Below are 72,089 nucleotides of genomic sequence, written 5' to 3'. Positions count from 1 at the left end.
TTTAGTCTCATGATATAAAAGTATGAAAATGCTTTTTATCAACACACATGTTTTCTTACATATTGTGGGCATAATCCATGTAATATAAAATGATACTCAAATTTCTATGCTTTTTTACATGTTAGCATACATGAAAAATTTAGTTCCTATGACTTTAGAATTTATGTCAATATTTCCTTTTATTTTTAATTGGGATTTATAATTTCTTTCAGTTTCATTTATCACAAACAGTTTCAGAATAAATTTGATTATATTATGACATTTCTTACTGTTAGAGGCGTTTGAACCAGAGCAACTCCATTTTGAATAGGAGCTGGATAAAATGAGGCTGAAACTTACTGGACTGTATTCCCAGACGGTTAGGCAGTCTGTCACAGAATGAGACAGGAGGTCAGCACAAGATACAGGTCATTAAGGCCTTGGCAATGAAACAGTTTGCTGATAAAAAAGAAGCCAGCTAAAACCCACCAATACCAAGATGGCAACGAGAGTGCTCTCTCATCGTCCTCACTGCTACACTCCTACCAGCACCGTGACAATTTACAGATGCCATGGCAATGTTAGGAAGTTACCTTGTATGGTCTAAAAGGGGGAGGCATGAATAACCCACCCCTTGTTTAGCATATCATCAAGAAATACCCATAAAAATGGGCAACCAGCAGCCCTTGGGGCTGCTCTTCCTATGGAGTAGCCATTCTTTATTCCTTTATTGTCAGGCCCCTGAGCCCAAGCTAAGCCATCATATCCCCAGTGACCTGCACGCATACATCCAGATGGCCTGAAGCAACTGAAGATCCACAAAAGAAGTGAAAATAGCCTTAACTGATGACATTTCACCATTGTGATTTGTTTCTGGCCCACCATAACTGATCAATGTGCTTTGTAATATCCCCCACACTTAAGAAGCTTCTTTATAATCTCCCCAACCCTTAAGAAGGTTCTTTGTAATTCTCCCCACCCTTGAGAATGTACTTTGTGAGATCCTGCCCCCAAAACACTGCTCCTAACTCCACTGCCTATCGCAAAACCTGTAAGAACTAATGATAATCCCACCACCCTTTGCTGACTCTTTTCGGACTCAGCCCGCCTGCACCCAGGTAAAATAAACAGCCTTGTTGCTCACACAAAGCCTGTTTGGTGGTCTTTTCACATGGAGACACGTGAGACATTTACTTTCTCAATAAACTTGTTTTCACTTTACTCTGTTTACTTGCCTCAATTTGTTTCTTGCCCAATATCCAAGAACCCTCTCTTGGTGTCCGGATCGGAACCCCTTTCTGATTACACTAATCAGATTAATCATGTAGCATGATTAATATTGTACCACTTAATGATTTTTGCCTTGAATTGTATTTACATTGCCTATAATGTTACCTATATTATTTGTAGTAAGTTTGTATAGGGCATGACTGTTAGAGGTTACATGATGATTGCCTGACCCCATCAGTCAACAGTCTCTGGTTTCTTGTTTGTTGTTTGATTAGGAGTTATAAAATTTTATTTGCAATTGTTGTTATAACCTCAACATTTGTCTCTGTTTTGTCCCCTATGATTTGTTTATGTTTCCTTTGTTTTTGTCCTTTGATGTAAATACTTTGTTTCCTGCCTCTCCCCATCCCTGACAACCCCCCCCCACCCCCCGCAGTGTTTTGGAGGATATTTTGTTTAAATTCTGCTCGTGGTTATGTTTTACTTTTTTCAAAATTATTCTTTTAAATTGTTTATTAATGATTAGGTTCAAGAATGAAATTTTAAGTCCTTGCAATTTGGAATAAGAAGCATAGCAAATACTTCCCTTGTGAAACGTTCTTCAAAAGTGATCTTTCTCTTATTTCTCCATCTTACTATAATTTCTGATGTAAAATCCTGATTATTGTCTTGAAACATTTGAACATTAGTATGATTTTTCAGAATACTTTTGACATTTCACTCAGTTTAGGAATTATATTTTCAAAAAGTTATTTTTAATTACATCTATTTGAACTAATTTCAAAGCAACTATACCTGAGTTTGATAAGATTATGCAAAATATTTTTTTAAAGGGATAAACACAATGATGATACATTTTTGTATGCCCTCTATATCTAAATCCTTAAAATCATAAGACATTTCATGCACCTTCACATAGAAACAGTTTATTGGCTCTGTACAATGTTTCTTAGGTCATATTTTCATCTAAATTTGAGAATTTGTTTCATTTTTATATTAACCAAGAGGATTTTTATTTGTTAACTTCCTGTACAACATCTCTTCATTTATTTTACCCCAGTTTTATTCAGAGGCAGTTTTGTAATCAAAATTATTTAATTTTTTCACATATTCATCTAGTTTAGCAGGAAACTAGTAGCACACATAAAAGGGGTAATTGAAGCGATGAGGGACTGTTCCCAAAAGTGTGGGCTGGGTTAAGAAAAACCAAAAAGGGCAAGAAGGGAGAATGGTTACCATTTAGCCCTGTGAGAGCTGAAACTGTAGGAGAGGGTCCATCTGACAGAAGTTTTCTACCTTTGCAAGCAGTTGTCACTTCCAGACTGTGGCCAAACTGGGAGAGTCAGAGAAATAATAAGCATTCTGATATCTCAGTCTCCTGATGGTACTCACTGGCCCCACCCAACAGGCCTGCCAGGAGAAGGGGGCGCCTGCTGATACCTCCCACTGTGATCTGCAATCAGTGGCCCCGGGAAGTAGTTACAATGATAAGATGAAAGGGAAAGTTTAAAACAATTTAGTGTAATTATTTTCCTTTCTTGATAAATGGGACCAATGCTATTTGTTCTAACTCTTTCCCCTTTCCCCCATTCCTGTCTGGAAAGCAGATTGAACCCAAGTCCCTGAGAGTAACTTTAAGCAACTGCATCGGCTCTGGGTTGCCTAGATTTGAATTTATATTCATATGAGCAAAAGCAAACCTGAATGTTTTGTTTACTATTCCTTGCTATTTTCATCTCTATTGTATAGTAATTGTCTTGATCCTGTATTTTCAATGTTTGAATATAGCTCTTCTCATTTCCATTGTCTGCTCCCTCTATGACATTTTATTTTAATCCCAGATAATGATAACAGGTTATTAACTGACCTTTTACTTTATAATGTACACACTCTAAACTATCCTGGTATGGATTAAATTAATCTTTCCAAAACACCACTTCCACTATAGTGCTCCCCTGACAAAATCCCAGTAATTACTTTTATCCTATAGAATTAATTATAGTGTACTCCACAGACAGATGCTATTTGGCTCTGATCTACCTGTTGGATATTATCTCTTAATACTTCCTATGGGTAGATGGTATTGCGACACAGCCATTCTAATGCCAGGCACATTTTGACAGTTCACTTTGATGTTGCTATTATAAGGAGGAGCAAATTTGGTTTTGCCAGAAAACAAACTGCTCTATGTACATTCCTTTCTTTCTTTTTAGGTTACCACTTTAATGAGTAAAAGAGGCATTGTAACCCTATCCTAAGCCCATTGTCAAGCCATCTCTGAGCTTTATACCCTTCTCTCCTGTTTGGAAATAATTTATGAACAGACTTAGTACCCACTGACATGGTGTTTTCAACTGTTAAAATGCCAAAATAAATCCATGCCAATGCTTAAATATGATAGTATTAACCTATAGTAAACAAAAAAAAATGACAACATAAGTTCTCATATGAACACTTTAGTTTAATGTAACAGATGTAGGATGTCACAGCAAGCATGATAAAGGTTCCTCTGCCACACCCATACCACAGGAATGTTTGTCTGTATCATTTTGGGCAGTGTTGCTTTGGTTCTCATTCTGTAGAAAAACTGTGCTGAAGGAGATTCCTCAGGGTTTGCTATTCACAAAAGAGGTCATTGCTGCCACTTTTAAATTATTGGAATTTTACATTTTTTCTTTCTTTCTTTCTTTTTTTTTTTTGAGACAGGGTCTAGCTCTATTGCTCAGGCTGGAGTGCAGTGGTGTGATCGGAGCTCACTTCAGTCCTCAACTTCTGGGGTCAAGTGATCTTCCCGCCTCAGCCTCCCAAGTAGCTGGTACTATAGGTATGCTCCACTACACCACTAATTTTTAAAACATTTTGTAGAGACAAAGTCTCACTGTGTTGCTCAGTCTGGTCTCAAACTCTTGGCCTCAAGCCTGCCAAAGCACTGGATTACAGGAATGAGCCACTATACTCAGCCAGAATGTTTTATTCTGATAAACTGTTGTAATTTTTATAATACTCATAAATTCAATTCTAGTAGAATATCAAAAACTAAAATGAAGAACAAACAAGACAACAAAGTTTGGATAATATTATTAACATTTCTTTGATGTGTCACAGAAATAAATCTTTTGAATTTATAAAAGGACAGAAATTGTGCACATTTTTATTAACTTTTGTGATCAAAATAGAAAATTACCAAAATAAGATGAAACTCTATTGTTGGTGCTTGAAGGAAATGTTGCAATAGGAAATATTCATGTGAAAACCATATTAGATTTTGTATAGATGGTGCTGATAGCATGACAAAAGCTAATTTTAAAATTATTTATTTATTTATTTATTATTAGAGACAAAGTCTCACTCTGTCTCTGAAAACAAAACAAAACAAAACACTCTGCGGAGTGCAGTGGCCTTCACAGCTCCTGGACCCAAATGATCCTCTCATTGTAGTCGACTGGCACAACAGGCACAAACCACCGTACCCAGTTAATTTTTCTTATTTTAGAGACATGGTCGGGGGTGTCTCCCCAGGCTGCTCTCAAATTCATTCCTGGCCTCAAGCAATCCTCCTGGCTCAGCCTCTCAAGTAGCTGGGATTGCAGGCACGAGCCACTTTGCCCAGCTAAAAGCAAGTTTTTAGTTTTAGCCAACATTAAAAAATTGTGTTTTTTTTTCCATGCTGTTCTCAATTAACTATAGATCATTCAATAAAAGAAGTAAATCAAGTAAATTACATACACGCCTGTCTTCATAAATTATGTATTTTTCTAAAATACATCAAGTAATACAAGAGAGGATTAAATAATAAATCTGAAGAGTTAAGAACTGAAATAGAAAGTTAAAAATTATAACTCAAAGGGAATTATGTAATGAAGAGATAAAAAAACAGTTTGAAAACACATTTTGACCTTGTATTTCATTAGAAAATGTGAAATCAAAATGATAAACTTTAGGGAAAAACACACACACACATATGTGTGTGTATTATACATATATAATACATATACAAATACCTATATAAAAACACACACGTGTGTGTGTATTATACATATATAATACATATACAAATACGTATATAAAAACACACACACGTGTGTGTGTATTATACATATATAAGACATATACAAATACCTATATAATTACATATATACATACATATGTATATATATGTATTTTTTAAATATATATGTAATATATATGAGTATATGTACGTACATAAATCTATATATTAGAAATTAAGTTTTAACAAGTTTTATTCTAAAACAGTCAATTATCTATTTTGCTTTACAAAAAGGTAATGTTTCAATCATTCAAAATAAACTTGACCTAATAAGTGGTTTGACTATGTGTACAACTACTTACAGAAAACCAGAAAGAAAACTGGAACATATGAAAATGGAGAAATATGTTTTACTTGAAAAATAGCAAAAGAAAAATTTTGAAGTAAAAAGCTGTTAGATTGTCTATTATTAAGTAAAAATGGGCAGAGCGCGGTGGCTCATGCCTGTAATTCCAGCACTTTGGGAGGCTGAGGCCAGTGGATTACCTGAGGTCGGGCGTTTAAGACCAGACATAGTGAAACCCCATCTCTACGAAAAATACAAAAATTAGCCAGGGCGTGATGGTGCAAATCTCTAACACCAGCTACTCGGCGGGCTGAGGCGTGAGAATTCGTTGAACCTGGGAAGCGGAGGTTGCAGTGAGCCAAGTTGTGCCACTCACTCCAGCCTGGGAGACAGAGCTAGACTCTTTCTTAAAATAATTATAAGAAGAAGAAATAAATAAAAATATATTACATAAAAATGCCTTCACTGCCTGATGACAAACATGTAAATCATAATAAATATTTAGGATCTTTCATTTTATTTATTTTAATATGCATTTAGTCCTAAAAATAACAAAATAATGTCTGTGAAATTCTGTGGATAAATATAAACAAAAAATATTGAAATTAAAGCAACTAATTAAACACGATACTCCCAAATGTGACTTTTTTGACTTGATAAATAAGATATATTAAGTACTTGTAAATATGTTTACACATATTATACACACTATTTTGAATTTTATTGCTGGTATTTTTGAAGAATATGAGATAGTTTGGCATAATAAAAATATATTTTTTCATAGATGATAAGATAATTATTCTCCAAATTGAAATTTTATTTTCTAATCATTATTAATGTAATGGCAAAGTCTTTAGAAAATTTTAATGAATTCATTTATACCATCTCCTACGTGAGAAAGGATAATCTTTCACTTGTGACAGTCATGCCATACAAAAGATTACATGAACAATTTTTTTAAAAAAATCAATCAATGATTTAGAAGTTAATGATAATTTATGTTATAATTTATTGCTTGGTAAGAAGTTTAAAAATAGGTGCAATATCTTTACTTTTATACTATATATATATATACATATATACTAATTTATAAGCCTATCCCAATTGCACGTTGACTATTACTGCTGGGTATGAGCTACTAAAGGATCAGGCATATGTTGGGAAGCCTGGGGTAACATGTTATGGGATTCGGCAACATCCATTAGGTAAACCATGCGTAATCATAACCTATCTGCTTATTTAAAAATAAAAGCACATTACACTGCTCATTCCTCAAGAATATGAATATTCAAAATATTTTGAATACTCTGAATTTTGAATAATCTCTAATTTGTGGGTTTGTGTTGTGATTCATTATACAAAGGCTTTATTAACTAATAATGCATGTGGTTCACTAGTAATAAACTTTAAGGGAAAGAGGAATGATAAACTTAGCAACTGGGTGTTTGGTTATATATATATAATATATATTAAAAGTATACATAGAAAGTATATGTATAAAATATATATACTTAAAATATATATTTATTATAAATATATTATAAATATACTAAATATATATTTATTAAGTTTTATAAATATATAAATTTTATAAATTTATATACATATAATATAAAATATATATTATATATAACATATATATAATATATATATGCCTTTTGTTTGTTCCTTCACTAAAACTAAAAAGAGCACTATGATGAATTTATCTGGTTAAGCCTTTCAGTATTAAGACAATAAGATCTATTTAATGACCATTCTAAGTTAAGTATTATGTTGCCAAGTAACTTAGTTTTATATCAGATTGTTTTCTGAGTGATGGGTAATACAAAATTGTAAAAATTTACTATTTAAAGCAAAGTTGAGAACAATGTTTCTTGCCTGAAGTAGTGTAAGGAAATTATTTTATTACAATATTAGATTTTGTTAAAGTGGAAATATATGTGATAGCTCAATGCAATTCATTCATTCATTTTACAAATATGTAGGCAGTACCTGATATGGGTGACACAAAATGAAAAGCGTTTGGGGTATATTAGCAATCAGATAAGAATTTCTGTCTTAATTTTAGGGGAAGGAAATACACAGTGGACCAAATAAGTACGTTCTTTGGTTTATTACAAGACTAAGAGCAAGCCAAGAGTGTTCCAAAATAAGAGTATAACATTCACCCCAAGCTTAAGTAAAGAATGCCAATCAACTCTGTGACAGCACCAAGGAATAGATTTTCAACATGTATTAGTAATTGTCGATAAGGAATAATTGAGGAAAAGAGGCACACATTTCTCTCCACTTTATTCAATATTGATGAATACAGATAAATTTATTTTAAGTTTAAATTATCTCTCATCCTAGCTGAGTACTACAAAATGTTACTTCACAAGTAAGTTTTGTCCCAAAGAAAGTTCAAGTTAAGAATTCCCTTAAAAGGCATCATCAGTTTCTGTCAAACCTAGTAAATATCAAACTGGCCTTTAGGGAAAGTTTGCTTTAAACTCTTCTCTTTCATTACTTATTTTCACATTAGCTAATCGTGCAGTCAAAATAATCCCTCCCATGAGGTCTAAAAATTTGGAAGTGATAAGAGCAGTACTTTTTCAGCTGGAAGAGATCTTACAAATGACCAATCCACAGGCCCAGAGGGATGAGTGGCTTGGCAGATATCATTCCTTCTTAGCTTCATTCTAATAAATTATTGCTGCAAGAGAAATATGAATATGAAGAAGCACTTCTTTATCTGCCTTCTTATATTTCCCCGTCCATCCCTTTCTATCTGTTTTGATTCTATCTCATTTCTTCTCTTCATCTACCCCATCTTGCTCTCATTTTTCACCTCCTAAATGTACTCTTCTGATATTATTTTTTCAAATTTAGTGTTTTATATTTACCTTTCTTCTCTTTACTCTTCAAAAGTTGAAGGTGTAAGGAGAATGGGAAAAGGGAAGATATCAAGAGATAAGCTTATGTTAATATGCTAGTGCTGGATGAGGTAGTGGGCTACAGATGTTCATCACATTAATTTTAAAAAAGAAAGAAAGAAGGAACAAAAGAAAGAAAAAGAAAAGAGAGAGAATGAGACAGAGAGAGAGGGAAGAAGGAAGAAAGGAAAGGAGGTCGTGCATAGATTTGCAATGACAGTGTATCACAGTATAAGGATTTTAATTACTTATTCTGTACATCTAGGGATACTTTAGAAGAAAGAGAAGGTTGAAGAGGAGGAGGAAGAAGACACTAGTAGTCTGCTAAAATACAATAGTACTTTTATTTTAAGAAAAAAGGCAAAGGCAAGGTCCAGTGGCTCACACCTGTTATCCCAAAACTTTGGGAGATCAAGATGGGAAGATTGCTTGAGCCCAGGAGCTTGAGACCAGCCTGGACCAAATGGCGAGACCCCCATCTCTACAAATTTTTTTTTTTTTTTGGACAGAGTCTCACTCTGTCACCCAGGCTGGAGTGCAGGGGCACAATCTTGGCTCACTGCAAGCTTTGCCTCCCGGGCTTACACCATTCTCCTGCCTCAGCCTCCTGAGTAGCTGGGACTACAGGTACGTGCAACCACACCTGGCTAATTTTTTGTATTTTTAGTAGAGACGGGTTTCACCATGTTAGCCACCATGGTCTTTATCTCCTGACCTCGTGATCCACCCGCCTTGGCCTCCCAAAGTGCTGGAATTACAGGTGAGAGCCACCATGCCCGGCCTACAAAATTTTTTTGTTTTGTTTTGTTTTGTTTTAATTAGCTGGGCATGGTATCATTCCCAGCTACTTGGGATGCTAAGATGGGAGAATCGCTTGGGATTCTCAGGAAGTCAAGGCTGCAGTGATCCATGTTCATGCCACTGCACTCCAGCCCCGGGCAACAGAGTGAGACCCTGTCTTAAAAAAGAAAAGAAAAGAAAAAAAAAAAGACAGAAAATGGAAAAAAGCAGCAAAGACGTTGTAACTGATTTTGAGTGAACAATAAAAATTTTGAAGTTCAACAGGAAATTTAGCAGAATTAGAACTAAGAAAGCTTGAATTATTCAACTGGAAAGTTATTACTGTTTTCTCATGTTGGTATGCAAATACAGTGGACAATTATAGGAAGTAGCTATGGGACTTCCGAAAGCAGTTGAATAAATTTGAAAAGCTTTCAAAATCTCTTTGTCAAATGAATCAAACGGCTTTAATCATTTTCCTTAACTGCAATATGGAACAAATTATTCTGTCACATGAAATGATTCTCATATCTTTCCCAGTGTTAGATAACAACTCTGATTTCAGAATTCCATTTCTGCTTAATTGTAGCATAAACTCAGTAGACTGGATTTGCGAAATTCTTGACTCCATTCTTTTTCTTTTTTTTTTTTACTAGAAATTTTAGTATTTACATTAACCACCAATAAATTTCACACATGATTATGTTTATACCAGATTATCCGAATATTTCGTCTTGTTCATCAATCAAGTTGATGAACTTGTTGTATTGTATCATTCAATACAATTGATGAACAATTGTACATCAATACAATACAATACAATTGTATTGTTGTACAATATTGTACAACAATACAATACAATCAAGTTGATGAACAAGTTGTATTGTATCATTCAATACAATTTGAAACAGTATTTCCAACTTTATTTTCCACCATTTATCATCAGCAATGTAATGCAGCCTCTTGTTGATTGCAGATTATATCTCATTGTTTAATTTCAAAATGCAAATATTTAATATCCCTCAAAGCTGATCAACTTCAAAGTTCTCTTTGCTTTCCTGTTATCATGTCAATGAGAAGAACCAATACACATTAAGTTTATTAGTTATACACTGAGTTTAAGAAACTGAAAGTGATTATGGTTACTCAAGAATTTGACTAAAGGTAGAAATGTGTACTTATAATTTTATAAAGAAACTCCTATAGGTTAGTTTAACTTTATATATTTTTGTTTAAATATATATTTACTATTTTAGTATGTTAATTTCAGAAGGCAATTAGTCGAGAAGTCCATAAAAGCATTAAGAATCCAAGATATCTCTTAATAACATAAATACATGGTGAAACATAGATAATCTGACTGTTTTGACCAAGGAGAGTAAAGGATAAATTATTGCATCTTCAACTTCCCACAATGAAAGATGAAAGTACACTACTTGATAGACTTCCTTGAGTTTTGGAGTAAGCATGTTTCACCTTTAAGTGTGTCCCAACCTGTACAGTAGGTGACATTAAATGCTTTCAGCTTTCAGTGGAGCCCAGACCCAGATGTACTCTGTGGCAGGTCTGGACAGCTGCTGGGGCTGTATAGATGACTCTATGCTATTAAAGCTATCAGTGATGAGAAGAGATAACATATGTAGTGTATAGAAAAACCTAATCGAATAATCACAGTATCAACCAGGAGGGTTTTTTGACCTAGAACATGATATCTGCAGTCAAAAATTATACACCTTTTGCAAAATAGTTCCTGGGAAAGACAGAGAGATTTGACTACAGGACATCAAGTGACCATATAATCAGAGCTGCCAATCATATACTGGATTTTCTCAGACCCACTCAGTCATACAGTTGCAGGGCCTTGCAACAATTCTTTTTAAGATGAAAATGGGCATAAGCAGGACTTGCAAGCATAAACAAAGTTCAAAACCAGGTAGTCCAGACCCTATATCATCTACTACTGAGGAACTAGTGCCCCTCCCTGGGAACAAGCCTATAATTGCAATGGGGATCCCTTATGGCAGCAGCCAAAGGAGGGAAACATGGAGCTTTGTTCACAGATGGATCATCATAGAATGCAGGTGTAGTTTACAAATGGATGACAGGTGCACCCCAGTCCGCCTCAGGGGTGACCTTGAAAGAGTGATTAGAAAAAAAGTCCTGCCTGTGGACAGAGCTTCAAGTAGTATTCCACTTGGCGTACGATGAAAAATGCCCTGAGGTTAGAATGTATATCAAATTGCCACCTGCTAAAAGCCTGGCCAGCTGATTAGGAGCCTGGAGGGCTAAGGAGGTCTAGAGTAGAGCCATATTAGCTTAGAAGGTCTAGAGTAGAGGCACATGTTTAGACATATGAGAATAAGCACAAGCAAAAAGATATTAATATTTCATGAAAACCACCAAAAAACAGCTGGTACAGAGGAGGCATAACACAACCACATAGACCAAAATGACTCAGCCAGAGCATGTCAGCCAGCCTCTGTCATTGGCCATTCCATTGCTTTCTCAATGAGCACAGGAATAAAGTAGCACATATGGGATCTGATATGGTTTGGCTGTGACCCCACCCAAATCTCATCTTGAATTCCCACATGTGTGGGAGGGACCTGATGGGAGGTGATTGAATTATGGGGGTGGGCATTGACTGCACTGTTCTCGTGATAGTGAATAAGTCTCATGAGATCTGATGGCTTTATAAGATGGTATTTCCCTGCACAAACTTTGTTTGTTTGTTTGTTTTTGCCTGCCACCATCCACGTAAGATGTTATTTATTCCTCCTTGCCTTCTGCCATGATTGTGAGGCCTCTCCAGCCATGCGGAACTGTAAATCCAATTAAGCCTCTTTCTTTTGTAAATTGCCCGGTCTCGGGTATGTCTTTATCAGTAGCGTGAAAACGGACTAATACAGGGTCCTAGGTGGGGATTATGCATAGGCCCAACAGCATGAGCTCTCACCTCTCAAGGTTTGTCCAGCTGGTGTCGCTACCAAATGTCAAGCCTGCCAGCAACAAAGAGCAGCTTTGCACTTCCAGTATGGCATACTATGTTAAGGAAAGTAACATCACATGTTAAAGAAAGATGGCAGATTGGTCTCACTGGACTCCTTCTCCCCAGGCCTCCAGTGGTTCATGCTGATAGAATGGGTACATATTCTGGGAAGAGGCTTGACTTACCTTCCTGCAGGGTCTGAGTCTGTCTCACTCTCTGAGGGCCTATAGTGTAACTGATTCACATGCATGATATTCTACATCATACCACACAGACCAACAGGTGTCACATGGCAAAGGAGAGGCACAGTGAGCCCATGGCTAAGGAATCCACTGGTCATAGTGTGTCCTGCGTCAATCAGAAGTGCACTGGAACAGCCTTGTAAAGTGACAGCTGAAGTGTCAGCTCAGAGGCAATACCTCATAAGAATGCCGCAGCATCTTCACACATAGAAACCTTAAATTCAAATTAAAATTGTTTTAGGGTGTGCTTCTGAAAAGTAGAATACATAGGTCCAAGACCAAAGTGTGGAGGCAAAAATGGCTCTGCTTCTCCTTACCCCTAATGAGCCAATTCAGGAATTTACATATCAAATCTGGACTCTGTGTATTTCAAAGTTCTGTTTCCTGAAAGGCAAATACTTCATGCAGAGCATGCCCCTTTTTTAAATCTCCCCAAAGAGTCTGAAAAGATTTGTTATAGGATCATCTCCCCTAATTAACTGCAGGTTCATAGATGCAAACTCAATCGCTCATTTATAATTCTATAATTCTGTATGTATATATATATATATGTGTGTGTGTGTGTGTGTGTGTGTGTGTCTGTATACATATAAAATGTCTTATGCATGCTTGAATGAATGATTATGAATAGCTACCATTTATTGGGCACTTATGTGCCGAGTATTTTCTATATAATTCTTTAATATACCCAGAAGCTGTATACATCATTATCTCTATTTTACATATATCGAGGTGCATGAAGCCACTGACTAAAAACACATTGTTAATAAATAGTAGGGCCAAGATTAAAACCCATTTGTCTGCTTCCAAATATTTTGCAGTATTTATTTGTATAGTATCTAAATGAATGCATATGGATGCAAAGAAATAACAGATAACCTAAACTATGACCACAGGAACATGAAAGATACCAAGAAGTTTGGGGTAAGTGTATGGATTAGGAAAAGTGAGTGGCTAATAACCAGGATTGTGGCAGTGATTGCTTATTACATTCTTTCTTTCATATCTCCCCAACCAATAGGTCTCCAACTTCATTTCTATAAATAGATAGTAGGTGTATTAGTCCGTGATCATGCTGCTAATAAAGACATACCCGAGACTATGTGATTTATAAAGGAAACACGTTTAATTGACTCACAGTTCCACATAACTGGGGAGGCCTCATAATCATGACAGAAGGCAAAGGAGGAGCAAAGTCACATCTCACATGGCAGCAGGCAAGAGAGCATGTGCGGAGAAACTCCTCTTTATAAAACCATCAGGTCTTGTAAGATTTATTCACTATCATAAGAACAGCACAGAAAAAATTCACCCCCATGATTCAATTACCTCCTACCCGTTCCCTCCCATGTCGTGTGGGGATTATTACAATTCAAGGTGAGATTTGGGTGGGGCACAGAGCCAAACCATATAAATTGGTTAAATAAATCCACACAGTAAAGATAAAAGAGAGATGGCAAGAGCAAGGGAGAAGAGAGAGGGAGGAAGAAAAAAGTAATTGCTGGGGGTTGACTCAGGTTGTATTTTGCACATGCGGGTGCTGCAATATCTCTCATCTTATATGCTTCTTAGGAACTGGTTACATCATGTCTTGGTGCTGTAAGCCTAGGTGGCCCTTTGTAATTTCCTTGATGTATGGCATATGCTAGAATTGATGTTCTGTGACTTCTGAAGCTAGATCATACACTCCCATGCACTTCTGCTTTGCTTTATTGTGAGGCTTGCTTTTGGAACCCACCCACCATGCTCCTGCTCTGAGGATGCCCAGTCAGCCATGGGTGCCAATCCCACTAGCACAGCTGAAGTCCCATGTACTCTTCAGTCATGTGAGTGAACTATCTTGAAAGTGGGTCTTCTAGCCCCTGTTAGGGCAGCCTTTGATAATGCTATGAGGAGCAGGGAAGAATCATTCCAACAAAGCTCCACTCAAATTGCAGATTTATTAGTAAAATGAGTGGCTGTTGTTTTAAGCCATTATGATTTGTGGTAATATGTTATGCAGCAATAATTAACCAAAACAGGAATCTTCAGAAAAATCGCCAAATTGATTCAATTCAATTCATTCAATTTCAAGCGAATCCAATTTTCAAAATGTCAGACAATTTTATAATGCATACATACTGTTGAAAACAGTTTAAAATATATAATAATTTATTTAGAATAAGATGTAATACTAGAATTGTAATGCTTAACCAGGAGGCAAACCAGAAGAAATTTTTTGTAAAGAATCCATGATATAAATAGATGAATCAAAATTGTTTCAACCTCTTGGTTGTTATTTAATGAACATTTTTTATTATCTATTCTTATATGCTATACTCCAAACATATCTGGTTATGAGGAAATATCTCAGTTAATATTCTGGGATATGTTTTACTATTTCTAAGTTATGTGATAAAATTCTGTTCCTTTTATTGTAGTCCTTCAGCTTTGATGACCATCCTCAAAATAACAAACTCTTTCCTTGGTGAGTAATTGCTATTAATAATTTTCTAACTCACTATGTCAATATAATTACAATTATTTTTAAATCTTAGCTATTCTATGAATATCATTAATATTGTAATATATCACTCATACTGTCTTATTAAAACTATATATCTCTTAAACTCATTTTGAAACAATTTTTTGTGAGAAGAAAACTCAGAATCTAAAATATTTTCACTTTTCATAACAATGATACCTATTTTTTGGTAGGTTTTTGTTTGACTTCTGTTAAGGACGCTGATCAGAAACTGACTCCATTACTAGTTCCAAGGATGAGGCATCATTGATCCAGAGTTAATTCCACCATTTTGATCACTTTGATACAAAGATTGATTCAGAGGTTGGCTTATGACTCTTTTCACACACATATGACTTGAGGGGAGTTTTGCTGGAAGCTTCTGGGAAGAAATATCTTAGCGTATGAGCCACAGAAAAAGAAACTCTGCTCATCTCTGGGAAACTTAGTGTGCGGAAAGCCTGAAAACGCTGTATGCATTTTACTGCTGTGAAAGAGGCTAACTTCTGGATGAAGCTAGCACACAGAGGAGGGGCCAGATAACAAAGTCAGAGAACAATGAAACTGGATTAAGCCTGAAGCAAAGCCTTCCCTGTCTGACATGGACTTCCAGCCATGTGAGCCAATTAATATATGGGGTACAGGAGATTGAATTGTGAATCCTATTACTTGCTCCTCAAAGACAGGATGTAATTCAATAATAAATCCACATTTTATAGTGGAATTGTTCTCGGACCAAACCAAGGGTCAGGCTGCATACTTTTGTGGCCCAATAACGAGATGCAGATGAACTGGGAAAGAAGAGACTTTATTTCTGTAACTGGGTACAGGAAGAAGGCTGGGGAAATACCACCAGACCAACTCAAAATTACAAAGTTTTGCAGAGCTTATGTAACTTCTAAGCTATCTGTCTACATGTAAGTGTGCATTCATCTAAAGACATAAGTGATTAACTTCTCATCTATAACTAAGATCTGAGTCTTGAAGACCTTCCTCTGGAGCCTGAGTAAATTTACTTAATCCAAATGGGTCCAGGTACCAGAGAGATTACCCTTACCTTGTCTCCTACTAAATCGTGGAGGTTTGGGGAGTTCCTTTAGTCCCCAGTAAAGCTTGCTTGTGGCAGTCTGGGGAGGTCCTTCAGGCCCCCAGTAAAACATGTTTAATTGTAAAGGGGTCCTGTTAAGAATTTCTTCGTTATCTTGTCATGCTTCAAGGCCCAAGACAGGACTAGGCAAAACTATTGGTGGGATTTTGTTGCATTCCAGCCTATGTATGAGAACACTGGCTCTATTAAACTACATAGTGCTGAAACAGTTGTCATGGAGGCCTGCCTGTTCAGCTGTTAGTGAGACCTGGCCTGTCACAGTATCACCTAAAGTAAGAAGAAAAAAGGGGACCTGATACATTTATAGTATCATGGACGAAAGGACTTATGAACGAGTATCAATTTTTTTGTTTGTTTTTTTGAGATGGAGTCTTGCTTTGTTGCCCAGGCTGAAGTGCAGTGGCATGATCTCGGCTCACTGGAACCTCTGCCTTCCAGGTGCAAGCGATTCTCCTGCCTCAGTCTCCTAGGTAGCTAGGATTACAAGCGTGCACCACCACACCCAGCTAATTTTTGTTTTTTTTTTAAGTAGAGATGGGGTTTCACCATGTTGACCAGGCTGGTTTCAAACTCCTGACCTCAGGTGATCGACCGGCCTTGGCCTCCCAAGGTGCTGGGGTTACAGGAGTGAGCCACCATGCCCGGCCTAATTTTTAAAATACATAATTATCTTTAAAATAAGTGACTGATCATTCCACATTAATAACCTACCATGTGTCCCAGGCCTTAGTCACCTATACCCCTATCTCAAGCATTGAAAAAGAAAAACCAAGATCTTTCTTTATTGCCTAGAACAATGTTAGAGACTAAGAGGTAGAAATGTGTTTTTCTAAAAATTGTTAGTATATTAGAGCTCACAGCAAGAGAGCTCCATGGTTCTGATCTGATTCTGAGGGATTAGGCTGTGGAAACTCGGCATCACATATCAGAGGTTGTATTTACAGCAGGTAGAGGCCTGCTTAGCCTTCAGAGCAAATGGCTGTGTACTGTAGCCTGTTTGATTGACAAAGATTCTTCACAGAAGCCAATTATTTTCCTAAAATGGATTTTTGTTAAATAATATTATCCATGTGGGTTTCTTACTTACCGCATAAAATCTTGCCTGTGGCCTTGCACGATAGACTTTTAAGGATTGGTTTTGTAAAAAACAATAAATGAAGTAGGTCACAAGGAAGAGTCTACCAGTGTTACTTTTATGTAGAGTCAAAATGTCAGTGGACAAAGAAAACGGTGTCATTACTTTCTGTTAAATTGGCTAGTTTAAATACTTAAATAGTAGATGCTGTTTAAAAGCATGTTAAAGTTTTCTCTGGTATATGGTTTGCTGATCATTATTTTTACGTATAGAAAAGAGAATTATCATGAAAGAAAATTTAGTTATCCTTGTGGAAGAATTTCACAGGTGCTAGTTTAATGTGAGTTTTTTTCTAGGCAGTGTTAAATTTTTAAAGTGGAAAATGATTGCTAATAAACTATGATAATTTCCTTTTATATATTTTATTACAGGAAAGAGCTTTGGAGGAACACAGTGGTCACCATTTCAATGTTATCAATTATGCCTTTATGGCCATAAATGAATGTTAAAAGTTGAATTGTGACATCGACTATAGGGCTTCATGGATATGTGAGCAGCTTAGATACAGGGGCTTAGAAACCATTATCTCCATTGTGATTACCTATCAATTAGAGGTTAAAGAAATATTACAGAAATTGTGTCTCTTTTTATTCTATGGAAAATACCTTTAAATATGTTTGCTATAGTTTGCAAATTATTTTCTCCTTTACTAAAACTCAGTAATAAAAATTTGGAGAATATCTTTTATATTATAATGAGACTCAGCTGATCTGCAATCTCATTTTGATCAGTCCCTTTGATAAAGGTGCACCTGGCTTAAACAATCCTAGAGTTTATAAAGTCAAAAATAGTTTAATAAATTTACTAAAGTATAAACTAATATTTTGATGTAAATAATTGGTTTTTCTATCTATACTTTTGTTAAATTAGAATTTCAAAAGACTTAAATGGAAAGAGAAATATGTTACTTCTTCCTTTAAGTATTTTGCTTGGATACAGACTCCAGGATACTTTATGCCACATATGGTGGTTTTAAAGTCATGGGACAGTTTTCTTGGTAGTGTGACTATCACCACTAGCTGTTAGAGTGAAGGACCTCTTTTGGTTTAGAATGGTTTCTGCTATTGGGAATTGGAGAGTTACTCAACCAGAGGTGCCCATCAAATTATCAAAATCATCATTTAAAGAAGATGTTTTCTTAAAATATTCAATGTCTTACCTGCCACCTATGGGTATTGATATCTTCTATATTACATGAAGACAGGTAGAATATAGAAGTCAGTAGAGTAGAGGATGGAAAATTCAAATATACATTTCAGATATTTACAATATTCTGATACTTTGTTTCTTCAATTGCTAACCACCGACCCAGATTTTAAAAATTCATGCCTGGTGCCTGTGACATAGCCTGGAAAGAAGAGACAAAAATGCTTGTTCTTGGAATAGTTAATGCATATAAAATCAGTCAGGCGTATTTTTTATCCATCTGTATATCTCAACTATAGTATATTAATCCAAATCTAAACAAATTTGGTCCATTCAATATAAAATTACTTATCAATCAAAATTTGCTAGAACTTGTTAAAAAAGCAATGGTATTGATAGTTTTAAATGTTCTTGTATTATTGTGCTTGTAGCAATTTAATATATTTTTACCAATATTGGCTTACAATTTTGAACAGCAGAGTGATAGGATTTTGTTTTCCTAAATTTAGATTCTTGCAAATAGCTTTCCTGAAATCCAGACATAAATTGGCTGTAGTTGATTTTCTTAAAGTGGCAGAAGCTTTGGCAGCTCAACAAAAGTAAACAGAAAGGTATTAATCTAATTCTGACTCAAAAAAATATTCTACACTCATTAGAATTTTCAATGGTGGGACTTAAAAACACAAATATATGTGAGATACCAGAATCTATATTCAAATATCATCATATATGAAATATGTCACATTATCTGAACACAATGTTTTAAGCTTATAAAACTTCCGTTCAGTTATCTAAATACTTTTTTTAATCACACGAGAACCTCAAATTTCTTGATATCTATTTTTCTTCAACTACTGAACAACTAAAACTTCAACTGCTCTCTTGGCAGAACTTTCATTTCCTTTTCTATCACTGCTGCACATTCATGAAAGTAATTTCATTCATAGATCGATATAAAGTTTTCCTTTTCTTTGTGTTGGTATAAAAATAATTATGTAACTAGGTGGTTTGGTAGCATTATAAATTCAAGGGTTGCAACTTCAGTTGGGCCCTCAAATGCCTTTTTAAAAAACATCATTTTCTAGCATTTATAATGAGCTTTCTCATGCTTTAAAACAGCAGCCACGTAGTGTATTTGTTCTCACAAAAGTGCTGGGCAGTAAATGCTCTTTTATCTCACTTTTTAAAAGTTTTAATTGACAAATAAAAATTGTGTATATTTATCATGTTTATCATAATGTTTTGAAATACCCCATGGAATAGCTAAATCAAGCTAATTAACATACACAATGCCTGAAAGATATCTTTGCTTATTACCACAAATAAATCATCAGAAAAGAATTAATTTCTCCTCAACAAATCTACAAAAGTAACTACAACTGTACATATCTGATTTTGCTACTGCCCTGGTCTCCATGTGAAGTACTTCCCAAGGGTCAATCTTGTGACCTGTTTTATATTTCCACCAACCAATTACCCAATTTACATGAATAGGCATGCTTAGCTACATACTTCTCTCTCTCTCTCTTATTATTATTATTATCTTCTAGTGAGCCAGTTTTCCCATAGAAAACCCTCATTTAGATTTCTGTGCTTAACCTTTATAAGAACAGAGTTCTAGGGGGTGTTCAGAGTTGAGGGTAAATTTTAGCATGCAAGGTAAGCAAGCCCATTTGACTACAGCCCTAAGCCATCTCTTCCAATGTACCTTTCTTCCAGGTAAAATGGACATTTAAATCTCTATTCTCTTATGCCACCATCTGTGTGTGTCTTTCAATTGCTTCAGAGCTTGGACAAAGAAAAGAGACATTTTACTGACATTCATAATATCCAAGAACCTCCTTGCTGACTGTCATTATAGTATAATAGAAATCTTATCGTTCCACTGATCTAAGGCTAATATTCCACTGTGGTCAGAATGCCATCTCTACTGCCCTAAAAATTCATTCAACTGATTTATCTCAGCACATTTTTTTTTTATCAAATTCTATTTCTCCCAGGCTCTTTCTATCAATATTTAAATATGACTAACCTCACTTTTTTTAAGGTTTTTAAATTTAGGTTTTCATTGACAGATAAAAATTGTATATATTTACTGTGTACAACATGTTTTTGAAATATGTATACATTGTGTAATGACTAAATTGAGCTAAATAACATATGCATTATTACCTTACATAGTTATTATTTTGATGAGAACACTTAAAATAGTATAACTACTGTTTTAGCAATTTTCAAGAATACATTGTTATTAACTATAGTGACCATGTTGTACAATAGATCTCTTGAGCTTATTCTTCCTATCTACCAGAAATCTTGTATCCTTTGAGGGACATCTCCTCAACTCTCCCTTCTTTCAGCCCCTAGTAACCACCACTCTATTCTCTACTTCTGTGAGTTCAGCGTTGTTAGATTCCACATCTAAGTGAGATCATGCGGTATTTGTCTTTCTGTGCCTGACTTATTTCACTGAACATAATATCCTCCCGGCTCATTCATCCATATTTTCAAAGTGGAAGATAAAACTAAGCCCATTTCTTCAATTAGTGTCTAATCTTTTCCCTATCTTTTCAAAGCCACTCTTTTGAATAGCACTATTTATATTCATGATGTCTATTTTTTCGTAGTTCTTTTGACACATCACTGCACAATAATTTGAGTTGTTTCTTCATTAATTACCCCACTGAAATTGTTCTTCCTAAAATCATCAGTGTAGATATTCTGAGAACTTTACCTGTTAGGTCTGCAATACGCACCAAATGCTGAACATGCATCGACCCTTAAATGACTCTCTTCCTATGACTTTGATGACATTGTTTTCTTCTGATTTTTCAATTACACTTCTGGGTTCTCTTCTTGAGTTATTTTTCCTTCAATGATAATAATTCCCACTCTTCATCTTAGTTCTTCTCTCATCTTTCAGTCTCTTCTTTTTATATGATCCCCATTACTCCAGAGATTTCAGTTACTCACCATCTAGTTTTGATGATAAGCCATCTTACTGAAAATTTTTACTTGGCTGTTTCACAAAGACTTTCAATACAAAATGTCCAAAAAAGAATGTCGTCATTTTATTAACGCTACCATATTTGAATGAATGTGTAACTTATTATCCATACTGTAAGACTTTTGAAGTTAATGGAGGGGTTAACTGCGTGGGATGCCCACATGTAAGTCAGGACTCTTTTAAGAAAACTGGAAAAACGCATCACACTAACTATTTGTTCAAGGGCTTGCCAAAACCAGAAACCTAGGATTCATACTGGTACCAAAGGATAATAAGATCGTCACTGAATATCTGAAATGAGGAAAGAAGGTACAATTTCTGCTTGCTCTAGAAATGAGAAACTATGCTGATCAGGCACAGTCTGTCTTGATAGAAGGGACTGATGACCTTATATGGGTTTAGAGGAAGTATGGGGGTGAAGACTGGTGTATCTTCAAATGGGTAGAAGCATTATTACTCATGTGAGACTATTTAATGTTTGGTATTCTGAAATATGTTTCTTGGAGTGAATCCCTTCTCGCCTGGGTGGCTTTCAGAAGGAAAGGACTATTGCTCACTGGTTAGCTTGCAATAGAGATCATGTTTACTAAGGAGAGATTTTGTTTGTTTTAGTTTGGTTTCAACTGATAGATCAGTTTAATACCAGTTCTGTTGGCTTTGGAACAATATCAGTCTTTCCTAGAATGTGTGAAATTTCAAAAACTATTGTGCCCTCCTTTTCGTTCTCACTCAGCTGATGCTACAGGAAGCCAAGGCTCGTTCAGATCTTCATGTTGTGATTCTTATTGAAAATGTCATTCTGTCTGCAGAAATAATTATTTTCAGCTTAAGCATTAATCGGCAGCATTTTATGCTCTTTGTTTTTTCTATTTGAAAGATTTGTTGAATCATCTTCTGGTAAAGTTTAGAGACAGGACATTTTATCTTAGGATAACAGACATTGAATAACTGTGAGACAAGTAAGTACAACTAAGAATATTATAAGAAGGGGCACAATTGAGGGGGGAGATTCCAAGATGGCCGAATAGGAACAGCTTCAGTCTACAGCTCCCAGTATGAGCGACATAGAAGATGGGTGATTTCTGCATTTCCAACTGAGCAAAGGGCACACCAGGAGATTATATCCCAAACCTGGCTCCGAGGGTCCCACGCCCATGGAGCTTTGCTCACTGCTAGCTCAGCAGTCTGAGATCGAACTGCATGGCGGCAGCGAGGCTGGGGGAGGGGCATCTGCCATTGCTGAGGCTTGAGTAGGTAAACAAGGGGGCCAGGAAGCTTGAACTGGGTGGAGCCCACCGCAGCTCAAGGAGGCCTGCCTGCCTCTGTAGACTTCACCTCTGGGGGCAGGGCATAGCTGAACGAAAGGCAGCAGAAACTTCTGCAGACTTAAACGTCCCTGTCTGACAGCTTTGAAGAGAGTAGTGGATCTCCCATAATGGAGTTTGAGATCTGAGAACGAAAAGACTGCCTCTTCAAGTTGGTCCCTGAACCCCAAGTAGCCTAACTGGGAGGCATCTCCCAGTAGGGGCTGACTGACACCTCATATGGCCGAGTGCCCCTCTGAGACGAAGCTTCCAGAGGAACGATCAGGCAGCAACATTTGCCGTTCTGCAATATTTGCAGTTCTGCAGCCTCCGCTGGTGATACCCAGGCAAACAAGGTCTGAAGCGGACCTCCAGCAAACTCCAACAGACCTGCAGCTGAGGGTCCTGACTGTTAGAAGGAAAACTAACAAACAGAAAGGGCATCCACACCAAAACCCCATCTGTACGTCAACATCATCAAAGACCAAAGGTAGATAAACCACAAAGAAGGGGGAGAAACCAGAGCAGAAAAGCTGAAAATTCTAAAAATCAGAGTGCCTCTTCTCCAAAGGAATACAGCTCCTCGCCAGCAATGGAACAAAGCTGGACAGAGAATGACTTTGACGATTTGAGAGAAGAAGGCTTCAGAAGATTGGTAATAACAAACTTCTCCGAGCTAAAGGAGGGTGTTTGAACCCATCGCAAAGAAGCTAAAAACCTTGAAAAAAGATTACACAAGAATGATGGTTTCCAGTTCTCAGCAAACTATCGCAAGGACAAAAAACCAAACACCGCATGTTCTCACTCATAGGTGGGAATTGAACAATGAGAACACATGGACACAGGAAGGGGAATATCACACTCCGGGGACTGTTGTGGGGTGGGGGGAGGGGGGAGGGATAGCATTAGGAGATATACCTAATGCTAAATGACGAGTTAATGGGTGCAGCACACCAACATGGCACATGTATACATATGTAACAAGCCTGCACATTGTGCACATGTACCCTAAAACTTAAAGTATAAAAAAAAAAAAGATTAGACGAATGGCTGACTAGAATAACCAGCGTAGAGAAGACCTTAAATGACCTGATGGAGCTGAAAGCCATGGCACGAGAACTACGTGGCACATGCACAAGTTTAAGTAGCTGAATCGATCAACTGGAAGAAAGGGTATCAGTGATTGAAGATCAAATAAATGAAATGAAGTGAGAAGAGAAGTTTAGAGAAAAAAGAGTAAAAAGAAATGAACAAAGCCTCCAAGAAATATGGGACTATGAGAAAAGACCAAATCTACGTCTGATTGGTGTACCTGAAAGTGATGGGGAGAATTGAACCAACTTGGAAAACACTCTGCAGGGTATTATCCAGGAGAACTTCCCCAACCTAGCAAGGCAGGCCAACATTCAAATTCAGGAAATACAGAGAACGCCACAAAGATACTCCCTGAGAAGAGCAACTCCAAGACGCATAATTGTCAGATTCACCAAAGTTGAAATGAAGGAAAAAATGTTAAGGGCAGCCAGAGAGAAAGGTTGGGTTACCCACAAAGGAAAGCCAATCAGACTAACAGCGGATCTCTCGGCAGAAACTCTGCAAGCCAGAAGAGAATGGGGGCCAATATTCAACATTCTTAAAGAAAAGAATTTTTAATCCAGAATTTCATACCCAGCCAAACTAAGCTTCATAAGTGAAGGAGAAATAAAATCCTTTACAGACAAACAAATGCTGAGAGATTTGGTCACCACCAGGCCTGTCCTAAAAGAGCTCCTGAAGGAAGCACTAAACATGGAAAGGAACAAGCAGTACCAGCCACTGCAAAAACATGCCAAATTGTAAAGACCATCGAGGCTAGGAAGAAACTGCATCAACTAATGAGCAAAATAACCAGCTAATATCATAATGACAGGATCAAATTCACACACAACAATATTAACCTTAAATGTAAATGGGCTAAATGCTCCAATTAAAAGACACAGACTGGCAAATTGGATAAAGAGTCAAGACCCATCCATGTGCTATATTCAGGAGACCCATCTCATGTGCAGAGACACACATAGGCTCAAAATAAAGGGATGGAGGAAGATCTACCAAGCAAATGGAAAACAAAAAAAAAGCAGGGGTTGCAATCCTAGTCTCTGATAAAACAGACTTTAAACCAACAAAGATCAGAAGAGACAAAGAAGGCCATTACATAATGGTAAAGGGATCAATTCAACAAGAGCTAACTATCCTAAATATACATGCACCCAATACAGGAGCACCCAGATTCATAAAGAAAGTCCTTAGAGACCTACAAAGAGACTTAGACTCCTACACAATAATAATGGGAGACTTTAACACCCCACTGTCAACATTAGACAGATCCACGAGGCAGAAAGTTAACAAGCATATCCAGTAATTGAACTCAGCTCTGCACCAAGCAGACCTAATACACATCTACAGAACTCTCCACTCCAAATCAACAGAATATACATTTTTCTCAGCACCACATCACACACTTATTCCAAAATTGACCACATAGTTGGAAGTAAAGAACTCCTCAACAAATGCAAAGGAACAGAAATTATAACAAACTGTCTCTCAGACCACAGTGCAATCAAACTAGAACTCAGGATTAAGAAACTCATTCAAAACCGCTCAACTACATGGAAACTGAACAACCTGCTCCTGAATGACTACTGGGTACATAACGAAATGAAGGCAGAAATAAAGATGTTCCTTGAAACCAAAGAGAACAAAGACACAACATACCAGAATCTCTGGGACACATTTAAAGCAATGTGTAGAGGGAAATTTATAGCACTAAAAGCCCACAAAAGGAAGCAGGAAAGATCTAAAATTGACACCCTAACATCACAATTTAAAGAACTAGAGAAGCAAGAGCAAACATATTCAAAAGCTAGCAGAAGGCAAGAAATAACTAAGATCAGAGCAGAATTGAAGGAGATAGAGACACAAAAAATCCTTCAAAAAATCAATGAATCCAGGAGCTGATTTTTTTTAAAAGATCAACAAAATTGATAGGCCACTAGCAACAATAATAAAAAAGAAAAGAGAGAAGAATAAAATAGACACAATAAAAAATGATAAAGGGGATATCACCATCGATCCCACAGAGATACAAACTACCATCAGAGAATACTATAAACACCTCTACACAAATAAACTAGAAAATCTAGAAGAAATGGATAAATTCCTGGACACATACACCCTCCCAAGACTAAACCAGGAAGAAGTTGAATCCCTGAATAGACTAACAGGCTCTGAAATTGAGGCAATAATTAAGAGCCTACCAACCAAAAAATGTCCAGGACCAGACATATTCACAGCTGAATTCTACCAGAGGTACAAAGAGGAGTTGGTACAATTCCTTCTGAAAATATTCCAATCAATAGAAAAAGAGATAATCCTCCCTAACTCATTTTATGAGGCCAGCATCATCCTGATACCAAAGCCTGGCAGAGACACAACAATAAAAGAGAATTTTAGACCAATATCCCTGATGAAAATCGATGCAAAAATCCTCAAGAAAATACTGGCAAACTGAATCCAGCAGCACATCAAAAAGCTTATCCACCATGATCAAGTGGGTTTCATCCCTGGGATGCAAGGCTGGTTCAACATATGCAAATCAATAAATGTAATCAATCATATAAACATAACCAAAGACAAAAACCACATGATTATCTCAATAGATGCAGAAAAGATCTTCGACAAAATTCAACAGCCTTTCATGCTAAAAGCTCTCAATAAATTAGGTATTGATGGGACATATCTCAAAATAATAAGAGCTGTTTATGACAAACCCACGGCCAATATCATACTGAATGGGCAAAAACTGGAAGCATTCCCTTTGAAAACTGGCACAAGACAGGATGCCCTCTTTCACCACTCCTATTCAACGTAGTGTTGGAAGTTCTGGCCAGGACAATCAAGCAGGAGAAAGAAATAAAGGGTATTCAATTAGGAAAAAAGGAAATCAAATTGTCCCTGTTTGCAGATGACATGATTGTATATTTAGAAAACCCCATTGTCTCAGCCGAAAATCTCCTTAAGCCGATAAGCAACTTCAGCAAAGTCTCAGGATACAAAATCAATGTGCAAAAATCACAAACATTCCTATACACCAATAACAGACAAACAGAGAGCTAAATCATGAGTGAACTCCCATTCGCAATTGCTTCAAAGAGAATAAAATACCTAGGAATCCAACTTACAAGAGATGTGAAGGACCTCTTCAAGGAGAATTACAAACCACTGCTTAACAAAATAAAACAGGACACAAACAAATAACATTCCATGCTCATGGATAGGAAGAATCAATATTGTGAAAATGGCCATACTACCCAAGGTAATTTATAGATTCAACGCCATCCCCATCAAGCTACCAATGACTTTCTTCACAGAATTGGAAAAAACTACTTTAAAGTTCATACACAACCCAAAAAGAGCCCACATTGCCAAGACAATCCTAAGCCAAAAGAACAAAGCTGGAGGCATCATGCTACCTGACTTCAAACTATACTACAAGGCTACAGTAACCAAAACAGCATGGTACCGCTACCAACACAGAGATATAGACCAATGGAACAGAACAGAGCCCTCAAAAGTAATACCACACATCTACAACAGTCTGATCTTTGACAAAGTTGACAAAAACAAGAAATGGGGAAAAGATTCCCTATTTAATAAATGGTGCTGGGAAAACTGGCTAGCCATATGTAGAAAGCTGAAACTGGATCCCTTCCTTACACCTTATACAAAAATTAATTCAAGATGGATTAAAGATTTAAATGTCAGACCTAAAACCATAAAAACCCTAGAAGAAAACCTAGGCAATACCATTCAGGACATAGGCATAGGCAAGGACTTCATGTCTAAAACACCAAATGCAATGGCAACAAAAGCCAAAATTGACAAATGGGATCTAATTAAACTAAAGAGCTTCTGCACTGCAAAAGAAACTACTGTCAGAGTGAACAAGCAACCTACAGAATGGGAGAAAATTTTTGCAATCCACCCATCTGACAAAGGGCTAATATCCAGAATCTACAAAGAACTTAAATAAATTTACAAGAAAAAATTAAACAACCGCATCAAAAAGTGGGCAAAGGATATGAATAGACACTTCTCAAAAGAAGACATTTATGCAACCAACAGACACAGGAAAAAATGTTCATCATCACTGGCCATCAGAGAAATGCAAATCAAAACCACAATGAGATACTGTCTCACACCAGTTAGAATGGCAATCATAAAAAAGTCAGGAAACAACAGGTGCTGGAGAGGATATGGAGAAATAGGAACACTTTTACACTGTTGGTGGGAGTGTAAACTAGTTCAACCATTGTGGAAGACAGTGTGGCGATTCCTCAAGGATCTAGAACTAGAAATACCATTTGTCCCAGCCACCCCATTACTGGGTATATACCCAAAGGATTATAAATCATGCTGCTATAAAGACACATGCACACGTATGTTTATTGCAGCACTATTCACGATAGCAACGACTTGGAACCAACCCAAATGTCCATCAATGATCGACTGGATTAAGAAAATGTGGCACATATACACCATAGAATACTATGCAGCCATAGAAAAGGATGAGTTCATGTCCTTTGTAGGGACATGGATGAAGCTGGAAACCATCATTCTGAGCAAACTGTCACAAGGAGAGAAAAACAAACACCGCATGTTCTCACTCATAGGTGGGAATTGAACAATGAGAACACTTGGACACAGGATGGGGAACATCACCCACTGGGGCTTGTTGTGGGGTGGGGGGGAGGGGGGAGGGATAGCATTAGGAGATATACCTAATGTAAATGACAAGTTAATGGGTGCAGCACACCAACATGGCACATGTATACATATGTGAGAAACCTGCACGTTGTGCACATGTACCCTGGAACTTAAAGTATAATAATAATAAAAAAATTTTTTTTAAAAAGAATGTTATAAGAAGGAAGAACTGAAGCCCATGATTCAAGATTTCCCACATCTGACCAAGAAAAAAAGTGACTTCAAAGTAAAGCCAAAGTGACTTCCTGGATATATCGTGGCAAGCCAGTTTGCCTCTTCTTTTAGACAAAAATTGTTTTACCTCACCTGAATTAACATTATATTGCATGTTATGTGTTACATAGAGTATCATTAATGGTGAAGGCTACTGTTAGTTAGTCAAAAGGAAATTAAAGACTATGTTATTATTCATTACTACTTGGCTTTAGGAAATTTTATGTTTGTTATTTAGAAGTCTATTATTTATTATTTCAATCACAGTAAGAAATACACTTTGGAAAGCACTTAAGATTCCACAGTTACTGGGCTGGGTGTGGTGGCTCACACTTGTAATCCCAGCACTTTGGGAGGCCTAGTTGGGTGGATCACCTGAGGTCAGGAGTTTGAGACCAGCCTGGCCAGCATGGTGAAACCCCATCTCTACTAAAAATACCACCCCAAAATTAGCCAGGCATGGTGGCGGGCTCCTGTAATCCCAGCTACTCGGGAGGCTAAGGCAGGAGAATGGCTTGAACCCAGGGGGCAGAGGTTGCAGTGAGCCGAGATTGCACCACTGTACTCCAGCCTGGGTGACAAAGAGAGACTCCATCTCAAAAAAAAAAAAAAAAAAGAAAAGAAAAAAACAAAATGGGCACTGAAGAGCCACCTAATCTCCCATAGTGGTAATCCAGAAGCTGCAAAAGAGATACAGTTAACTTTATTGGAGTCATCATGCCAAAAAATAATTGCTGATTCCAAGAAGCAGTGCATTCCCCTTATGTAGAGCAAGGATATTTTTATTTATGTTTGTATTAACTCAAAAAAATGTTGTCTGGTCAGGAAGGGGAACATCACACTTCAGGGACTGTTGTGGGTTGGGGGGAGGGGGGAGGGATAACATTGGGAGATATACCTAATGCTAGATGACGAGTTGGTGGGTGCAGTGCACCAGCATGGCACATGTATACATATGTAACTTACCTGCACATTGGGCACATGTACCATAAAACCTAAAGTATAATAATAATAATAATAATAATAATTACAATAAAAGAAAAAAAAAGAAAAAAAAAAAAAAAGAAATACTACAGGCTGAAATGAAAGGACACCAGACAGTAACTAAAATTCATATGAAGAAATAAAGAGCACCACCAGTAAAGGTAACAATATAAGTAAATAAAAAAAAAAAAAAAAAAAAAATGTTGTCTGGTTTGAATGTTTGTGTCCCTTCAAAATTCAGATTGAAACTGAATCCCCAATGCATTCGAATCAAGAGAAGGGGCCTTTCAGAGGTAATTAGGTTATAAGAGCTTCACCCTCAGGGATAAGACTTCCCTTAGTAAAAGGACTTGAGTGAGTCTATTTGACCCTTTATCCCCATCTAGATGTGAGGATACAGTAAGAAGGCACCACCTGGGAAGCAGAGAGAAAGACGTTACCAGACACAATATCTGCTGAAGCCTTCATTTTGGACTTCTCAGACTCCAGAATTAGAAAGCAAATTAATTTCTGTTGTTTATAAATTATCCATTTGAATTGTATTAAAATAGCATGGACAGATTAAGACAAGCACCATTATTAGTAAGGATAGTAAAAAGTAACTCTATCTTGTTTTTCATACTGGCTGCCTAGCAATGGCTCAGCAAAGTTGAATTCGAATAGTGATCCTCTATATTAAACCTTAAACCTAAGTTATTACTATTAATAATGTGAAAAAGGGCAAAGTCAGAAGCATATAGAAGAAGACAATCTGTATTCTTACAGATTTTGCTCCAATTATTCAATCTATTCTCCATTAGTCTTTTCCCTATAAGGATTCTGGAACTCTGGGTAATTCTTTGTTAATTTAATATTTCATATATAAGGTAAGTATTCTAATTTCTAGATCAGCTATAATCTGATTATGTGTAGATAAATGAGATTTTAATACATTTAATATGGCAGTCCTATTTGCAGAGTAGATTATACTTATTAAAATTTTACAGATTGTATCACAAAGAAGAAAGGAATGATCTTTTGATAATAGTTCCTGAATGGAGGGTCTGTGTTAGAAGTTGAAAAGTGTTTAGGATTACTAGAAATGTTCATTACTTGAGTGGTTCCAGTAAACTAGAGAAAATAAAGTAAGTCGCTATTCAAGCTTTCTACAACTAACTACGCATAAAAGTTTGTCTTTTACTATTTCTTATATTTTCTGTTACAACAAAATGGTTTACTTTAAAACAAAATTGCTCTCCTTTTCCCTTTATTCTTATTATAATTTACCTACATTCTTAGTTATTTCAAACAATCTTAACATTTTCTCTTAAGAATACACTGTTTTATGAGGTGGAATTAATTGTAGATAGAGTGGCTCTGTTTATAAGAGTATGTTATCACCTATGTCAATTTGTAGGCAATGCTGCTTTGGAAGTCAAGAAAAATGACAGGGAGTTTTTGCAGTACTATTTTTTTAAGGGGACATGATTGAATAGTTTTGATAGTTACTATTGTTTCCTATCAATATGGTAAACTGGAGCTTCCACAGGTGTTTGCTTGCGGTAAGTTTACCTGTGCCCTCCTCTGTCAGTTCTTAAATATTAGAGAACAGAGGAAATTTGGTTTTATATTTCTTTTGGAGGCTGGTTCTTTTCTCCAGAGTCAAAAGTCATTTTACTTCTTTAGAAGGATCTCTAAAATTTGATTATAAAAGTATAGATTTTATATTTCGACTATATTTTTGACCAAATATCTTATTTCACACTTGAAGCCATTTATGAAAAGAAAGTACTTAATACCTCTAGTCAAGCTGTTGAGTCTGCCTAAAATTTGAACCTACCTAAATTATGCTTCTCATCTTAGTTTAGTTTACATTTTTTAATCTTTGACTGGCGTTTCCTTTAAAAAAAGTCTCTAAAATTGCATTATGTATTAACATTTTTTGTCCATTTAAGGCAAAAGATAATTTTAAACAATTAGATTATTTAATCTTCCTATCCTATGATGCTGCTTTTTAACAATTTTTTTCAAAGGGTCTCATTAACTAGATGAGTTGCTACATATTTGTAGTCCAGGACAATAAATATCTAATAAAATAATTCTGCAGCACATTTGTTTATTTCTTCTTGTGGTTTAGACAAATCTGTAATTACAGTCCTCAATTTGACCTGATGCCCTGAGTTCAAACAGCCATCTTACATCATGGAGTAACCCTGGGCAAGTAAGCCAAATGCTAAAGGCATTCAGAGAAGAAAAATAGAAAATTCCTTGTAGATTCTGGATATTAGACCTTTGTCAGACAGATAGATTGCAAAAATTTTCTTCCACTCTGTAGTTTGCCTGTTCGCTCTGATGATAATTTCTTTTGCTGTACAGAAGCGCTTTTGTTTAATTAGATCTCATTTGTCAATCTTTGCTTTTGTTGCAATTGCTTTTGGTGATTTCATAATGAAATCTTTTGCCCATGCTTATGTCCTGAATGGTATTGCCTAGATATTCTTCTAGAGTTTCTACAGTTTTGTGTTTACGTTTAGGTCTTGAATACATCTTGAGTTACTTTTTGTAGAAGGTGTAAGGAAGGGATCCAGTTTCAATTTTCTACATATGGCTAGCCAGTTCTCCCAGCACCATTTATTAAATAGGGAATCTTTCCCCATTGCTTGTTTTTGTCAGGTTTGTCAAAGATCAGATGGTTATAGATGTGTGGTCTTATTTCTGACTTCTCTATTCTATTCCATTGGAAATTTACAAGAAAAAAAAACACAACCCCATTAAAAAGCGGGCAAAGGACATGAATAGACACTTCTCAAAAGAAGACATTCATGTGGCCAACAAACATATGAAAAATGGTCCGCATCATTAGGGAAATGCAAATCAAAATTAAAATGAGATACCACCTCACACCAGTCAGAATGGCAATTATTAAAAAGTCAAGAAACAACAGATGCTGATGAGGTTGTGGAGAAATAGGAATAGAAACACTTTTTTTCTTTTGCTTTTTTTTTTGTTTGTTTGTTTGAGATGGACTTTTACTCTGTCGCCTAGGCTGGAGTGCATAGGCGCGATCTCGGCTCATTGCAACCTCTGCCTCCTGGAGTCAAGTGATTCTCTTGCCTCAGCCTACCCAATAGCTGGGATTACAGTTCCCCACCACCATGCCCAGCTAATTTTTGTATTTTTAGTAGAGATGGGGTTTCACCATGTTGGCCAGGCTGGTCTCAAACTCCTGACCTCAGGTGATCCGCCCATCTTGGCCTACCAAAGTTCTGGGATTACAGGCATGAGCCACTGCGCACACCTGGCCAATAAGAACACTTTTACACTGTTGGTGGGAATGTAAATGAGTTCAACCATTGTGGAAGATTCCCCAAAGATCTAGAACCAGAAATGCCATTTGACCCAGCAATCCCAAAGGAATATAAATCATTCTGTTAAAAATATACATACACGTGTATGTTTATTGCGGCACTATTCACAATAGCAAAGACATGGAATCAACCCAAATGCCTATCAATGATAGACTGGATAAATAAAATGTGATACATATATACTACCATGGAATACTACACAGCTATCAAAAGGAATGAGATCATGTTCTTTTCAGGGACATGCGTAGTGCTGGAAGACATCAGACTCAGCAAACTAATGCAGGAACAGAAAACCAAACACCACACGTTCTCACTCATAAGTGGGAGCTGAACAATGAGAACACATGGACATGGGGAGGGGAACAACACACATTGGGGCCTGTCAGGGGTTGGGGTGGGAGGAGGAAGAGCATTAGGAAAAACAGGTAATGCATGCTGAGCTTAATATCTAGGTGATGGTTTGATAGGTGCAGCAAATCTAGCACACGTTCACCTGTGTAACAAACCTAGACGTCCTGCACATGTACCCCACAACTTAAAATAGAAATAAAAATTTTAAAAAGAGAAAGAAAGTTCCTTGGTTAGTGACTTCACAGTTTTCCTTCAATATCAGCCTTTGACCAGCTACCACTGAACTTCCTTTACTTGAAAATAAACCTGATTTCTGAAATCACTATATTTGAGTCCTTTTCACTAGCAACTAAACTCGGATCCAAACTAATACAAAATTTTAAAGTAAATATAAGCAAATATAATGCAAAGTACAGTTGACCTTTGATCAACACAGGGTTGAGCTGTGCAGATCCACTTCTATGCAGATCTTCCACCTTTGCTACCCCTGAGACAGCAACACCAACCCCTCCTCTTCAGCCTCCTCCTCAGCTCACTCAACATGACAAAGAGAATGAAGGCTTTTATGATGATCCACTTCCACTTAATGAATAGTAAATATATTTTCTTTTCCTTATAGTTTTCTTAATAACATTTTCTTTCCCCTAACCTTTTGATAGAGAAAAGAATGTTTACTTTATTGTAAGAATACAATACATAACGCATATAGCATACAATATATGTGTTAATTAACTGTGTGTTTTGTTGGTAAGGCTTCCAGTAAACAGTAGGCTGTGAGTAGTTAAGTTTTTGGGAACTCAAAATTTATACACAGATTTTGAACTGCATAAGGGGGTGATCAGCACCCTTAACTCCCACATTGTTCAAGGAGCAACTATAAATATAAATATAAACAAGAATAGTAGGTAATGAATTGCAGGTTAATAGGCTAGAAACAAAAGAGCAATAAAACAGAAACCTTTAGGCAGCACAGATGAAAAAGAACGGAGTAGTCTTTCAGGTTGCTTCATGACTACTGGTGGAGTTGCATGAGGAAGGGGGAAAACTTCGTCCTAACAAACTACATAAAGAATCTGCATTTGGTAATATCTTAATGATGCTCCTTTCTCTGCAGGTTAGATAGCATTGTTGCAGAATACAAACAGAAGCAAGAAATGAAATCTCTAATTTCTCTAATGAAATGAAGACCTCTTTTTTAAAGGAATGTCTTTGTAAGATTATAAATAGAACATGTCTGAATATTTCTTAAAAATTCAGTGTTTTTAATGTAGTTGAGAAATTAGGAGAACTTAGCAAATGCTGTTCTTAGCAAATGCTGCAGTATGCAGCGTGTACTGTCCACAAATATTCCCTCCTCCTTTTCTACCTGCTTGTTTTTTTCTTCATTATTATTACTGATATTCTTAACTCAGTTGCACAATTTGGTCTTTTTAAACATGTAACTTTCTTCACTGTTAATTACGGGCTTGGGCAAGATCTTTGTGGACTCTACTAGTTCTGGCCTTTTATATTATTATGCTTCATATCTACAATTGTGTGAAAGGATGTTAATGTCATAGAAGTAATAATTACAAAAAATCTTGAAGATATATAGAATATAATGGAAATTAAAATCTTCTTCCTAGGCATTTATAATGAACAGTGTTTATACTGAACTAATTTATAATGAACAGTATTATGGTACTTTTTCAGATGGGTCAGTTGTTTCTAGAAATTTTGGAATAAATTCCATTTAAATAGATTTAACTGAAAAATATCAACTTTACAAGATCTTTAATACTATAGATATATATATATGCTATACAATCTGTATATACTATGTTGTGTATATATATATAATATATGTTTGCTATTCATTGTGTAATACTACATTACATAAAATGTCAACTTGGTATTCATTTATTCATTTATTAACAAATATAAATACTGCTTGAGCACTCAATACAGTTCTAGATGTAGTATTACTTCTGTGACAAAGAACAGAAGATAATTTCACAATAATCTCTGAAGAGCTTCCTGTACTTCTGTCCAGTGGGAGAGAGATTGAGAGCCTTCCCCAGTCTAGATTCTCACTTCCTTCTCACTTTTGGACAGATCACTACACTTCTATTTACCAAGGCACATTTCTGTAACCTTTTATCCACTTTCTGAAACAGTTCCTGTCCTCCTATTCATGTGAAGAATATGCATTATCTACTATTCCATAAAGAAACAATATCAGTCTATGAAGGGCATCCTCAATGGCCCCACACAAAGTTTTGGTCAGCTTGGATGAGAGAGCTGGTGTTCTATTCAGTTTCTTTTTTTCTTATAAATCACTATGGACACATCAATACTATATAATGCTTTTTATAAATCTAATATCACAAAATAAACACAGGTAGCAGCTTCCTAACAACAGTGCTAATAAATGAGCAAAACAACAACACATCCCTTGTTTCATATTTAGGATTCCTAAGGAATATTTTTATCAAAAATTAAATCTTTTATCTATTTAAATTTATTCTTGCAAGTTCTAATCTCAGTCTTTTCTGACCTAAATGCAGAAGTGAAAATATGAATGAAAAAGCAAAAATATGATATATATGTACAATAAAATATTATGCATCCTTTAAAGGAAGGAAATTCTGACACACGCTACAACATGGATGAACCTTGAGGACATTATGCTTAGCAAAATAAGCCAGTCATGGAAGAACAAATACTTTATGATTTCACTGATGTGAAGTTATTAGAAGACAGTTATCCCCCCTTATCTGTGGTTGTACTTTCAGAGGTTTTGTTTACCTGTGGTCAACTACGACCTGAAAATGTTAAATTCATAGTGTATTAGTCTGTTCTCATGCTGGTAACAAAGACATACCCAAGACTGGATAATTGACAAAGGCAAGTTTAATCAACTAACACTTCCACATGGCTGGGGAGGCCTCATAATCATGGCAGAAGGCAAAGGAGTGCAAAGTCACGTTTTACATGGTGGCAGGCAAGAGAACTTGTGCAGGAGAACTCCCATTTATAAAACCATCAGATCTCATGAGACTTATTCACTACCACAGAAACAGTATGGGGGAAACTACCCCCATGATTCAATTATCTCCACGTGGCCCGGCGCTTAATACATGGGGATCATGACAATTCAAGGTGAGATTTGGGTGGGGATACTACCAAAACATATCAGATAGTTCCAGAATAAGTTTTAAGTTGCACACGGTTCTGAGTAGCCTGATCAAATCTTGCATCTTGTTCCCTTCTTCCTGGGATCTGAAACATGTCTTTGTCCACCCTGTATATGCTACCTACACCCATTAGTTAGTCACTTAGCAGCCATCTTGGTTATCAGTTCAACCGTCCTTTTTTTAACTTTTATTTTAGGTTGGGGGTACATGTGAAGGTTTGTTACAGAGGTAAACACGTGTCACAGGGGTTTGTGTACATATTATTTCATCACCCAGGTATTAAGCCCAGTACCCAATAGCTATCTTTTATGCTGCTTTCCCCACTCAAGTAGATCAGCTGTCACAGTATCACAATGCTTGCATTCGAGTAATCCGTTTAACTCAGGTGGTCAATTTTATTACTAGTAATTGTTGTTAATCTCTTATGGTGCCTAATTTATAAATTAAACTCTATCATAAATATGTATGTATAGGAAAAACATTGTATATTGGCTTCAGTACTATGCTTAGTTTCAGACATCCATTCGGGAGCTTGGAACAGATCCTCCACAGGTAAGATGGGAATAGTCAAAATCATACAGAAGAAAAGTAGAATGGTGGTTTCCAGGACATAAGGGGTTGGAGTACTGGAAAGTTGGTATTTAATGGGTATAGAATTTAATTTTTCAAGTTGAAAATAGATGAAGATCGATGGTGGTAATGCTTACACAACATTATCAATGTATTTAATACAACTGAACTGTACACTTAAAATGGTTAAGATGGTAAGTTTTATGTTATTCATATTCTAACAGAATTTTAAAAATGGAAAAAAATAATGTTAGGGTTGATGTTTATTTGTGTGTGTGCATGTGTGTGTGTGTGTCTGTGCATACATGAAAGTTGTATTTTTGTTTTGTTTACATTTTTACACATCTCAATTATGCCAGTCTTCTCAGATAAAAACACCTAGGGAGTTTTTAGAATTTCTGATTTTTGAAATCTTAGAAAAGAAGAAAGCAAACTATTCTTTGAAAGTGTTTTTTTTTTTTAGTGAATTTTTGATGCTCATTTAAATTTATGTTCATATTAATGTTTTTTTCTAATTTATAATGATAAGGTTTCATAATTTATTCATTTCAAAGTGACAGGATCTAAGTAGTATTGTTCCTTAATATATGGAAGATTGTTAAGCCACAACCCTATTAACATAACATAACAGTGAATCTTCAGTAAAAAGATTCTATCATTTGCTTTGGTTCTCACATAACTTCCTAATCTTGTTTCTTTTTCGTTTTAAAAGAATAGACTACTGTACTAAAACACACCAAAGTGACTTTGATAAAACTTTGAAGATTTATATATTATGCCATTATTACACCTTTTATATTACAGAGTCATTTTTTAAAGACTGTAATTTCTGAGAGAAAATCATTAGGCTTTGGGCTCTACTGGTGGCTTTCTGCACTATCATAAATGCTTCTTTATAAACAGTCAGGTTTTACTAGTCTCCAGGAACTAACCAAGTCCAATTAAAATTAATAAGCAGTTGCATTGGATAATGGCAATTTTCAAAGTTCTCCCTACCAATGCTTCTGGGAATCCCATATGACCTGTAGCATCAGAGCAGGTGATTACCTGCTGCTACCTGTCTGCTGTATAATTCCCGACACCAGGCTGTTGTTTGATTCCACAGTTCTGAGCAAAAGACATAAATATAGGTTCAGATCCCTGCTGACAATTATGCCTACCAAGATTTTCCATCCCCATGACATCACAGACTGACCAGAGCTATGGCAAATTGAGGAGGAGAATAATTATCTTTCTCTATGTCTCTCTATTGAAAGAGTTCCACATTGAGGGTATTGAGCTGTGTGGTGTCAGACATCATAGTGAGGCAGTTATTTTAGATTTGCCTTTATCTATTTTCCCAAGACGCATACACACTTCTGAGGCGACTGTGTTGGAAAGGGTTCAAATAGCAGTAGCCAGGTTGTGAATATATCAGACTGCCCACTGTTCCACAAGGTTTATTGCTCATTCTTCCTCACTGCAGCCAATTCCTTGCTTTATAATAAAATCTTTCCTGAAATCTGGCTTCTGCCACTCTGCTCCTTCATTTTCATAAGCGAGTCCCAATTATAGATGTGGTCCTACACTGCCAATTTGACTTATATATCTCTTCCTCTGGTGTGTGTTTGCTTAATTTATTTTATAAGACAATAAGAATCAAAATCAGTTTTTATTTCTTTTTCATGAATTACCTATGTTATGTAGGTATAAATGTATTTATATGTATTTATGTAGGTATTATGTATTCATATATCTATGTATGCATTTATGCATTTACTTATATACTATTTATAAGTGTGTGTGCGTGTGTTCCTATGACAGAAAGAGACAAGATAGTATTAGGTTTTTGTTTGTACATTTTTATGTGTGTGTTTTGTTATTCTCTTCGGAGAAAACATACTTTTCTCTCAAAGAAAAACCAACAGTAATTAAATGCAGCAGTTTTTAAATCTTGCTGGTGGTAGCGTCATGCAGTAAAACATTCATTATATTTGGCTTACTTATATTCAAATCCAGTTTCAAGAGAAACTTACAGTTCTACATGAAAATGTTTATAGTTTTCTATGTTCTACTTCCTAATTATTGTCCCCCAATGTCTAAGTGTAGTCTTTACTTTGGAATAATCTCATTATACTTAGGCACACAATTTTTTATTGAAGTTATTTTCCAACAACAGATTCTCAAGAAAACATTAACGACCAAAACCAAAACAAGCAAAGGAAAACAAAGCATTGTTTCTTATTATTACATAGAAATGATATTTCCACTGAAAACATTTATGTCTGCCACCAGACATTATTTATCTTCTGAGTCCCTATGTAATATTAGCTGGTAACCATATTGAGTGCAAAAATAATGAAAGGTTTTGGTCTAGCCTGATTCTTCACAGTGAATCACATAGGTATAAGCTCCCCAGTTTATACCCTAAAATTTTCCCTTTAGAGCAGTCACGAATCCTCAAACAAAAGAAAAACTACTCCCCAAATCCATTTGGAAGATCTGTGATCTGGTGATCACAGGCTATTCACGACTGTATGAGGACATCTAACTTGGCCTCTGACATCAAAGCAACTCCAGGTGATGCTGTGTCCTTGAATATATCCTAGCTTCCAACACAGACTTGCCTAGGCACATTTTGAAGGCAGAAGACAACTTTCCCTGTAGACTTTCTATTTCAATGTGTTTTCAAGATCCCGGAAAAAAATACAAAATCTATTCTTTATTCCTGGAAAACACACAAGCAATATTTAGATTAAGAAAATAATAGCATATTCTTTGAATGGCATAAAAATACTGATGAGGAGTGAGGAAACAGAAATATACAACTTATTTGCTATCCTGTTTGTTTTTAATTTATAACTTTGATAAGCAGTGACAATGATTATGTAGAATCTCTAAACTTGGGCATGCATGCAAACTAAATGAGTAAAAGTATATTTTGAAATATTATATTAGCTTGACCAACTGCTACTATTATTATTAATAAGGATTTATGGTTCTGGAAGTAAAGATGTTACACTTGACTTTATGACAGTAATGATAATTATAACGATTCTTGGTGGAATGAAAACCTTGAACTGTATTGGAAAGTTTACGCAAAGAAATGGACAAGGCCAAGGTTTTCATCCCCTACGTAATGGGAATGATATTTAAACTGGCCCATTGTTCCATAAAACTAATGTTTATGGTTTCTTTTGAATAAACACAGAAATTGACCCTCCCAGTCTTGAAACTTGAGAAAGTTACCTTTGTCTTATCTGAGTCCCTTTCTCAGGAAACCAACCATCAGCCCTCCCAGATAATATCAAAGAGCTGAAACTCACCAGATCACCGCATATGGACAATGAGAAACCAGACCCCTTACCCATCATGATGGCCAAAGTGACCACCTGCTTCCTATTGATCAACTCTTCTTTCTAACCCCTCCCCAGTTCCTGTTTTCCCACACATGGTTACATTTCTTCCCTGTTATATAAACCCCTAATTTTAGTCTGTCAGGAGACCAATTTGAGACTGATCTGCTCTCCTCAGCTGAAGCACCCAGTTAAAGCTTTCCTGCCTGGAAATACTCATTATCTCAGTGATTGGCTCCCTGTGCAGTGAGCATCAGAACCTTGCCATTTTGCTAACAATATTCCATCAACCATTTTCACATCTTTATATTTTACTTCTTATCATTAAGCTGCTGGTAATGTCAATAAATAACTCAACATTGGGGAAAAAGGCACATTCATACTTGAACAAAAAGCAAGCCTATATGGTGTACCTGTTGTCAATACTCAGCTTGAAAAATCAGAACAAAAAAACTTGACAAACGCTGTTAAGATCCATTGCACACTTATGCAAAGACAAAGGGAAAATGAAGTCTGCTGTTATATCTGGCTAGAAAGCATGCCACAGAATCATAATGTCTCAATATCAATTCTCTTTGAACATGTGGAGGGAACAGCCAAGCTGAAAAGTGGCTGAATTTGCTTTAAAGGATAGTTCTTGGGAAGTGGTGAGAAGACAAAGGAGTTACTGAATCTGAGAATGCTAGGTTAAACACAAGAGGATGTCTTGTGGATATGAGGACAAACTGGTGGAGACTCTGGAAAAGCCACTGGATAAGATATTTAGATAACAGCTGAGACAGAGATATTGAAGTCAGGCCTGATGTCTCATACTGATCTAGAGACAAGAATGTCTGTGGGAGCAGAGGTTTATTCTGCAGTTATATCCTTTTGGCTCTCAGACTTAGACTCCTTGGGAGATTTTAGCACAAATTAAAACTTAAACTTGAGTTCTTTATTTTTTATTTATTTATTTTTTTGAGATGGAGCCTTACTCTGCCACCCAGGCTGGAGTGCAGTGGTGTAAAAGATCTCGGATCACTGCAACCTTCCACAACCCTAGTTCAAGTGATTCTCCTGCCTCAGCCTCCTGAGTAGCTGGGATTAGAGGTGTGCACCACCACACCCGGCTAATTTTTGTATTTTTAGTAAAGACAAGTTTTCACCATATTAGTCATGCTCGTCTCGAACTCCTGACCTCATGATCCACCCACCTCGGCCTCCCAAAGTGCTGGGATTACGGGCATGAGCCACTGTACTCGGGCTAAACTTGAGTTCTTTGAACAATACAACTGTTCTTTTAATGTAGCCCAGATGTCACTCTCCTTAGCCCTTCCTGTGGATTGACTGAAAACAGGCACATCAATACATATGGTGAACAAAATATCTTTGTGAGTGTGTGTGTGTGTGTGTGTGTAAGGTTGTTTTGAGTTGCTTGGTTTCTCTCCGTTAGTTTTCTCTCTTTAATAGCAAACTGGAAAGTAAAAAGTAAAACCTCCTCTGTAGTTCTTTCCAATCAGAGAAATATGTACACACTCAATGGTGAAAGTAATGAGTGTATCATGAGCAAATCAAGGATGTCCTCGCTAACTACTTTTGTACGTTTGCATGGGAATGTTCACAAATGTACTCTCCTCCATTTTCTGTATTGTATGTTAGTGCAGTTTTGTGGTGACAATTATTTCAATTATTATGCACAATTTTTGTGCATTCCAATAACAATTGATACTGGAAAATAAGCTCCCCATACCCTAAGCCATTGTTCTATCTTTGGCTATAACTAGTATAATATTTAGACAAATGCCACTGATAAGGAAATATAATATTGCAGAGATGGATATGTTTAACCATAGAAAATGAAATTAATCTATCATTGTACTAATATGCTAAGTAATTTTTATTAATAAACACGTGGCCCTGCTTGCTCTTTTACTCTGGGGCATACGCTGAAGTCTCTTGGATTTTCAAGTACATTGATTGGCTACTGCTGACAAAGTTTTGCAGTGTGGAAACTTGCTGGTGTTAGTAGCCTTGCTATTTCTGCTGTGGTATTTAAAAACTAAAAGGAAGAAAAAACAAATGATGTTACTGAAATTTTTCACCAAAGTTTTTGAAATCATTTTTTTATTTAAGAAGTTTTGCAGGTAAGTTCTGTTTTATACTTCACTAGCATAGCACTATGATACTTTTGTGAGGCATTTCAAAGCCTATATTCTTTTCTGAGACTTCGTCTTTTTATGCACTAACTTTAAAAGTCTGGTTTTATATTACAAAAACTCAAGCAAGACTGGAAAAACCCTTAAAGAAGCCACCCTCTATGGGTGCATTGTGTGCTGCTTTGAAGTCGAATGTTGCCTTTGAAGGCTTTTGCGTCTTTGGACACAGACTTTTCTAATATATTTGTAATCAAAAGAGATTGAAAATGATGGTTGTCTTTTATCACTGAAGACTATCTACTAAAAATATACCTATTGACACTATCCAAAATTTAGAGTTTAAATTTCTGTTAGTGATTTAAAAGTGATAAAAAGTGATTCCCTTTTTGCCTGTGGATAACGCCAATTTATGTAGGCATTGTTTTGTTTTATTTTGCTTTTCTGCCAAATATTACCCCATCAATCGTTATTTTATTAATTCACACAAAAATATTTGGAGGGGTTACTTTATATTAGAATATTTGCTGAAAATAATGAAGATAGGTATGAGTGATAGTTGTAGTAATAGTGATAGTTGTTTTTAACCAATGTCAAAGGACAAAGTTACAACATATTTAGTTACAGATCTACTTGGCTTTTACAAAATACAGTGAAAGCTCCCACTGGGCAATAGCAGAGCAGTGGGTTTTGGAAGGTGGAAACAAGTAAACAGAACAATAATAGTAATAAAAACCCCTGATTGGTGACGTTTGATTACTTTAGGTTACTTTTTTGTAAGAATTAAAGCAGAGGGGGCTTCTTTATTATGCACACTCAGGTAGACTGTAATCGCCTGTTTTTAAGAAAAGCTGATCTGTTTCAGGGTCTATCTGCTTCCTTATCATCTCTGATTATGTGGCATTTAGCATGAGTGACTCCATTTTGGTTTGGTCAGCTCTGTCAGGGCCTAGCGTAAGGACTGAGTGCAAATAATGACCTCTATAATTTTTGTTTAACATCATAGGAACAGGAAATTGCAACAGAGTGTGTAAGATTTACTTGATTAGGGTATGTATAGGATGCTATAGGAATAGAGAGGATAAAGGAAGATCACACTTTGAAGACTGAAGAAGTTTTAGGAAATGAATGTTGGGAGACCATTCTCCAAGGGTGTCTCAATTAACTGTAGTCTTGCGAAAAGAAGTACTGACTGCTTTTGTTCTGGATTACCTTTTAATCATATTCATATAGCAAACAGCCTTGGAAGATAGAGATAGTGTTTCCCTCCAGAGGAAAGGACAGGCTTGTTTGCTGTCCAGTGTAATAAAGATAATGTTTTCCTCCAGAACAGAGGTCAGACATACTTTTTGCTAATTGTAAGATTTGGATTCTCTAAATGCAGGGTTCTTGTGCTGTGACACAACTCACTGGGTGGTGAGGATATCATGTGAACCTATTTGCTTTACTCCGCCAGAACTGAATTTGGGGAAATAGTGCAAATGCTGATATTCTGCCTAATGCTTTTGCTGTATTAAACTAGCCTTTACCTCTGACCCGGTGGTCCCATGTCTTTGATCAGCAGCCATGAAACTTTAGCAGGCTGACCTGTTAGCTTGCAAGATTAACACCACAAACCCTTCAGAAACCCTTCACAGCTTTTGATAATGGGACATAAATTCTTGAATTTTGATGTCCCGAATCCTATCTGCTATTGAATCCCATCTACTATTGTATTATGTTATATATTTTTTAAAGAAAATAAACTGAGTATGAATAAATAGCTTTCTTTTTTCTCACTTCATATTCTTTCGAACATTTGTAACTTAATTTAAAAAATATACAAAAGGGATATGATTCACATTAAAGTTAAACCCTTAAATTTTCGGATACCCCTATTTTAAGTTTCATGACATGTAACAAGGAATTAAGGCATTGGTTAAACATCAGTTTCCTTCATGTTTTATTCTCGTCGTGGTTAACACCTTGGTTTTCCTTCATGACTCCTTTTTCACATTGCTTTTACTTTTGGTAGAAATGTTAATCAGATTGTCTTTCTGAAATTTGTATTATCAGCTTTGTAATTGAGGAATATACAGCCGATTTCTTAGGATGGCGGCATTCTCAAGGAATTAATTCCTTATCGTTCAGAAAATCTAGAATAATTTCTTCATTCCTGGCCTTGCTGTTACCTGCCTGGTCAGCATTCTCTTTTTAGTGATGTAACTATATTATCATTATTTCAAAAAATACCAGGCACCCACCTTTTCCCACTATTTTTTCTTTAAGTTGACTACATTGTCTTTAAATTGTTTTTAATTCCAAATTAATAAATGATACATTGAGAATTTCTTAAAGTTCAGTTTGTATTATCTTATTCTGATAAGTACAAAAAGAAGAACAAAATAGAATCTGAACCTTAGTTTTAGTTATTATAATAGAAAATAGTTATAACCCAGTACAAATTATTCAGAAGCTAATCACAAATTGTTTTGTTCTCAGTGTCATTAAACTTTATTTTCCTAGTGTAGAAAATACAGTTGAGCTAATTTGTGTCTGGTGTCTAAAATGGGAATTTTGGGAGTAAATAAGTCAATGTGAACTGATACATCCTGTTCTTGTTGTAAAACTATTTGACAACAACGTTTCGCCTGTGCTTCTGAAAATAGGACTGGGGCGGGATGGAGGGATGATCCCATATGTGGATGGAATGCTGATGACATAGAGTGACATTTGCTGCTGTGAACACTCTGCTTGTTTGTATAAGACCTTGAGCACTAACTATTTTTTTTTTCATTTTGAATAACCACCAAGCCTTGGTCCTAAAGATGTTATTAGCATCTTATGAAATACTTGAAATATAACACCTGAATCTAGAATCAAGGGTATAAAATAAAAATCTGGGTAGTTCGTGCCACTAGTTCCTTCTTTTTTTTTTTTTTTTTTTAATTAATAGGCAGCCACTTCTTTACATAAATCATGGGAATAAAAATGTTTAATCTGATCAATACACAGATTGTTTCAGGAAAAATATACCCACCCACACATATATGTGCATGTGTGTGTGCAGTGTGTTCTTACATACACACGCACACACACACACACAAACGCAGACACATTTTTTTCTTCCATGATGGTAACGTCTCTATTCATAAACTCAGGGATAAATGGCACACCTAGGATACCTACACCTGTATCCCTATCTCTATTCATAAACTCAGGGATAAATGGCACACCTAGGATACCTACACCTGTATCCCTAGATGCTCTGTGAAATAGCTCTTACATTTAATTAAATTAATGCCACCTTACTCTCTCTAAGGGCTCACAGGACAAGGCAGTGCCATGAAAAATGCTGCTAGATTAACTTTCTAAATGGTATTGCCATGGAAACATATGCACATGGGTGACAAGGCAGTGACACCAGTGACGATTACTTTTTGTGATTTGTTCTAAGTTGAGTGTAAACACCTTTATCTCATAAATTAACATATATTTTCCTTTTATTTTTTCCCTTCTTTTAATTCTTGATTACATTTTCTTATTTTGGTATTGTTATGTGGTAGTAAAAGAGTGTCTAGCACTTTATTCTTCACCTCAAATGGTATTTATTCTTCACCTCAAATGTATTTAGCTCTTGATACTGCTTTTAATACTTTAATACTTATGTGCCAAACTACCACATTCCATATCTAGTTATCAATCAATACCTGAGTGCTGCAGTGCAAACAATATAAGGGAGTTTCAATGTAGAGATGCCCTAACACTTATTCTAGAGAAATAGCATCTCATAGCTGTGCATGACAGTCAATAAATTATCAGGGGCAAAGGGAAATTTTAATTCAGAGAGAGGCTTCTGTATGGTAATGGGTGTATTTTGTGTGCTAAGCATCAGGTTGAGTAGCATGGTAGCAGTGACATAGAGATATGGCTGTTTTAAGTGTTGAGGAGGAGCTCATCCTTGATGGAATCCCACAGGTGACATCTGTGGACTTTGAGATTACTGGCGACAGAAAAGCGCTTCACTATGGGCATAGGCTAGTTATGCATTTCCAAAACGCAAGGACACCAGGAACACTGTATGAACTGCTAAACAATTTTTTTTTTTTTTTTTAAGACAGGGTCTTGCTGTGACACCCAGGCTGGAGTGCAGTGGTGCGATCTCGGCTCACTGCAAACTCCACCTCCTGGGTTCAAGCGATTCTCCTGCCTCAACAAATCATTTTTATCCCCTCTACTGTCAGTTGTGAAGCTACTTTTAGTCTTCTTCATTAAAAAATGGTCTAATGGCCTAGATTAGTTAGGAATCATCTTGTAATGTGAAGCATTGAGATTCTTGAAAAGCAGGTGTCTCTCTTATTAAATATCAGAATACTGGCCGGGCACAGAGGCACATGCCTGTAATCCCAATACTTTGGGAGACTGAGGCGGGTGGATCACTTGAGGCCAGGAGTTTGAGACCAGCCTGGCCAACATGGCGAAACCCCATCTCTACTAAAAATACAAAAATTAGCTTGGCATGGTGATGCATGCCTATAGTCCCAGCTACTCCGAAGCTGGGGCAGGAGAATCGCTTGAACTCGGGAGTCAGAGGTTGCAGTGAGCCAAGAGATGGTGCCACTGCACTCCAGCCTGGGCGACAGAGTGAGTCTCCATCTTTAAAAAATATGAAAAGAATTATATATAGTATTATTATATATATAATAAATAATAAATAAATAAATAAATATATATATATAAAATATATACACACATATACATACTAGCACATGGCCTGTTGCTTCCTGATCAGTGAAAACACTCTTGGTGGGATGTGCTTTCATTGCGCTTTATCTGCTCATCCCTTTCCTTTTTTTCAGGGCTCAGATTGAACATCATACACAGAGATGAGGGCCCTCACTGCTATGTTTCATCAAGTACTCTGTTCATTTCCTTTGCAGCATTAATTACAATTACTAATTACTTTAATAATTAAAAATAAATGAATGCTCCCCCCATACACACACACACACAGCCAGACCCTCCCACACACGCTGAAATGTAAGCTTATGTGGACAGGAGTCATCTCTGCCTTGCTCTTATTCTCCCCAGCGCCTAGAGAAGTGTCTGAAAACCTATTATGTGTTCAATACATGTGTATTGAATACATAGACAAATGAAACAGCTTTACAATATTTTTCTATTTTAATACCAATTAACTTTGTAATATAGTAGTTTGGTTCCCAATTTCATTAATCTCTTCTTCTAATTAATTACTATTTTCATTACAAGATTTCTATTTCTATAAACGAGGCTATATTTCTTGTTTTCTTGACACTTCTGTTGAATTCTCTCTTTCAGGATTCTACTGCTATCTGGTGATTCTATAGCAACTTAGAGGTACAATTTCTGGGTAGGGGGCTTAGGTCACAAATATCTCTCTCTAGAAAATTTTCCATGCCTGGTCCAGTGAATCAACAGACATTCCATCATAGCTAAATCTGATGATGCATTTCAGTTACTGGATATAGAATGTGAACATTTCTATCCAACAATGGATATAAATTGTTGGATATAAATGTTGTTGATATTAGTAAATATTTGGTAGAACATACGATTAAGGTAAAGCTTGCAAATTAAATGCATAAAAAATTATATCTTGTATTTTTAAAATGAACTCATGGCTGGGCATGTTGGCTCATGCCTGTAATCCCAGCACTTTGGGAGGCTGAGTTGGGCGGATCACCTGAGGTCAAGAGTTTGAGACCAGTCTGGCCAACATGGTGAAACCCCATCTCTGCTAAAAATCCAAAAATTAGCCAGGCGTGGTGTGGGCACCTGTAATCCCAGCTACTCAGGAGGCTGAGGCTGGAGAATTGCTTGAATCCAGCAGGTGGAGGTTGCAGTGAGCCAAGATCACACCACTGCACTCCAGCCTGGGCAGCAGAGCGAGACTCTGTCTCAAAAAATATATAAATAAATAAATAATAAAGTAAAATGAACTTGTAAATAACAGTATGCTCCCACAGTAAACATCAACATGTTTGGAAAATAAATTCTTATTATTATTGTTAATATTATTATTATTATTATTTTTTTGAGACGGAGTCTCACTCTGTCCCCCAGGCTGGTGTGCAGTGGCGCGATCTTGGCTCACTGCAAGCTCCGCCTCCCAGGTTCACGCCGTTCTCCTGCCTCAGCCTCCGAAGTAGCTGGGACTACAGGTGCCTGCCGCCACGCCTGGATAATTTTTTTGTATTTTTTTAGTAGAGACGGAGTTTCACCGTGTTAGTCAGGATGGTTTCGATCTCCTGACCTCGTGATCTGCCCACCTCAGCCTCCCAAAGTACTGGGACTACAGGCGTAAGCCACCACACCCGGCGAAACTCTTATTTTTTTATGAATATGGTGAATTAAAATCTGTCAAAACAGATATTCGTGTCATTCATTTTTGTAACCAATCCACGACTCATATAATATACTTCACATAGTAGGCACCTTACCACAACAACAACAACAAAAAAGGTAAATAACTGCTGCAAGCCAATCCAGAGAGCTGACTTCCTTCTTAGTTTAAACATATTTTATAAAGCAGGCGAATGCTCCATTCCATTTTCCTGATTCAATAAGAAGTTTAAAGTATTCTATTTAAACAGAGGTAATATAAAACCATCTACCAAGCAAGTCAAATGTTTTTCTTTTTCTTTTAATCACCACATAGGAAACATTTAGAACAATAAAAGTGGTAGAGATCAGTTTTCCATCCACAGTGTGGTGATTCAGTGAACAAAATTGAAATCTGACATTGTTGACATTTAAGATTATTGGTGGTCAGCTAGAGGGGAAAAAACAACATGTAACATGTTTCTCTACATGACTTATGTTTCTAGTTCCTGTAAAATGTCAAATTGAAGGTGACAAGGAGCAAGCTTTCTACTTCAAAATGTAGCAAGAAAAGGCTCAAGCATGTGGTCTACAAAGACTTGCTGAACATCATTTTTACTGACAGCTAAACAGAGTTTTGCTTATTTCATGAAGGCAAATCCAAACAAACCTATTGAATTTTTATTACATTTACTTTTAAAAAAAAAGCCAAGCTTAGTGATGGTATCTTTTCGGGATACCACTGTTTTTCTGTATTAACATATACATGAAGTATTTCCTATATATGAGGACCCATCTGATACTGATTTAACAGACCGTAAAGGAAGTAGTAGTTCAACAATTTTGGCAAATTATTTTTTTTCAAGGGGGTTTAGGATGCATTTCTCCTAACATACTCATTTATTTATTCGTCTAGAAAATAAAATGAGTAACTTGCTGTGTTAAGCTTGGTATGTGGCAAAGAATATTAAGATAAAATCCCTGCCTTTAAGAAACTTACTGTTTGTTTAAGGAGAAATGCCATCATAATGCAGAATAGTAAATTTGTAAACAAGGCATATGGGAGCACTGAGGAAAGACACCGAACCTCAGTAATGTATAAGGAATGGCTTACTGCAGTAAGTGATGCCACATTTGCAGAATGATCATGAGCTCTGCGAGCATAACAGATACCTAAATAAATTATTCCCAACTAGCCTAGACCTCCTTTTCCTTATAGTTATTGAATATTTATTGATCTGCCAGCTATATTTTGACAACCTAATTCACTCTATTATGAACCAACAGAAAATCTGAAGACTTTTGTCACAAAACAGATTCGAGGGATTGCCTTTTAGTTTTGTTTTTGAAAAAGACATATTTAGGTATTGAAAAAGGAAGGCCACCCATCTAGCTAACAAAAATCTTTAAGTTAATCTAATTTTTATTGTTCCATTTCCATTTTGAGACTGATCTTTTATTGGGTTGGAAAACATATGTAATGTATATTTTTTCCTTTTTCAAATAAACGAAAACTATTTTATTTTGTATTAGGTTGGAGAATATATCTATATCCATATCTGTATCATTCATCAGGAAAGGGAGACCTTTCCTGGACAAATGGCTTTTATTAGCGTAATGTAACAGAATGATTATAGAACACAAAATTTATTCTTTTATCCAAACTATGAGATGCAGAAGTACAAGCCATAATGCTTCAATTCCTACTGTATATTTACATGTAGAAGCAAAAACTACATTGAATCAGCCTGAAGAGTTACATCTAAAAGGTCATATTGGATTCTGTCCTCATCATGAAGTCTGCCAGCTCTAGTAAACTGAATGCATGTGATCTCAGCCCCAATGACACCAAGTAGAATGATGACTTGTACATGTGGAACCAACAAAGCCATAAAGGTTTCAGTTCTTCCCCCCTCTTAGATACCCCAGCTCGGGGGACAGAAGTATATGACCTTTAGTTCCTGGTTGGCACAGTGAGATCTTAGATCCATCTTTAATCATCTAGCCCCTTTAAGTTGCTGAGGTAGGAATGCAGAAGGGGGAAGGGGTTAGGGGCAGAGAAGGAGAGAGCATCTCTGTCTAGTGAGCTACACAGATTTACTTTTATTTGTTAGCAGCAAGATGTCTGCTTGCAGTTCAACCAAGCAATATTCAAATGCATGTATTGCACCCAAAGATATATACAATGGGGAGGCAGGTGGCAGTGTCATCATTCTAGACATTGTATATTTTCCCCTCAGGAGTCTCTTTACCCAGCTGTCTCAGCCAAAGACATAGTGCTTTCTTTCTAGGATTAGACGGTTTGCTCCTTCTGGCCACTGTGAGCTTGGCTCTCACCAACTTCTTGGGGGAGCCTACCTTAATCTGAGGCATTTGCTCTCCATTAGCTTGATGATATCTCATAAATTCATGCTTGGTTTCAATTTAAGTACAAGGTAAGTTTCCCCGAGTAATCAGGTTGACTGCAAAAATTTACATTTTGGAGGTTTCATGTTTCATTTGCCAATGGTCCACCTTCATCAGCACTGTAAACACCATCTAGGGCACTAAATGCCAGTACACTACTCAATGCATCATCAACGACTTTACATGGGAATTAATCTGTTTCTGAGAAATCTTCCTGAGAAAGCTGAAGTTTACATGTAGTTTCCAGGACTCACTTAAAAACAAACAAACAAACGAAAACAACTCAGATGTTTTACTGTCATTAGCAAAAAGATCAAAGGTTGACGTCATAAATTGCAGGAGTGGCTGAGCTGTAAGACTGCCCAGCCATTGCCAATGTTATGGAAGCATAACAAGGGTGAAGCCGCTCACTCTCTCACCTCACAATTGATCTAATAATATATTTGTGTTATGCCCATAGGCTACAAGTTTCCATCTATTCTCTCTCAATATAGATGCCCAGCTGTTTAATCTTTTTTTTTTTTTTTTTTTTTTTCTGAAAGGAGTTGGAAACTTGGCCTCCCAGGACAAATCTTAGTACTGGTTGTTAAAATGGGTAGATGCAAGGCTGACTGAACCCCTGAAAGGGAATTAGCAGCAGGCCAGGCAACGTTCAGGCATTTGTCTCTGAACCTACTTCTTGGTAGGTTCAGCCTGCAACCATACCTCCAATAACTGACAGAAGGATGACATATTACTTGATTGGCCACATATTTTAGCCAATTTGTTTATTAATTCTTATGGACTTTCCTCATATCATGTTAATCAACTCATAAGGTCCTCATCCTTCCTTTTTCAAAAATCCATGTTCCTCTCAGCAACCCATCTTTATCACCAGAACTGTTAAGAATTATGAAAGGACAGAGATTTTTTTTCCTTATGTGTAAGTTAACACATTAGCCTGCTGCAGTTTCATGAAAGCAGAAGACAAAAGACTCCTGAGTCAGAGACAAAGGATTTTATGACTCACACCAACAGTCATATCCACAGTACTGGCTTTTATCATGCCAGATATCAGAGCTGCAATTCCCATAGGGTAACATGAAGAGGGCTAGGTGACACCTCACATACACAGTGGATTGTGTTACAGAAGAACCCTGAACTTTTTATAATGGTGCTTAAGCTTGACTGTGCTTTGTGCCAAAGGGAGATGTTATTTTTATTATTCTGGTCAGTAAGCATGGCTACGCTTTGCCCCAGAAGATATCTCTATCTTGCATAATTGGCTCATTCCTGTCAATTCAGTACATTACTGAGCAACGCCCATTCCTTCTCAATAAGGGTATCATATATTTCCATATTCCTTATTTAATTTAAGGTCATCTGCCACACTTAGAATTCTCTGTGGAGGTTACAGTCTTAGTGGGCCATATTCTTCATTTACCATTGACTATCATGTCTTGGGACAAAAGGTTGTAAAATGATCCTGATTTCAAAATGACTGCCTAACATAATGATAACTATTCACAAATGCAGTTAGACTCTTCCTTTCAAAATGTGTAAAATGAGAAACGCAAAGAAAGTTTGAATCTATTGATGGCAGTAAAAGAAGAAAGAAAATACAAAAGAATATGCACAGACAAAACATGCAAAAGTATTTACAAGTATTATCTGTGTGTGTGTGTGTGTGTGTGTGTGTGTGTGTGTGACAGAGAGAGAGAGAGGAGACAGAGAAAAGCAGGAGAGGAGAGAGAAAATCTGAGGTAAGGAAAATTAGAGAATAGAATTCTGAAACTGTGATGAACCTTCGAACCTTTTTAATTCCGTTTTTCACACACATTAGACTATGTGAAACCAGGTGTTTGCATTACCACAAATTTCCTAAACTTTTGGTCCTCCCTGTTATCCTTTGAATGGCCTGATATTATATGAATAAATCTGTATTTCTTACAAGGAAAACAAGAGCCTAACATTGAGGGATATCCTAGAATTACTTTGCTTTGCATGGCTCTCTTACTGAAATTGTTTTAGCCAAGCAAATTTTACTGGGTGTTTTAAAGCAGAGTTGGATGGATTTGTTTATATCACATACTTTTTACAGCATATACATTAAAAAGACAGTTTTCAGAAAGTTTTTTTTTCCCCAGACTTTGGGGAATACCTGAGCAAGGTTGTCTGTTGGAAGGGTCCCAGGTTGGACAGCAGTGGGCCAATGCTAGTAGTAATCCTGCCTGGTCACTCTTTGGCTGAGAGCAACCTGGGTTTCAGCCTTCAGTGGAGGCCATTGGCCAATTATGCATCCAGCTGCAGGTTATCCTGAAAGACATATGAATGGAACCACTCCATAGCCATCCCAACCTACATGGAGCACTTTTCTTGCCCCAACTTGTTTACTATATTAGAACTTAGCCTCCATTGTGTTATGCTCTGGCCTCTGCTTCTTAATTTTTGGGGATGTCATTTTATTGTCTTTAACTACAGTGACCCAATATGAAGCTCAGCCTTTAATCAGCTTCAGTAACAGCTACCAAAATCACTCACACCAAGCATATTGGGATTTTACTGACTTTACACATTTTTAATCATCTCGAGCAGGGTTTGCATCTCTTAGCTATGCCCATGGGATCATCCCCCTGGTTGCCATGACTATTTTCCACATCCCCACTTTTGATCACCTCCTTCCAGGTTGGGGCTCTACATTCTCCCACATCACTTATCTAGATAGCCTTCTTCTCTCATTGGCACAAACCACACAAGGACCTAGAGTGATGCTCATATTCAACCCAATGCTGACATTAAATTATACTTTTCAGGAAATACTTTGTTCCCTATGAGGACCTCTTGACTAATGTAATATACTGTCATTCACCACCAGAGACTTGTGACTTAAGAATTTTAACCATGCCAATAATTTTCACTCTGTAAAGTTTGTTAAATAGCATGGCTAATTCAAAATATTATTCAGAGTTGAGATGATTTCAGAATCCAAGAGTCACATGAAATCTGAAAGAAGTGCACTTTTTGGCTGTTCATTTCAGACTCTGAAATAACTATTTTACTGATTACATTTTTACCTCTAACCATAAGACCTGTTACTTTATTCCAAATAACATACATTCTAACTCCCTCATGTAGAATATCTACTGCTGCTGTTGCTGCCCCAAACAAACAATATCCAAAAATCAATAACAACAAAATCCTGTTGCTGTATCATGGCAGAGAGCAGTGGCCCACTCCAGTCACTGGAGATTTATAAAAACTAAGTGTTGCTGATGGCTCTCCATTGCTTGGTAACCACCTTGATGTTGAATTCTGCATGTGTGGTATGTTCATGTTTCAGTTGTTCTTTTACCCAGAAAATCTCTTTATTGGATGAAGCTTTAGAAATCCATAGTTTTGCAATCATTGCTTACTGGAAGAAATAATGCAAAACTATTAGAACTGAAGAAAATTTAGTCATCAGTTAGAAATAAATTAATAACTAAACACGATTATCCCCCAAATTCTTCAAAACTTAATAGAAAAATGAAGCAGAAGAAAGCATTTCATTTATCCTAGGAACAAATATAAAAACACCTAAAATAAACTTAACATGAGGCTTGAATAAATGGAGAAAAATATGTTGTTGGATGATATAATTTAATATAATATCATTAATAGGTTAGTCTCAAGATGATGTATAAAAGTAATGCAATTATTTAAAAATCTCAAAAATAATTTTAAATAAAAAATTTTACTATTATCAGATTGACCAAAATCCCAAACACTAAGAACACTAAATGCTGGCAATAGGCTTTCCAACATTGTTGGTGGGAATACAAAAAGGGACAGCCACTGTGGAAGATAGTTTCCCAGGTTTTTTAAATGAAACTAGACATATTCTTATCATAGGATCCCACAGTTGTGCTCCTTGGGTTTTACCCAAATGAACTGAAAACTTATGTCCACACGAAGACCTGCACATGAATGTTTGTAGCAGCTTTACTTACAATTGCCAAACCTAGGGCACCACCAAGGTGTCCTTCATTGGGTAAACGGATACACTGTCGTACATCCAGACAATGGAATCTTACTCAGCACTAAAAAGAAATCAGATATCAAGCCATACAATGAGGTGATGCAAACTTAAATGCAAATTACTAAGTGAAAGAAGCCAATCTGAAATGGCTTTATACTATATGATAACACATGTATGTCTAACTATATGGCATTCTGGAAAAGGCAAACCTCTGGAGACAGGAAATGATCTGAGTTGCCAGAGGCTGGGGGAGGGCGGGACAAATAGGCAGAGCGTAGAGGATATTTAGAGCAGTGAAACTATTCTGTATGGTACCGTAATGGTGGATTCATGTTGGTAGAGATTTGTCCAAACTCATAAACTGTACAATATCAAGAGTGGAACCTTAATGTAAATAATAGACTCTGGGTGATGATGTAGGTAAATATAGGTTCATGGATTGTAGCGAATGTTATACTGTGGTTTGGGATGTCTACACGGGAGGTTGTGAGTGTGGAGACCGTGGTATATGGGAACTCTGTACTTTCTGCTTAATCTTTCTGTAAACATAAAGTCACCCTAAAAATTATGAATTAAAAATGATTATGTATATACAGGAAAGTAAACATGTTAGAGTTATTGATGTATCCATTATAACAAAATTTATAGAGTTAATAGGAATGATGGTATTATAATACTCGCAGACGAATTACAATACTTCCAAACAGGGCTAAACATTTTAGGTGTATTATTTTAACTGATAATTTCAACTTCATAAATAGATATGTAGTTCCTTTGTAGTTTTATCAGTGAGGAAATTGAGACTTAGAAGGCGAAGTGTCCAAAGTCACCTAACATGTAAGTAGAACATCTGGGATTTGAATTTAATTGCACCCCTGAGCCTAAGCTATTTCCTCTTTGTCTTGTAGACCTAAGCAAAATTTTAGGACATGGTGACAAAGTTTAAGTGCTGGAATAAATATTTTTGGAATAACTAAGATAAATGTGTGAATTAAAGTCAGCACTCGATCTCAAAATATCAGTGAAATAACAAAGAGATTCAATATAAACTCAGAAACAAATGACATTAATACAGACTTATATACTTCTGAAATTTGTAAGGCTTTTTTTAAAAAAAAAATCTAAGAACTGAAAGTAGAAACTAAAGAAAATGCCAATAGATATGACTCATGCAAAGGATAAGAAGCTTGCATAAAGAATGACACTAAAATTAAAAAGGAAAAAAAGTCTTGAAAAATAATTGCAACATATACAAAAGAATTCATAAAATTAATTCAGTAAGACTTTTAAAACTGATAAGAAAAGATCTTCCCAATAGGAAACTGTAAAAGTACCAGAAAAGACATATTCCAATAAAGTCATGGAAATGGCCACTAAGTGTGTTAAAAAAAAAAAAGATCAGTTTACTAAGTCATAAAATAAGTGCACATAGCACAATCACTAAAAATATTTCACCTATCTAGTTGACAAAAATAAAAATGTTAATTTTTAGTTTTGATTAAGAGTTGAGGAGAATGGCCCCCTCTTAGTGTATACTGTATAAATTGATACAAATTTTAACCCGATAAGAAATTATTGGGTACGATATGAATTACTTGGGTGGTGGATATGCTAAAAGCTCTGACTTCACCACTACATGATCTATTCATGTAACAAAATTGCACTTGTACCCCATAAATTTATATAATGAAAAAGAAAAAAGAAAAACAATTTGAAATCTCTTATCAAAGCTTTAAAAATGAGGCCAGGCATGGCGGCTCACACCTGTAATCCCAGTACTTTGGGAGGCCGAGGTGGGCAGATCACCTGAGATCAGGAGTTCGAGGCCAGCCTTGCCAACATGGTGAAACACTGTCTCCACTAAAAATACAAAAAATAGCCGGGCGTGATGGTGGTCTTCTGTAATCCCAGCCACTCAGGAGGCTGAGGCAGGAGACTCACTTGAACCTGGGAGGCAGAGGTTGCAGTGAGCTGAGATCGCGCCACTGTAAGCCAGCCTGGGCGACAAAGTGAGACGCCATTTCAAAAAAAAAAAAAAAAAAAACTTTAAAAATAAGCATATAGTTCTACTCCTAAATTTCTAAAAGCTTATTCTAGGAAATGTATATGAAACAATTTTACAAAGGTTTAGCTCTTGTAGTATTACTGTAAGAATAAAATATATATATATAATTGATATCGATAGATTATTCAATAATTAGAGAAATATAATTTATTATAATTTTTATTGTATAAAGTGTTAGGAAAATAATTATGTTATCAGGAATATGTAATTACTACTCCTTTTTTGTGAAACAAAAAATACCAAAATCTAAATATTGTTCTCCTTGGGTTTGAAGATCGTATGTGTGAAGCTTCTCTTTCTGTTTCCTGATATGCACATTTTTTTCTCCCTAAGTTAAGCATGTACTACTTTTGTATTAAGTAATTCTTCTATTTGTAATTTTACGTAGTTTTATCTGGCTTAGCTCTTGAGAAGCTCAGTGAGATCCCTTGAAAAGTTTTCGTTACTCACAGAGGAACTGATATTAAAGAAAAAAAATATTCATGACCCAGAGATGCTGCTTCGTATTCCAAGTGAGAAAATGGAAAAAAAATGCTGAATTATGAGAATTTGGTGAGGTCAATAATATCAACAGGAAAAAATCCATCATGATTTCAATCCTGATACAGTTTGGGTATGTGTCCCCTTTAAATCTCACGTTGCATTTTACTCTCCAGTGTTGCAGTGGGACCTGGTGGGAGGTGATTGGATCATGGGGGTAGATTTCTCACGAATGGTTTAGTGCCATTCTCTTGATGCTGTCCTTGGCGATACTAATGAGTTCTCACGAGGTCTGGGTGTTTAAAAGTGTGTGGCACCTCCCCCACTTCTCTTGCTCCTGCTTTGGCCATGTGATGTGCCTGCTTCCCCTTCACCTTCTGCCATGAGTAAAAGCTCCCTGAGGCCCAGCAGCCCAGAATCCCAGCAGCACCATGCTTGTACGGCCTGTAGAACCATGAGCCAATCGAACCTCTCTTCTTTATAAAGAAATTACACAGTCTCAGGTATATATCTTGCAAGAACAGCCTCATATAAATCCTAATGAGTATATTTCGTCAATCAAATTTGAGGTGCAGAAGCTACAATACCATAATATAATATGCATGGTGAAAATTACTTCACATAAATAGGATAATAGCTGAAGATACCTCTAAGTAAACATTTGCATCTAAACAATATCATAGATTTGGGTAAATAGAATACTAGAAGATGACAAATAAGCTAATGTATCAGTAGAAATTAAGTGTGTCAAGCTTTATTCAAGAGTACTTAGATTAGAAGCAAGCAAGCAAACAAACAAACAAACAGCAGCAGAGTTCATAAAAACCCTAGGATTCTATGCATTCAAGGATAGTCTTGCTGCTTCATCTTATCACTGATGTTAATTAGGTGCCAATTACTCTGCTCATTCCTATTTAAACCTAGGTTTCATCAAATACTGATTTATGCCACCTGCAGCCTAAATCAAGAAATTCTCTGGCAGCAATCAAGCTTCTGTCTTTTCAAATTCAAAACAATTGTTTCTGCACTAGAAATAGCTGTTTAGGATAGGGCTGGCAATAGGGTGAAGCAAATGAGCTGATCACCTTGACTACCAAATTTTAGGGGCATCAAAAAACTCAGAAATCAAGATAAATGATATTTCAATGCAATTTTAAGAAATTTAAATTAATGTAAATATCGATATTGAACAAAAAAATCAAGATTTTGCACAAATTACCTGATTATAATTTATTATAAAGCAGGTAGCAAAAATCTGTTACTAAAATTAAGTTGATAGGTGATCAAATGGCAAAATTAGCAATTTGGCTTCAGTGTTTTATACCAATCTCTTGAAAATCTTCTGTAATTTAACTTTTTAAAACTTGACTTTATGAAAGTTTTAAGAATAAAAAGCAAATGCTTGAGAGACATGTCTAAGCCATTAGTTGGTTGATCAAAGTAATAATTCAACAAATGAATTATTTGACAAGGAAGGACAAGTTTCAAAATCTTCCACAAACAATAATGAAAATGAGACTGACCACCACCTGTCAATCAGTTCACCAAGTGGCAACAGAACCTAATTAAACTAGTGAATGACTAGAAATATGGGAACCTTTGGAAACAGTAAAAGGAAAATACAGGAACTTACGGTCACACTACTTTTTACCATTCCGAGAAATGTGCGGTCCATGTATTGCCACCAAACATATATTGATTATTTCAACTATGGGAGGTTACAAGCCTTGAGTGTAACCTAGGGTTAGGAATCTGAAATGGAATCTGGTCACAGCATGAATCACTGGCACTAGATCCGAGAGGACTCTTTTACTTGGCTCAGTTGCTTTCACTTTCGTTTGTTGCTGAAGGAGAAACTCACAGCAGAAGGGTGCATGAGCTAGAGCTGCTAGCGACTGAATGGAGAGTTCCCTGATTCCTTTCCAGTTCCTTAAGGAAAACTAATTTGGTGGCTAAAGCAAAATGAAGCACCTACTTATTTAGAAGAGTCTGGAGGAAATAATTTCCTGTTTTGGAAACACATCTCCCCTCCCATGCGTCCTTGCTGTTAGGTAAGACAATTTCTTTCAGTATTACACAGTTACATATATCTGTGTTCTTTTTTTGTGTGTGTGCTGCATGATCAGACCTACTGCAGTCTTCACTGTGCCCCAACCTATATACATTCTAGCAAATTGATAAGCATTCCAAGAATAGGTATATGAATCTGTGAACACATTTTGAGCATTTACTCATCCATGTATTAATATTACCTCTAACAAGTTTTAACCTACAATAGCTTAGAAAAAATAGCGATGATCTCTCACCCAAACTCAAAATTTATCCAAAGGCTAAACAACATAACCAACCTCACATAGTAACTCACTGAGAAAGATCAAAAGAAAAAAATGTATTCTTAGTTCATTGATGAACTGACATCAATATAATTTTTAAACTATAGTATATATTTAGACATGGCCGAGCACAGTGGCTCATGCCTGTAATCCCAGCCTTTGGGAGGCCGAGGCAGGTGGATCACTTGAGGTCAGGAGTTCAAGACCAGCCTGACCAACATGGTGAAACCACATCTCTACTAAAAATACAAAAAGTAGCCAGGCATGGTGGTGGGCACCTGTAATCCCAGCTACTTGGGAGGCTGGGGCAGGAGAATCGCTTGAGCTCAGGAGGCAGAGGTTGCAGTGAGCCGAGATCATGCCATTGGACTCCAGCCTTGGCAACAAGAATGAGACTCCAAATCAAAAAAAAAAAAAAAAAAAAGAAAGAAAGAAAGACAGAATATATATAGACATGGATAAGTTTTTGATCTACACATCAAAATGATACAATCAATGATGCCATAATTGCTAAGACCAGGGAAATTCTTCAGTTACCTCGATGCTCTATTATGTGAAGATAGTGATGATTTACTTTTTATGTGCTATTTATCTGTGAGGAAGTTTTAGCACAATACATTACATTTTCTCTGCCATTAAAGTGTCACGAAATACTCTGAAGAAAGGTTGGATCCCTTTGCATTACCTGTATATTAAAAAAGTTCACAATTTCATGGATGCTTTCATTATATCAAGAAATATTTTTATTTGATAAACTCATTTGTTTAATAAAACGGATTTCATTTTCCTCTCTACATTTTTAAAATGCTGTCCAGAATGTCACTGAAGAAGATATGTCACTAATCCAGTAAAAAATAATATTTAATTCAACAAAAACATATTTAGTGAGCATTTATTTATATGTTAAATGACTTAATAGGCAAAGAATGTGTCTCTGCAAATTATTGCATGATGCCCAGTGGCTTTATTTTAAACTTCCAGTCTTTTCAAGTTTTTTGGGAAGAAAGCCTGTCATGAATAAGATAGAATGACGAAATGACAGGTGGGTCAGCTCAACTTGCTAGGAACTGCCAGGTACTTCTCTCTTGATCTATACATTTAAATGATGGGCTACTTTACAAAGGTACTAGACTGGACCTTGGTCATTTATATTTCTTAGCTGTTTGGGCTTTTTACATTCATCTCTAGTCTGGGTCCTGAATCTTGTTAATGATTCTGCCCATCAGCTAAAGGTGACACCACCTGAAGCTTTTCCTTTCATTTCCTAGAACTCTTGTTCCAGGAACAGGTTTGACCTCCGAGGCTTCTACGGTTGGGTAACCACCTTGAATGTGAAAACCTTGAATCTACTCTTTTTTACAACATTGTAAGTGGGTGAACAATTTATACTTGAATCCACCTCATCCAATTTTAGGTATAGATCTTTTGAGTTTGGGGACAGTCCTTGTCTGTACATATAAAAGTGTGTGTAAGTGCTTCTGGAAGGACTGCCTCTGCAATCCATCCACTTCCATTTTATTTTGAGTCATAAACTCGGATGTCCAAATTCAATTTTTTGTACTGACTCTATTCTGCTTCTCATTTTTGAATAATGTTCCAAACTTATAAGAAAAATGGTTAGCAAAATATGCACTATAAAGATAAACTCAAAATGTAAAAAGTAGTGTTTAATCTCAGCACTTTGGAAGGCAGAGGCAGGAGGATTGCTTGAGCCCAGGAGTTCGAGACCAGCCTATGTAACATAGCGAAACCCTGTCTCTACAAAAGAAAAAAAAAAGGAAAAAATTAGTTAGGCGTGGTGGTGCATGCCTGTGGTCCCAGCTACTCTGGAGGCTGAGGTGGGAGGATCACTTGAGCCCTGTAGGTCAAGGTTGCAGTGAGCTGTGATTGTGCCACTGTACTCCAGCCTGGATGACAGAGGGAGACCCTGTCTCAAAAAAATAGAGAAGTCTGCATATGTAAAAACAAATATGTGAATACATGGAAAGAAGTACTTATTCTGGTATGTAAAGATTAAATATTTTAATTATGTTTGAATTACACTAAAAATTCAAAACAATTCTCATCAAAATAATATTTATAAAACTTTAATATAATGAATTGTCAAATGCCAGCTCCCCAGATCTTACCAACATAATCTGTTGATAACTGAGACAAAACTAAGACCATTAACTTGACAGACGTTTTTGTTCTGTTGAGCTGCCACTGATTTATAATAGTACCGCCAATTGTATAGTTTTTTAAAGAACATACCTTAACTTTTCATTTAATTGTGGCTTTTTTCAAGCAACCATAGTAGGTCTGGCTTTCTAAATGATCACAGTTATATGAGGATACAAATGTTAGCTTGGCTATATTTTGAGTTATTTATCCTGAGAAACATGTTTCAAATTTCCTAGGGTCTGTATTGATTGGCTTTTAATTTGTGTGTGTGTGTTTGTGTGTGTGATATACCTAATGTCCATCACTTCTGTGGTATACATAATACTTTTCACTCCCTGTAGACCGAGAACTATTAACACTCTTCAAACAACATAAATTTACAGATTTGAAGAAACATACTTCTATAGAATAGAGCAATTTTGGAAAAAAATTCAATTTATTTTTAAAAGTAATTCAAGCCCGGTGTTCATTGAACATGGTAAATAAAAATTCCAGAGTCTCTTTCACAGATTTTTTGAGAGAATATAAATGTGTTTATGCCAATAGAACCACCGATGATCTTCCCTGATATTCTAAGGTTTCTAAGATGGGTCTGTTGCTAAGAAAAAGCAGATAATAAAGGCCAGCATGACTGGTTTGTTGAAAAATGGTGAAGGGGAGTGGGCCCAGTGGCTCATGCCTGTAATCTCAGTCCTTTGGGAGTCCAAAGCAGGAGGATAGTTTGAGCCCAGGAGTTAGATACCAGCCTTGGCAATTAAGGAGACTGCCATCTTTACAAAAAATTAAATAATTAACCAAGTGTGGTGGTGGAAACCTGTATTCCCAGCTACTCAGGAGGCTGAGGCAGGAGGATCACCTGAGCCTGGAAGGTGGAGGCTGAAGTAAACTAAGATCAGGCCACTGCACTCCAGCTTAGGTGACAAAGGAAGACCCTGTTTCAAAAAAAAAAAAAATGGTGAGGGACTGGAAAATCTTGCATTATAGAGAAATACTTTGTTAGAGTGTATTTATATTTAGATGTGGGTAAAACATGAAACCACTGTAGACAATGATTCAAAAGAAAGTAGATGTTAGTAGACATTGCCCCCCAAATTACTGGAAAATGTTATACTTTGTTAAAGCTATTATGAAGACATATACATATGTTATTTTAATTTGCAGATGATTGAAGCAATAGGATATAGTAATTACAGATGAGTCATTGAGGTCTATGATGCTGAAGCAAAAAATAATTAAAAACCTTTTAATATCAATCAAAACAGTCTCATAGAAAGCGTATCTTTAAATAAACTGAGCTTTAATTCTAAATTAATTTTAAAATATAGGGTTTTGTTTTCAGTGTATCTCAGAGCACTCCAGTGTTCCCTCTTTTGTCCCACAGCGTTGTTTTCTCAAAATCTGTCTACTTCTCTGATTTCATATTTTCAGGCAACCATATTAATAGCCTAATATTTGTCAAGCACTGTTATGTTGGTTATACAAAAAAGAATACTGATTAAGTATATTTTGGAAGAGATCATGTGACATCATTTAAAATTTGATAAATTACAGGGACAGTTCATATGTTTTTGAAAGTCTGTGATTCTGAGCACCAAATGAGAGACCTCCCCAAGGTGAAACTAAATTTATAGGAAAATCAACACAAGTCAATATGTTATTTTCTCAGATTTTTGTCCAATCTGGAGAGAAATGAGAAAAAAATAAGCATGGCTATTAATACTCTATAAGAATAAATTATGGAACATGATTTTAAAAACAAAGTCTTGTTTTCAAATCCTGGATGTAGTATACTTAAAATTGGCTATAATGGTGACTGCTCCTGTGGCCTTCCGTTTTCCATAAAATAGGAATTATATGTCACGTGGTTAATGTGAGCAAAGTGTCTAGCATATAATAGAAAACCAATCACAGTGAAGAAATAATTTCCCTTTTAAGTTTTTTAGTAGCTAGTTAGTAGGGAAAGCCCTGGTCTTGTTTTAACAAAGTAGATTTATTCACAATTTATACTGTACTAAAATCTCTTTCATTTTTCAGAGTCAATTCTTAAATATCCAAACTAGATTATTGAGAACTATCTTCTATGGCAATATAAATATAAGTGAACCTCTAGAAGTGCATATTATGTTCATTCATTCAAGTATGTTTTCTTTATTATTTTTATCATGCTACATTAAAATCTATGTGAACTCAGTGAATACATGCCATTTTTAAAATGCTCTCCCTTGCATATATCCAATCTGTAAGTTAAAAGATGCATTTTTCTAAAAAAATTCATAAAGAAAAAACATCAAGCATTTACTCTGCCTTTCATATGCAAACTTTAGTCTAGCCAAGTAGTTTAGGTAGAAAAAATTTTGTTTCACAGAAAAATTCCAGATAATGAATGCAGAAGCAATGAGATAATTAAATGTTACCATTTTGGAATCCATAATATTAATAAAATAATGGCTCTAAAAATAATAATCCTTAACTTCTAAAATCATCAAGTAGAAATTTTCTGGAGAACTTTTGTATTATACTAGTTATACTAACAAGATCCGAACATGCAGATAAATATTAACATCACAAAAAAAGAAAACAAACAAAAAAAAAACAAGAAAAATATTCCCCCAGTGTGATGCTATAGGATGTAGACTGCCCTGGAAGTGTTACTTTTGAATTACAGAACCAGAGTCCAATCACATTTCCAGAAAAGACCTAACTACCCGTTTCCAGGTAATGCTGAGATTAATCAGACATCTTACATAGCACCACTGGACTACAATAGTCCAAACTCAGAATCTGAAAATTCTCCTGCAGAAGAGACCCAATTACTTAAACAAATAAAAGGCAAGAAACCATTTCTTAAAAGAGGAAATCTTTAGAATGAAGGAGACCTAAAAGTCATTTTAAACAAAGCAATCAAATCATATGTTGACTTTATTTAGATTCTGATTCATAAGAAGTGTGTGCATAGGTATGTATGCAAACACACAGATAAATATGTGTATGCTCATATAGGCATACATACACACATGGATACATATATGTTTCCTGATATATGCATACATACACACACTTTATATAGCAAATTATATATTTATATATTCATAAACACCTGACATGCATATATAATTTTTATAAATACAATCTTGGCCGTGCGTGGTGGCTCACACCTGTAATCCCAACACTTTGGGAGGCTAAGGTGGGCAGATCATGAGGTTAGAAGTTCAAGATCAGTCTAGACAACATAGTGACACCCAGTCTGTACTGAAAATACAAAAAAGTAGCCAGGTGTGGTGGTATGCACCTGTAATCCCAACTACTCTGGAGGCTGAGGCAGGAGAATCACCTCAACCCAGGAGGCGGAGGTTGCAGTGAGCGAAGGTCACGCCACTGCACTCCAGCCTGGGCAACAGGGCGAGACTCCATCTTAAAAAAAAAAAAAATACGTTGTTATATATATGCATACACAACAGGGAATTTTGAATAATAATTTAATATATTATTTTTAGTTACTGTGTCTGTGTGTCTGAATAGTGATAGTATGATATTTTTTAAAAAGGTCTATGTTTTGGTATATTTGCCGTTGGAATGATATGATATCTGGAATTTTTCTAAGACCTATTTTGTGTTAAGGAGGTTACAATGAAGTTGGTGGCATTACAGATTTAACATGACTGGTTATGGGTTGGTAATTGCTGAAACAAGGAGATGGGAACACGTGAAACCACTGTAGAGTATTCAGGCCAGATGTGGATGATCTTCACTGGAGCTGGCCCTGAAATGAAGGTTGGGCAGAGCCCTTGGAGACGGTAGTACCAGAGTCAGAGGAACCTGAAGAAGAGTACGGAAAAAAAGCTACTAAGCATTGTAGGTGTCCTACAATGTGATAGCTTGGGAATCAGCCAGTTTTTCCATTGTAAGTGTTGTCTTTAATCACCTTAATGTGCTCAAATAATTGATTAAATCAATTTCAAAAATATAATATTTTAGAGCACTGGTAAAATATGTATATATGAAATGGAAAATATATAGGAAAATTATGAAAACCTTAACCATGCTATTTATTTAGTAACAACTTCTTTGCAAATTCTATTAAACAGTTGATTAAAAATAACTTGCAAAGGTTAAAAACACCAAGCAGTTATAATATTAAACTAAAAATTAATCTACTATCACTCTTTGTAAACTGCAGGCCTTTTACACTGATAATAAAGAAATTTATCACTTAAAGTCTTTTATTTATCTTATCTTGCAAACTGTAAACAATTTTATGAACTCAAAGTTAAATACATATTGTTTAGTCGGACTATTCCTTTTCTAATGTCACTTCAGGTTTTACAACAAGCCATGGGGGAACTGAACTTACTCTGTCTCCAAGGGGTTTTTGTGACATTAAGTAAAACTGACATATTTTTATCAGCGTCTGTGTCATTTCTCCAAAACAGCTGTTTCAAGAAATATTAACTGAGTTCATATAAAATATTTTGCCTTCTAGCTTCAGAAAGCAGCAGGTGGATCTTTCTTTGTTAGTGGGCTTGACTGTGAAAATAAGAACTAGTGCCAATACTCCAAGGAAAAGAACAGTATCCTAGGGATAGGAGCCAATAGTCTCATCTTATCCCCATTATTTAGGGAAGTAGAGAAAAGCTACACTTAAACAGACAATAGTATGACATTCAATAAGCGAGTAGTATTTTACCATACATGCCAAGTACATATATCATTAAATAGCAACAGAAACATCTATCACTATGTTCCTAGATTCTGACAGGGTCAGCCTTTGGGCATGTGTTCCTCCCTCCAGAAGCTTTGGAAACTTGATTCTTGATGGTGTTCTACTGCCAAGAATTCTGCTTGTGAATTCCCAAGCCAGACAAAAGACTTGGTTTCTAAAGTCCAAAAATGTAAAAAGGTACTTACACAAAGAATAAATTATAAGATTCTATTACAATAACTAGAGATAATTGCCCATTTCATTTAAGTAATCTCTGAATAATCAGTACAATGCAGTACAATATACCCAATTATATAAGCCAGATTCATATAATCTCCAAGCCTTCACAAATACAAAATGGTTTTTTTTATTTTTTATTTTTTTTTATGCGGTCAGAAACCAAAATGCAAAGCAATTTGGGAAATTTTGTTCCAAGAATTCCAGAGGAAACACATTCTCCAATTTCAGAAATGCAATTTCTTAAGCACTTCCTCCTTATTCTCAAAATGCAAGGGAAAACTAACAGGTTTCAAACTACCCCAGAAAAAGTAGCCTACTTTTTAATATCAGCAGAAATGCAAGCAAAATGTATCTCCTTTTTCCAAAGGAAATAGTAACCCAGGGTTCTCACATTTGTTGAATTTTTATAATGTTGTCAGTCGCATGTGTTAATTACAGACCATCCAGGGTGAGTCACTTTGTAGCAATTTTATGTAGCCTCTATATTTTAAGTTTATTGAATTAGAATGTCAAACATCAATTTTATATATGTCATTTAACAAGAAAATGAATAAATAATGGACAAATTGACATTCAAGAACTTACCTTTTCTAATTATCTGATACTCAAGATTCTCTGAGTGTTTTTTTTTTTTTTTTGGAACTGTGTCTCCTGCTGGAACAATAATTTAACACATTTTATCCTAATTTATATACTGACAAAAAGATGAAATGTTACCACGTCTGTAATGATAACTGCAGTAGAGTTGTTGAAGCATCTTGTGACAAACACTACTCTCTTAGAAATTTTCTATAAATTTTAAATGAAGGCATTTCACTTTCAGGGTATTCTTTGTTTTAAGATGAAGGCTTGCTTTGTTGATAAAGATACACATGCACCCATACACATATACACTGAGTAGAAGCAAAATTTTGACGATTGCTGAAAAAAGTAAAGCCATTTATTTTGATCATGTTGTTATCATCATTTAAATGAGATAATCTGGGTGAAATAAAATTTCAGACAAGATTAAGAGACCACTTTGTAGATATTAGACACTAAGTTAAAATGGATGACAGGCATCTACAAGCTTGTGCAGTATCAGTTGCAGAAATGGTGGTGCAGTACGTTTAGAGTATTCTTTCTTCAAAGTGACTGACCTGTTTGGAACTACATATATAGACAGCATATCCTAAGTGTCAAAAACTGTGTGAGAAAATGTGAAGCAAAATGTTGATAAAACAGCCACAATCCTTACTCTTATAGATCAGACTCCTATCATCTTTTGTTCCAATTGCTTATACTTGCTTTTCTTTTATCATATAGGTAGAAAAATGACATCCTTCCTTTACAATGGCTTCAAAAAGGGCATTTTGGAATTCGAATGTCAGAGAACATAGTGTGAATCATTTTTGAGGATGGGTTTAAGAAAGTGTCTAGCTGCTGTCCTGGGAATCACTCCTCCTTTCCAAATCTTAGTCTTTTTTTTTTTTTTTTTTTTTCCTGCTTCTGGAAGTCATGCAAAGTTGCCAGTCCAGTTTCCATCTCTCTATTCACTTTCTCAGACTTGGCTGTATATGGCATGGCTCCAAAAATAGCCAAACATTGAGTACCTTACCAGGAACTATCTCAGCTACCCTAGAGGAGCAAGATTTCTTGCTGTGAGTGAGATGCTAAGAATTAATATGACAGCTTCAAGAAAATAACCAGGTTTGGAGTAATGTGTTAGTGAGATGTCAATAAAAGCTGGCAGTAGATTAGTAAAAATAATACAGAAAATGGGATAGAGGGAAAAGTGCAAATATAATAAAGCTGGAAGGAAGGAGAGTGGAAGACACGGACATTCTTGCTACATGCTAATCACAAATAATACTTATATAGGGATATATTTATAAAAGATATTGATGCAGTTATATTGCACCTCAAATTGAGGGTTGTTTGTACTATTTAATCATACATGCATAGAATATGTAGAATACATATATCTGTATAATATGTATCCATATACCTTTATATACCTACTTGTCAAGTAAAAATGAGCATGATAAGCTGCATTAACATTCACAAAGCTTTTTCAACATACTTTCAAATAGTTAATTCTCATAATTGTCCTTTCATGCTGACAGATTTCACCCTGATGCAAGGACAACATTTTCTAGCACCAAAAGAAAAATACTTGTCAAATGTTAAAATACAAGATTCAGGAGGCATTGAACCATTATTTACAAAACCTTTCCAAAATGGGCTGCCCATTACTGGGAAGTCGTGTTTTGAAGGTGATTCAAACATAAACAGGGAGCCTGACATCATACCCTTCCCACTCCTTCAGAACGTTGTGATTCTCTAATTATCAGAATAATATCTTTGTTCATACCTTTTGGCTCTGCATCATTGTGAGAGTGTTAAACTCACCAACTCTACTATTTGCCAGATGGTACTCAGGGGCCATTTCCTAATTAACCTGGTTCTTAGCATGGCATTCATTCATTTTTGGTATTACTGACATTTTATCAGCAAAAACACATTTCCTATTTACACAGCTTATCAGCTGCATTTTAGTCAAACTGGTACAACAAGGATAATATTCTTAACCTATAATGAAGGACTCATAACATTTTTTGGTACTTTTATTTTACTCTATTTAATTGCTGCAATGACAAGATGAACACTGTGTGTTTAAAGCTTTTATATTCTCAAGATCTAGATGACTTAGTTTAGCAGTCAGGAGCGTTTTTTATTTCAAGCAAATTAATATTATTGAATGTTGAAATTATCACTCTTAACAATTGCATGGATAGTTTAATTAAGCTGAAATACAACAGTGAACAAAGGACAGAGACCTGTCAAAAATTCAGCACTCCATGGAAGACAGTGTAGTTTAGTGTTCATGCCTTCGTATACTATGTGTCCTAGATGAAGTTACGAAACTGCATTAAAACTATTTTTTATTTCTGCAAATGAGAATAATAATAATGCTTTTCTCCTACAAACATTGATGGTATTAATTGAAATCGTGCAGTTAAAATATTTAGTACAGTGTCAGATACAACAGTAATTAATCAATACATGTTATATGACAAATGCCATGGAAAAAGAAATACAAAATCTTGTATTTGATCTATTTCTCAAGTGAGACTTGCTTTCCAGAATTAACACGCAGGTAAGTCAGATCTTAGTTGGATTATTTAGCAATGGAAGCCATGCCATGTGTAACCCCCAAATGCTCCTGCACCGTACTTTGATAGAGATATAAGTTTGAAAAACCCTGCTCAAGCAGAAGTTGGTTTTCCTTGAATATCAGGAGGAGGATTTTCCAAGTCAGACACCTACCAGTTTTGATGCTATCTCCCACCTCCCCAAACATTTTCTCAAAATGACATAAGTCTTCTTGGAATAGTCAAAGGAGTCACTGGTGTTGTGCTCTACAATACCTAATGTCTGGAATCATTATGAATTTTATAGAGAATAATGCACAGGAATTGCCTGTGAATGCTTGTTAATAGGACTGTAAGGAACCTTGGAGTCAACGTCACTGAAATTCTCATAAATTACCTAATGGGACCCTATGTAGAGATTGTGGACTCTCTCTGCCTAACTACAGAATTAAAAAAAAATTAATTATAACTTTATGTTTAGGTATTATATAATATCTTTTACAAGAAAATCCCACACTATATTTTCTTAAAAGTACCACCTTTCCAGAGCATATACTTCAGCGAGAGTTTGTAGTGCATTATTAAGGACTATAATTAACAATCCACAAAGACCTAGCTCTCCTTCCTGCACTGTTGGGACAGGCAGATGATATATTTGAAATTTCCGGTCTTCTAGACAGAAAGTAATAATTCATCTGAACTCATTTATTTCAGAGGAATGTCATTTCTCTAAATATAGTTCAGTTTCACATCTGTTTGTTGACATTGTAATTGAGTAACCATCAAACCATTATAAATGTAAGCATTTTTAATTTGATTTAAAAATGATTTTAGATTATTTTTATGGAAAGCAGACTAACAGTGAATCATGTGGAAACTAAGGAGCATTTATGAGGATGCTGTGGAAGCCCTGCTGAGTTTTGCCTAAAATGTTATCTTAGTCATTTACTGACAGATATTGATCAATCAATTAAATTATTCCTTATTCAGTGAGAAATACAAAACACACACATATATATAAGAGAAGGTTCTTCATATTCAAGTATACTACTTTGTAAATTAATTAAATTCCACAGGTACCAGTGACCATCACATATTATACTAGCACTGTCCATACACATGTGAATGATGTAGGGTGAATTCTTGTTATATGGTATAAAGGGTATGGACTTTGAAGTCAGAATATTTTTATTTTAAATTTTAAGTTAGTTCCTTTATTCTATGACCTAGATGTTTACTTCATCTGGTATTGAGTTTCCTAATATGTACAACCCAGAAAATCATTCTAATAATGCCACTGCAATAATGGTTCAGGTACCAAGATATTATGAGAAGTATATTGAATGTTAATCTGAGTAACAGCCTTGAATGTATTAAAAATCCAACTGAAACAATATATATGGTGCTGGAAGACAATATCTCCGCAATCTGATGCTGCACTCACTTTTCAGTCTTATGCAATTTATTTAAATATTTCCTTCATCCTTTCACCCCATGTGGGCTCCACATGTATATACCTATTTTCATTATCACCTTCCTTTGTTTCTGTTTCAGAGCCAAATATCTCTTCAGCACCACTCAGTATACGTATACACATCTCTTCTCATTCTTTTCACCATGGTTCATTCCTTTCACATAATGCTGT

The sequence above is a fragment of the Pongo abelii genome, chromosome 17, assembly GCF_028885655.2.
Source record: "Pongo abelii isolate AG06213 chromosome 17, NHGRI_mPonAbe1-v2.0_pri, whole genome shotgun sequence".
NCBI lineage: Eukaryota > Metazoa > Chordata > Mammalia > Primates > Hominidae > Pongo > Pongo abelii.
Note: the sequence above shows the minus strand (reverse complement) of the source record.